The sequence below is a fragment of the Thunnus thynnus genome, chromosome 4, assembly GCF_963924715.1.
Source record: "Thunnus thynnus chromosome 4, fThuThy2.1, whole genome shotgun sequence".
Classification (NCBI taxonomy): Eukaryota; Metazoa; Chordata; class Actinopteri; order Scombriformes; family Scombridae; genus Thunnus; species Thunnus thynnus.
In genome coordinates this window covers 19753542-19808157 of record NC_089520.1, presented here as the reverse complement: position 1 = coordinate 19808157, position 54616 = coordinate 19753542, and the positions used below count along the sequence as shown (strand labels likewise).

The window sequence follows — 54616 nt, the reverse complement described above, 5'->3', positions numbered from 1 at the left end:
TGCTCATAACTTACCCCTTAAAATCTGATTTTCAATGAGCACAAAGAAAATTTCCACTTGAAAACAGCCTTCCAGTGTGAAACTCTGCACATACATCATTCTGCACAGTGAAGCTCAAATATCCAACTGTGCAGGAACAAGAAGAAAAGCATATTTTTGATCGGAGGGGGGACTTTGAGGCTCTCAAGGAAAACCTCAACCCTTATGAAAGGGTTAAAAGATGATGGGATCTTCTTTATGCAGTTGGATGTTATTCTAATCAATAACCTTGATTACCTTGCAGACAGTGTTGCAGTGACACTGCAGGCATAGTTAAAAGTCCCCCTCCATTCAAAAACATGTTTTTCTTCTTGTTATAGTTGGATGTTTGAGCTTCACTGTGCAGAATGATGTGCAGAGTTTCACACTAAAAGCTGTTTTCATATTCATCTGCTGAAAGTGGGAAGTTACTCTGTGCACATTGAAAATCCAATTTTAAGGGGTGGGCCTAGGAGCATGATTTCTGACAACACAACTAGTTTTGAAGACAATCAACTTACAAAAGTGTGATGTGGAAACTTAAAGCCTCCAGTGCACATACACAAATGGACTTTACAGTGAAGTAGGAGACATCTTGTGTCAAGCAGTTAAACTTTTGAAATGAAAAATATTTGCATATTCATAGTTTCTGGATTTTTTAATGAGGGTAAAAGAGGGTAATTTTAAGGATTTTGATTGATTGATCTTTTTTATGGAAAGGGTTTAGGGTTAGGGTCAACCATATCAGACACACATAATTATTCAAAGTAGAGTCTTTTATATACATCTTAAAACAGGTCTGGAGGGGATTTTTAATGTATGTACCTTGTAGGCTGCTGTTTTTTTCTATCCTTTTCTGCTGTACATGTGCTTTACTGTCGAGCACGCGCAGCTCGCACCCACAAACCGTCTGGAGCGAGGCTGACGCGCGTCCACGTGCCTGGCTAGAGGACGCAGCAGCTAAGCTAAGCGGCAGCAGGCTATCAGGCCCACAGCGTCACCGACTCAACCGTCGCTCATTTTGTTCAGGCGGACCTCCGAGCGGCGGGGATTAGAAACGTGCCGGATCATATGTGTGTGAAGGGGGGAAGGAAAGCGCAAGATGGTTCGGGAAACCAGACACCTTTGGGTGGGAAATTTACCCGAACATGTTCGAGAGGAGAAGATCGTGGAGCATTTTAAACGGTAGGTTACGCAAGAGGGAAGCAGCGCGCGCTAGGTGCAGCACTAGGTAGCTAGTTGCTATGGACAGCTTGTGACTAAATGCTAACTCAGCTAACGCTAGCATTTTTTAAGTTTTAACGCTTCAAGTCAGGGGATTTCAAATGTGCTGCTTGTGCTAGACTGCTCCACAGCGGTGTTTATGAAGGCCTATCGCTCGGAAAAGCATCACTCAAGTGCAAATTTACACATTTTTGTTTAGTCAACTTTTGCTAATACCAAGAGGCAAGTAGCTAGTTTTGCTAGCCACCGAGCTACCACCCAACCAACCAACCATTTTGTGGGAAGTCGAGACGTTTTCATGCTCAGAAGAAGCCAAAGGGGTAGCTCACGTTAGCTGGACAGCTGCTCAAATAACATTAGATGACTTGTGTTATTTGATCCACTGAAAACGTCTGACATAACGTCATTTCTGTAACAATTAGTGTTGTTAGAGCAACATTAATGTGCGTGAGAAACATTGGAGCTAAAATCTGCGACCGATCAGTGAGCCTACTGGGCTGATAATCAAATGTTAGCAAGTTGAGCTGCTGGTCGTCGGTAGCCATCACTACACTTAATTTGTCTAAGTTGCTTAATTGCAAAGCAGCTTTTTGCTCCCGCTAGTGAACTAGTACTTGACTTTAAAGATAGCCAACAGCAGGGCTAAACTTGTGTGCTGTCCCATGTTCATATAAGTCAAAGCCCGTGTAACTTTATATGTCGTTGCCGTTTGCTACGTAATGCCAAGGCCACCCGATAAACTCATCAACAAACTCGTGTGCAACAAAACAAACATTACATCGAGTCGTATTTAAATTGGAGCTCTTACAGTGCCTCGTTAATAGTGGTCTGTAAACAACAGCGTATTTGAGGATGTGCTTTTTTATAGTTTTATAGTTAAACACTGACATTTTACATGTATTTTTCCCGGGGGATGTTTGAATAACATTCGTACTTGGAAGTTGCTGTTTTGAAGCCTCCCAACACTCACAATACTCATAAGAGCGAGTATAATCATCCAGCATGATATCTGTATAATATAGTCTATATGTGGTCTCACTGTTTAAGACACTTTTTCAAATTCAGACTGTTCATTTCTCTTTCCTGGCATGAACGGAAACATTAGTGGACAATTGCTGTGGTTCATTGGGTTTTTTAAAAATTGTTTTTGATTAGATTAGATTCAACGTTATTGTCATTGAACAAGTACAAGTACTTAACGAGATGCAGTTGGCATCTAACCAGAGTCCAATTTAGCTATAAAGTGCTGATGTGCATGATATAAATTACTCTGAGCAGTTTACAAGATATACAAGATGTAGATATACACTAGTGCAGTGATGCAGTATGTTATCTAAAGTGAGATGGTGAGTTAATAATTCATATCTTTCTGTATTAATGATATCTTGTTATATTATTAGTGTCTCTTTTGCTCTTTGTTTACCATACAAAATAAATGGCAAACAGCTGCACTCACCATTTTTCTCAGCTTGTGTATATGTAATTTCCTGTTTGTTTTCATTGTAATTCCCTCTCAGGTATGGGCGTGTGGAGAGTGTTAAAGTTCTGCGGAAGCGGGGGTCAGAGGGTGGTGTGGCAGCCTTTGTGGATTTTGTGGATATCAAAAGTGCTCAAAAGGCTCACAATGCTGTCAACAAGATGGGGGACAGGGACCTTCGGACTGACTACAATGAACCTGGGTCAGTCCCGAGTGCTGTTCGGGGCCTTGAAGACAGCTCTCCCTCGAGCAGTCGAGACGTTACAGGATTCTCTAGGGGAACAGTTGGTCCAGTGTTTGGCCCACCTGTGTCCCTTCACACCAGAGAGGGACGTTATGAACGGAGACTAGATGGGTAAGTGGACATGGTCTCCCCTTAAAATCCAGGGGAATCTAAGTATCAGATAGGTGTAAAACCTAATCACATAGTTGGGTTTATTCGTGAGAGATAGATGCCTCAAGGGGGTCACACAAAGGTAATCTAGGGATCGTTCCACTTTTCATCATAATCGACTTGCCTTGCCCACGGGATCTAAGTAAATTAACTACACATTATCATTTCGTAAGGTAACTATAATTCAAGGTTTGACATCTGGTTTGGATATTACATCTGTGAGGAATATCCTGGTGAGTTCTGGATTTATTACATTTTGTGGGAAACTACCTCGGGGAGCTTTTGGATATTTTTTAAACATTTTTCTCCTAAACATGGGATCTAACCTTGATTTTTACTTGGAATCGCTTGAGGCTGGAAGTAAATCCCTACTATGAAGGACACTTTTCTTTGAAGAATCTATTTAGGTAATATATCATTACTTTTTAAGGACCACCCATCTCGGGTTGTCAGGTTTTTTTTCCCCCTCTTGGCAACAGCTGATGGTTGGACTACTTTTTTACCATTTTTGCATCTGTGGATACGGCCTGTTCTGGATTTAAGTTTTAAACAAATGGATGGAAGAAATTTTACATTCGTTACACAACTCAAGAGAGACAGATTCAGTGCATATGTCCCAGGCTATTTAGTAATTTCAGGATGAGATTAACTATATATAATAGACATGTTTTGTCCAAAGTATGGAAGCTATACCAAGAAGACTTTGCAAGAACACTGAGGATCCAAACAACCAACCAACCAACCAGCAACATTTGTGGAGCTATTCTTGTTTTGGATTGATGGCCATGAAGACACAAGAAGACCGCATAGTTGGGATGTACCATCCTGGATGTATGCAATATGATACGCCATGTTGGATGTACTGATGTGGACCCTAGTATGGATAGGTGTAGCTGCCATTCATTTGGATTACTCAAGTGTGGATGTAGCTGTGTGAGGCCTCAGTATCTGCGGTGAGGAGAAGAGCACTCCAAGTTCCTACAGAGAGCTGAAGACTTACTTTTTCAAAGTAATTTGAAACGTTAAAGATGAAGACTACCTGTACATACACCGGATAGGATCCATGGATTGTGGAATTATATCATACCCACGGTCTGGGATTTTATGTGCTGTAATGATAGTATCTGAGTCTACGAGCATGTACGCTGTTAAACTACTTGACATTAACCAGTGGAATACATTTTTTCCCATAAAACTTAACTTCTGGAACATACTACTTCCTCTTACTACAAGACAAGACTGATCCAGTTGGATGTATTTTCCATTTGGGCACCAACTTACTCTTTAGTCAACCTGGAATGGGCTGAATTACCCTGAAGTTCATCATCTTTTTTAATTTATGTTTATTTGTTGAGGTTTTACGTTCCTATGTTTTTTTTTCCCCCACATGTCGTGAAATCCATAAAGAGGTTCATATCTGTGGTTTTATTTTTCCTTTTTTCCATCCAGAGAAGAGAATTAAGTGAATTAAATTGTGGATTATACATCAACAATCTGCTGGCCTGGTGCTCCACAGTATTTGAAGATAACGTGCAGTACCATTCAAGAGAACCGTTTTTGCCTAATTAGATCAATTGATTTTTCCCCTTGGTTTTTTATTCGGGCTCTCACATTCTGACCACCTAGATTTTATTTGGATTAGTTTCGGTAACTTCTTTTCAAAAAGGTTGGTATTGCTCTGCCCTGTGCATATTTTCTTCTAACCTTCCTTAGTGCTTTGTCTAATATTAGGTTTTGCACTGCTTTTAGGGAAAAGATACATTTGATGCAGTGAGAGGAAAATATATGTGTATATGTATATATATATATGTATGTATGTATATATATATATGTGTATATATATATATAATTATTTGTCATTTCTTTTTGTAAGTGCCTCCTTTATCCAGCATCATATAAGAACTACAAAGTATTGTTTTTTTTCACATTAAATACATTGATCTCTGCATGGCATTTTAAATTTCAATACCACAAAACTCTTGGAAAGGAGGAATTGTCCAGTTGAATACTTTGGACAAATGTTTCATTTTGATGTTTTCCTTTTCTTACCAGCAGTAAGTAGTTCATGAACAGTCAGCCTATGAAATCTGCTCCCCTGGACACCCTGAGGAGCCAAAAGTGCTGAATGTTTTTAGTTTTGCAAATGACGGTAAAATAAAGAGACTTGTTATATCATTTCAACATTGCTAAAGTATATGTTTGAGTTGATCTTAAAAATTAAACGAAGGTTCAAGTGACTATCAAAGTCTGGGGCGGCTCTGTTTCATGTGACTGTTGATGAATTTACAGTATAGAAAATTGTGCTTCTTAGGAAGTCTTTTTGCTCTCAGTAAATGAGATGTCATTTTAGGCTGCTGACAGTTTAGATATGGGAGCAGCGCCACAGAAATTGGCCTTATTAGTATTTCCAGACAGTACCAGTATTTGATAGGTTGCCTCACATTGTTAATATCTTCAAGAGTCAAATTATGCAGCTTGTTTGTGTAGTTGTGCAGGATTTATTTTTGTTTTTTCTAATTATTAGTACATGCTACTCCTCTCAATCCCATGAGAAGCCCAAACACCACATTTTAAAGTAAATCATGAAACTTTAGTTATGAAAGTTATTGCTGAATAAGCTTTAAGTTAAAAAACAGTTCTTTAGAGTCACAACTTTTTTTCTTAGTCACAGACTAGACAAAAAATGACAGTCAGACTAATGGATTTTGCCAAGGCAAGAGTGACGCAATCTATACTGGCACTGCTCTTTATATCAGTATTAAGCTACTTTAAGAAAACCTCTTATCTGGCCTGCTCTCAGCGGTGTCTTTGCATTATTTTGTGAAGAGGAGATTTGGAGCCATTTAAATTTTCACTATTGTGCATTAGATGCCAAAAAAGCTTTAACAGTAAATAGTTTTTTTTTGCCTTTTTCTTTTCTGTTTGGAATCATAATAACTCTTTTTCTCTTTCTATCCTGTTCTTATTTCACAGTAGCTCAGAAAGCCGTGAACGTGCATATGATCACAGCCCATATGGACACCATGAGCGCAGTGGCACTTTCGACAGACAGCGTCACTACAACGCTGATTATTACCGTGATCGTTCTATGTTTGCTGCTGCTGGCCCAGGGAGCAGTGCCATTGGGGGGAGTTTTGAGGCATCAGACCCACATTTTGACTCTAGAATTCGAGACCCCTTTACTCTTACTAATGCTACACGACGTGACCTCTACAGAGATGACAGAGGACGACGTGTTGATAGAACTTACCATCAGCGTCGAAGCCGATCATCTCATTCCTCCCAGTCAAGACACCCTTCCCCACAACGGACCACAGGACAGACCCCCAAAACTCCTCACTCCCCTAAAAGAGCTCCTTTGTCCCCTGGCAGAGGCCCACGATCTCAATCCCGCAGCAGATCTTCAAGCTCTGATTCTGTCAGCAGCACCAGCAGTACGGGCAGTGGCAGGTGAGACTTTTTTTTTTGTTATGATATTAACATTTTAATTTTCAGCGAGTTTGATGACTAGAAAAATACATTTTGTCAGCATCAACATGTATGAGCAAATACTTAATTGACTCAGACTGACAAGTGTCTGGTCATTGCGCTCCCTTTTCTTTTGACAACAGCGATTCAAACAGCAGCTCAAGTGATGGATCACGGGCACGTTCTGTTCAGTCGTCGGCTACACACGCACCACCTCAGTCTTCTATGGTTCTTGATTCAGATGAGCCACGTAGAAGCTTTGGAATCAAAGTGCAAAACCTACCAGTGCGCTCCACAGGTGAGCTTTAATATGTCTGAGACAGGTTGAAAGTCTGCCTCCTAAAGAGTCATTCAAATAACTCTTTTCAGTTTTCAGACTTGCTCAGAACTATCAGGAAATTGTAACTAAAGTAAGTGATATAGATATTAGAAGCATATTGTCCTACCCCCTTTCAACCTTTTTATATTATGTTTGTTGTTTGGAATATATAACTGTAAAATTTCAAGAATAGGCCAGTTGTGATTTTAAAAATTCAATTAAAGAACAGTCATTCACTTGTTTTGCCTAATTATATTTACCATTTTTTGGTGCTTGGCATTCATTTTGATTGATCTCACTAGTGTACAGGTCACTCTACTTCTAATATTTTTGCAGTTGTGGTCTTACCAGTTTACTACTGTAATTATGGCAAAACTTCCCACACTACATCACATTTACAGTCAGGATATTGTGTGTATTTTACTTTAAAAACTGAAAACATAAACCCCCCCCCTAACCAACAAAGAACTTTGGAATAGGCACATGTGTTAACTAGTCATCTCTGCTTGGCAGCCACACCAGTTTCACCATAACAAGTGCTTACAGTCCAGAAAAGTGTAATCAGTGACAATAAGAGGAAACTGTAAGAGGTGAGAAAGGTCTTATGAGGGAGAGGTTTTATGAGGGAATGAATTCCTCTGAAATTATGCCTTTTTATTATGATTTCTAGCAGACTGGAAAATCTGTTTCCAGTACTCTTTTTGAAGATTGAGTATTGGAATAACAGTAATCCATTTTCTCTCTGCAGACACAAGTTTAAAAGATGGACTGTTCCATGAATTCAAGAAACATGGTAAAGTGACCTCAGTGCAGATCCATGGAGCATCAGAGGACCGCTATGGTTTAGTGTTCTTTAGACAGCAAGAGGATCAAGAGAAAGCCCTTAGTGTCTCCAAAGGAAAGCTGTTCTTTGGCATGCTTATTGAAGTCACTGCCTGGAATGGTCCTGGTATGTGGTAACCAATATTATATGGAACAATATTTAATGTGATAAATACTTGATGCAGACACATTCATTCCCCATAAGTAATTTCACAAATTAATTTTGTGTGCTGGTGGTGGAGAATATGAGCTTGAACTTTAGTAGCATGCCAATAATATTAATAATTAACCTCTTCCTTCCCTCAGAAACAGAGAGTGAAAATGAGTTCAGGCCCTTGGATGGGAGGATAGACGAGTTCCACCCAAAGGCCACAAGGACATTGTTTATAGGCAACCTTGAGAAGACGACCAGTTATCAACAACTCCTTGACATTTTTCAACGCTTTGGAGAAATTGTGGTAAGCTACCATCTTACTGTGCACTGTACAAGTAAATGTGTGCATTTTATATTTGATATTTGTCTGTAATTGTTCTGTTTTGTCTTTTCTGCTCAAGGACATCGACATCAAGAAAGTAAATGGAGTTCCTCAGTATGCCTTTGTGCAGTATTCTGATATTGCCAGTGTTTGCAAGGCCATAAAGAAGATGGATGGCGAGTATCTGGGGAGCAACCGACTAAAGGTAATGGTTTTACAGGATACAGTAGTGACATTTCTGGTCTGTGTATGTTTTATCAAATGTGTTCGGTGTATATAACAATTCATTATGTTCTCTTTCTCCTTGAAGCTTGGTTTTGGGAAGAGTATGCCCACAACGTGTGTTTGGCTTGATGGTTTGGCAACCAATATTACAGAGCAATACCTCACACGGCATTTCTGCCGCTATGGACATGTAGTCAAGGTAAGGTGTTATATTTTCACCATTGATTTGTTGCTTTTGATTTTAGTGCTGTTAGTTTTTCAAAATTGTAGATTTTGAATTCTAATTTGTCCTTTTCTTAGGTTGTGTTTGACAGGATGAAAGGGATGGCCCTCATCCTGTACAACAACACAGATTTTGCTCAGGCAGCTGTAAGGGAGACCAAAGGCTGGAAGATTGGTGGAAATAAAATAAAGGTAAAAAAAAATTAAATTTATGGGTGATTAGTAAAATGTATTTTTCGTGTGTTTATATGTTTATTTAATTGTGGGCTTATTCATTTGTTATAGGTGGATTTTGCAAGTCAAGAGAGTCAGATGGCATTCTACAGATCTATGCAGGCATCTGGTCAAGACATTAGAGACTTCTATGAAATTCCTCCTGAGCGACGGTAAATTGTCCATATTGCTAATTGTGTGCAATTAATGTATTTATGTTTTTATTATATTTTTTAACAATTTTTGTTAGTTAATAACTATGATTGCTGTTTGGAACACTTCTTTCAAATAAATTAACCCTGTTAAAATGTATCTGATGTAAAGTGGTAATTTTTAGAATTACAGTTTGATTGCAAAGCTCGCCTGAATCTGAAAGTGACAGTGCAACTTTATAAATTAATGAATTGCTTAGGTTAACAGAATTCATTACTCTTCTCCTATTCTCACTCTACAGAGAGGATCGCAGACCCCCGTACCATGAATTTACAGCAGAAAGGGCTTACTATGAGAATATACGAACCCCTGGCCTCTATCCAGAGGAGGCTCGAAGAGACTATGCTGCTCGCAGCAGGGAACGTTTTCCTGAACTGGAACATTATCAGGGGGATCACTTTGACCCACGTTACCATGAAGACCCAAGAGACTACAGGGACTACAGAGACCCCTTTGAGCAAGACATTCGAAAATACATATATAGTCAAAGGGAGCGAGAAAGAGAGCGAGAACGTTTTGAGGCGGACCGCAGCAGGTGGAGCCCCTCCCATCCACGGCGACCCATTACTCCTGCAGTTTCGCCATCACCATCTGACCGCGCTCCCAGAGATTCAGAAAGACGGGTTTATAGCCAGTCCTCTGAGAGAAGTGGTAGTGTGAGCTCACTCTCACCACCACACTTTGACAAATCTGAAAAGACTTTGTTAGAACATGCCTCAAAGAGTGACAAGAGTGAGAAGAGCAGTCTACCTGAGCGTGTGGCAGGTGCTGAGAAAACCAAACGTGCAAAACGAAAAGAGAAAGGTGACAAAGACAAAGCTGAGAAAGTTAAATCAAGAAAAGTGAAGGGGCAATCCCCATCCAACCCACTACCTGACGCAGAGCTTGAGACTGGTTTTGAAGGAGGGTCAGGAAGAGGAAAGGGATCAGAGCAAGATGCTCATGAGAGGCAGAAATATAAGGTGGATGGTGACTCTGCTGGAAATCAGTTGTCAACTGCTCACCTCGACTCTGTAAAAAGTGAAAGATCTGAAATGGGTAAAGGTGATAATGCAGACATGGATGGCAAAAATCGAGTCAAGAAACATCTTAAACCTGATTCTGGAAATGATGGGAAAGATTCAGCAGTGGATTCAGATCGCCTTGCTGCAAGAAAAAGACGCTTTGGTGATTCCAGTGGAAGGACTATTCGTCCGAAGAGAAGTAGGCTTGAGGAAGAGGATGGTAATCAATCCACAGACTTAGGTGCAAGTGCAACATATCTGAAAGAGACAGACTCTGACAAACACAAAGATGCACAACGCAGAGAATCAAGACTCAAAACTGATAAAATTGGCACTCAGAAAGATGGTCAAGAGGACCTTAGAGGACAAAGAGAGAAATCAGAGGGATCTTTGGACCCACTGGAACCAAAACGACATCCAGGGCACACTTCGTCCAGAAGGTTTTCGCATGAGGGTAATACAGACCAAGGCAGTACAAGAGAACAAGAACACCATGCTGCTTTCAAATTTGGTCAGACTGCTGACACTGATAAAAGTGCTAGGAACAAGGAAGACCATGTTGACATTGATCTCTCTCAGAGTTACCGCAAGCAAATGGAGCAAAATAGACGGTTGCACCAGCAGCAACAGCAGCGGGAGTCTGATAAACCTGACAAACTAGGAAGTCCCCAGGGAAGTGAAACAGAGGACTTGGAGCACCGCAGTCTTGTGCATGAAGTTGGCAAACCACCGGAGGATGTCACTGATAATTTCCCATCTCACAAACTAAAGAAACTAGACCAATTTGACACTGACCCAGGAATCAAGAGGGAGCGTGTCTACAGGAGCTTTAGACAAAAAAGTGAAGATCCCGACTGGAACAACACTTCTTCTCCGGGACATCAGCACTTTCCTCACCATGCAGAGGAAGACTTTGCAGATCATTCTCAGAAAGAGCTAAGTAGAAACGATGACAAAATTCACCCAGATTTGGAGTTATTAGTCAAAAGGACTCATAACACACAGGTAAACAAGTCAAATACTCCTTTACTTAGTGTGGAAGAAGAGCAACAAAAAAGATGGGAGAGCAGAGTTAAGCAAGACTTGTTACCTGACCTGAACTTTTCTAGAAGTCTAAGTAAAAACATTCACAATCGCAAGCGTTTGGAATATGGCGTTTGGCATGACTTGGAGCCTGGGGAAGTACGATCAGACTCTGAAGAGGACAGAGACACCAAACCCCACTCTCCTGTGCCGTCAACATCAATGCCTTTTTCAGAGAGGCCAAGGGTTGACAGATTTTCAGACCCCAAACTAGCACACCTTGAAAGGAACAAATTCTACCCTTATGCACTTGACCATACCATTACACCTGATACAAAGGCTCTGCTTGAGCGTGCAAAATCCCTCTCGTCTTCTAGAGAAGATAACTGGTCATTCTTGGATTATGATTCTCATTTTGCAAGTTTTCGCAATAGAAAAGATACTGAGAAAGTAGAATCAACACCACGACCTACACCCTCTTGGTACATGAAAAAGAAAAAGATTCGAAGTGGATCTGAAGACAAAGTTGATGACAGGAAGGAGGAGCCAAAGCCAGAAGAACAAGAACGCAGGGAGCTATTTGCCTCCCGCTTCCTTCATAGCCCTGTCTTTGAGCTGGACTCTAGACGACTTCAACACCTGGAACGCAAGCATGAAGAACCTGAGCATACACAAAACCAACAACCTGGACAGCAAGGGACAGTAGATGGTGAACTTGATTCTGGGCCAGTTGTCCTTTTCCATAGTCGTTTTTTGGAACTCACACGACTACAACAACAGAAGAATAAAACCCAACAGTTGCAAGAAGCAAAAGAAGATGCAATGCTAACAGATGAGAATAAAGTGGAAGAAGCACCTGTTCAAGAGCAACAAGTGCTGGAGTCACCTGAAGCAACAGAAGCTGTCACAGAGCCAGAAATTAAACCCATCAGTCCTGCTGAAGAGGTGATATCTGAACCCAGACTCACACCTACTTCTGTCACCGAATCTGTGCTCAAGGACTTTCCTCCACCAGAAGAGAAATGTGTTGCGCTAAATCCAGCCAATGAGCCTTATCCCACTGTGTCTCTCATAAAGGAAGAGGTAAAGGAAGAGGTTAAAGAAAATGAACATGTTGTACCTGTGCACAACCTGACAACTGTGGCATCTGAATCTGAACCTGCACCTATAGCAGTACAGGAATCTAGTTATTCAGTGGATCAATGTAAACTTTCTCCATCTGAAGGGAAATTGGATATAATTGAGGATGTAAAACCTCTGTGTGCAGAACAGCCAAGCCGCCACGATTCTCACGATGAGTTTATTAGCAGTTCAGAACCAGAGCTTGATCCTGAGACAACACAACCAGAAGTGCCTGAAGCCACAAGTCCCATACCACTTAGTCCTGAAGAAGAGGTGGATATAGTCAAGGAAGAGACCCATTCCACTTTTAAAGTAATAGCAGAGCCTGAGGGAGAGAAGACACTTCAAGTAAGTAAAGTGCAGATTCCGATTGATGACACAAATGATGAGCCAGTCTCACCCCAGAAAGAGCACAAAACAAAAGAAATGAAAAACAAAAAATGCAAACAATCCCCTGCTGAAATTGCACCAGTTCCGCTCATGTCTACCTCTGGGTCTGAAAAACAAGCAACACGCAAGAGTGAGCGCATTGACAAAGAGAAGCTGAAACGTGCATCATCCCCAAGAGCTGAATATAAGTCCACAGGCAAATCTCCTATTCATGGATCAGATCCTGATATCTTGGAGCAGAGCATATCATTGGGCAGAGCAAGACGAAGAAATGTTAAATCTGTATATGCCACACCAGTTGAAGATGATGTGCCAGTTCGTTCTGGAAAGGAAATTGCAGAGTCACCACGTTCTGCACGAAAGCGTGGTACAGACAAAGATGCAACACAACAACAAAATATTGATCAGGATGTTCCCGTTCCAACCCATACAACTAAACGGGGCCGTCCTCCCAAGAATCGTAGACAAGGTGAAGAGAATACAACAGTTAAAGTAGAAAAATCTAAAATGGACAACAAAGACACTGATTCAAATGAATCAGAGAGTGGAGAACGAACTCCAAGACTGTCAAAAGGGAAAACATCCCCTCATGTCACAAAGAGTTCATCAAGTCAGATGTCCACAGCTGGATCAACAAGGAAGGGAGAAAAAACTGAGGTGGCTGAGGGTGACGATCAGGAAATGGATTTCACAGATGATGATACCTTGGCTTTGCAAGATTCATCAAGTTCATGTAAAGATAATCCATCAATGAAAGTTGATGAAAAGAAAGAGGAGAAAGACAAACAAGGAAGAGAAATGGGCAAAGATAAAGATGTTCTCTATGAAAAGGCCTGTGAGGGCAAATCAAATGGGAAAGATGCAGATTCCCCTGTTTTAGAAGAAAAAAACACCCCAGAGAAAGACAGGAATGTCAGAGGAAAAACCAAATTGACAAGGACCCCTAAGTCTCCTGTTCTTAAGAACCTCAAAATCAGACTAAATGTCACAGAGGTGAAAGATCATGTTTCAAAGTGCACTAATGCCAACAGAGGGGGCTCCACCAATGAAGAAAATGAAAATGCTTCTTTGGAAAAAAAGGAAATCTTGGAAACACCAAAGAGCTTAATTTCACAGGAGATGGAATTAGAGCAGGCTGTGGAGAACATTGCCAAACTTACAGATCCAGCTTTTCCAACAGAACCACTGACGTCACCTGCCCCACAAACAGAAGTTAAAAGTGACCCAGAGGAAGAAAAACCTTCCAATCCTGCTAGTGAGACAGAACTAATGGCTGCTATTGACTCCATTACTGCTGAGGAGGCAACTGCATCCTTAAGTCAAGCACCTCCAGTAAGTGCAGATGTAGGTTCAGAACCTGAGACACAAGACTTTGTTCAACCTGCCAAAGAAGATGAACCTGAAACAAATACATCTGCTATACAGGAGGAGCCTCTCTTCCCAACCACACCCAAAAAGGGCACAAAGGGAAGACCTAAAACACCCAAACGTAAAGCCCAAAAGCAAGTAAGAAAAGATTTAAAGGAAGGACTTTCAATAAGTGAGGAATCTGGCACTCTTTTAACAGATAGCACAGCCTCCAGTGCAAAGATTGCTCCTGAGACAACTCCATCAGCAGCAATGGCTGCTGTTATTACTCCCACTACTTGGAAACCAGAACCTGAGCCTACAGCTGTCAAGGCTACAGATGTAAATGCAGAGTCAGAGTCATCTTCTGAAGAGCAGATTCAACATCTTAAATCTGTTTATCCCCAGTCCAAAAGTCCAATTTGCCCAAAGCCTCAACAGGTGCCACCAGAGTGCATCTCGCCTTCCCTGTCTCCGCTAGCCAATAGGCCAAATATCAGACCCATTCAAACCAGTAGAATACCTGTTTCTCCACCAGATTGGCTCCACCAGTCTAAAGATACAGGAGTTTCCTCCTCACCTGTCATGCCATTAGCATCCAAGGAAAACCAGCCTTTACCCGCTGATTCTGAAAACACGGATATTGATCATGGTACAAGTGACCTGAGAACAATTCTTATGAAACACAAGAATATTTCGCTACCAGGAAGTAGTTCTATTCCTACTAATCTGCCCACTCTCCGAGATCCGAACCCATCTGAAAGTAATACTCCATCAGCTGTTGTGCCAAATAAATCCCCACTACCTGATAGTAGAATGCCAGCTCATCCGGCCCCACCTATTGTTCGACCTCCAGCTTCACAACCATCTCCTGAGACAAAGTCTGTGATCTCTGTCATTGCATCCACTGCAACCTCTGTTATCAGTCGTGTTTGCAACCCTCCTGAGCCTGAGGACAAAGTAAACATGAACATTGGAAATCCTTGTGTAGACATGGCTTTACCCAAACCAACCTATAGGCCCAGCAAAGATGATACTGGATCATACCATGGGCCATCTGTTGGTGATGAGGGGGGAAGTGCTGCACGGTTCATTGTTGAGAGCCCAACTCTTGGTACAGGATCTTGCCCAGGTCTGAGGGTAAATACATCTGAAGGAGTGGTAGTATTGAGCCACTCAGGACAGAAAACTGAGGGACCACAGCGGATTAGTGCGAAAATAAGTCAGATCCCACAAGCATCAGCAGGTGACATGGAATCTCAGCAGTTGGTCTCTATGCCCCAAATAAAACAGGAAATGTACGGTCATTCTCAGTCAGGACTTCAAAAGGGACCTCCACAGACAGATCATGGGCACCCTGGTAAGACACAGTCAACTTTGTCTTCTATAAAACAAGAAAGCACTTGTTTGGAAAAATTGGAGTCTACTTACCAATCTGGATCTCAAGGAGTAGTGAAACGTCTCACACAGGGAGTTGGTAATCAGCAAGTAATGAGTACCATGTACCATCAAGACTACATGCCAATAAAACATCAGAAGAAAATGGACAGTGCCGACCCTCACAGCACAGATGGTGCTAAACCACCTTGGACCTCTGCTATAAGTCCTGCAATAAGCCCCCATTTGCCCTCTCCACCTGGAAACCATGTAGGTTTTGTTACAGCTGCTGGTGACAGAACTCCTTCACATCTCAGTGGGGTCAAACAGGAACCACGGTCCCCACGCAAGTCAGGTCATCCACATTCTCCGTTTACTAAAGTGTCCTCTCCGATAGGCTCTTCATCACCCAAGGGCATACCAGTGATGTTATCCACCGGCATTCCTGCCATGCAACAGTTTATTACTGGTGTACATCATCCAGAGCAGTCAGTTATCATGCCACCTCACAGTGTGCCTGGAGGCTTAGGACGAATGTCTCCTCACCGTGTTACCCAGTCAATTCCAGTGGGGCATCTTGTGCAAGGAGATGTTCGGGTCAATACTCCACCTCTCTCTGTGATGAGCTATGGGATGCATAGCGATACTCTTGCCTCTCCCTGGTCAGGTCCCATTCAGCCACGCCCCACGTCACCTGGTGGCAGAGACAAGGTTCTCAAGGTAAACCCCAGTTCTTTGAGGAGTCTTGAAGGGGAACAGGATGAAGCCAGACGCTTCCACCAGCCAGGACGACAATCTGCCACACAGCTAAAACCAGAGACTATGCAGTCGGATCCTCGTGGGACTTTGCGGAGTAATGTCCAGTTGGAAACATATATGTCACAAAGAGATATGCGTGTTCTCTTGCACCAGCAAGGAGAGCGTTCAACCACAGACCCTCATTCTGGACACATTCAAGATACTCTTACCCCCTCTTCAACATCTTCCAGCATATCCTTGTCTCCAAGACCACATGTTCTCCCTAAAGGTGTGTCTGAGAAGGATATAACCAAGCCATTGGAGGCCAAGAGGCCCCACTCTCCTCTTCCTAAAGATGGAATGATGGGGATCCGACAATCTGGGCCTGCAATGGCGTCTCCCCAGAGAGTTCAACTAATGCCACCAGGACCCGGTGGCTCCTTCCCAGAGTACTCAGGGATGTACTCAAACCCAAGGAGCATCCATTCTCAAATGCCAGAGACATCGCCTGTTGGACTTAACCAGCCACCACTGAATGTTACACCAGCCATGGTGAGTTTACTGCACTGACACTTAAGGCTGCATGATACTGGTCAAAATAAGAAACACAATTTTTCCACTCAGTTGAGATTAAGATTTTTTCATTCCATGTTTCCATATTGTCTTCATGCAGACAGAACACACAATATAATCATTAGCTACTGGTAAAGGATACACTGCGTTTAAAAAAAGAAAAAACCCACACAGCTCATATGCAACTGCATGAGACATTTAATTCAATAATAATCTACCAAGTCTATTGTCTACTCTTTAGAATACTTCTGAAAAATCTTTTTTGTCTATGTTTAAAAAAAAAAAAAGAAAAAAATAGGAACTAATAGTGTAGCCAGATGTAACCTGTGCCACAAAACACTGAGGCCTAGTGTAGTTATGAAGGGAGACGGCTTTCAGGGTCTTTCATCATACATGTTGTTGGCAAACAAGTATTTATTCCACCTCCAACCTCCCAACAGTTATTAAGAGCCTGCTTCGGTCCTGTGTGATCCTCAATGATCCTGACAGTCTGTAGGCTCATATTGTTCATGATAAATTTATTATTATTGAAAACTGTCAGACTCACATATGATTCCATAATCTGTTCTGACCACAAAATTTTGCTTTTTTTACATTTCTGCTTCAACTGCTGCTTTACATTACGATTAATTGTGCAGCCCTACTTACTCTCCAGTTTATTAGGCACACCTGACTAAACTTTTGCAGTCTGATACAACTGTCCTGCAATATATCCTACCTTCAAGAACGTTATAATGTTTAGTTTTTGTTTAAACAGCCCCCAAAATGACAACTTTATGTAGTTTTTGGTGCTGATGAATTGTTTGTCCTCATATTGAGAGATGCTTCTAAGAAGTCTAACATTAACACACTTAATATAAATGAGGTGGACAAGAATACTGTGTGTTGGTATCTCCATGTTACCGAAACTCTTCATGACTTATGAATATTTTCTCTGATCCTTAGGGTGCAGACCTCCAGGCAAAACCAGATGGCAAGATGACGCAGCCTGTTAATATGGTGCAGTTGCTCACAGTAAGACAAAGCTCGTCACAAAAGTTTAAATTGTGTGAAGGGATGTTGGTGTAAACAATAGCTGACTTTGTGTGACAAACTTGTCTTTGTTTTTTCCTCATTTATACAGAAATACCCTATTGTGTGGCAAGGCCTCCTGGCACTGAAGAATGACACAGCTGCAGTCCAGTTGCATTTTGTCTGTGGCAACAAAGCTTTGGCTCATCGATCACTGCCCCTACAAGAAGGAGGCGCATTGCTTAGGATTGTCCAGAGAATGAGACTAGAGGCTTCTCAACTGGAGAGTGTAGCCAGAAGAATGACAGTACGTGTTTATGGACTTGACTCTCCCTTTAAGTGTTTGCAGAAGGCTACTTCTCATTATTCATGTCATTTTTTCCATTTCATTGAAGAGTCTACTAACAAAATTTCCCCTTTTTCTCTGGACAGGGGGAGTGTGAGTTCTGTCTTCTCCTTGCTCTGCCATGTGGACGAGATCAAGATGACGTCCTAAACCAGACTCAAGCTCTTAAGGCCGCTTTCATCAACTACTTGCAGACAAAGTTGGCTGCTGGTATCATCAATATCCCAAATCCAGGTTCCAATCAGGTGAGACCTTATTAATATATGTAATGGTTTTTCTCTGTAATCTGTTTCCTAGAGCTGCAACAGTTAATCGATCAACAGAAAATGAATCGACAACTATTTTGATAATTGATTAATCGTTTTGAATAATTTTTCAGGAAAAAATGCTGAAATTCTCGTGGCCCAGCATTTTAAATGTGAATAACTTCTGGTTTCCTGAATCTTCTATGACAGTAAATTGAATGTCTTTAGGTTGTGGACTGTTGCTCAGGACAAAAAGGGACATCTTAGGTGACATCTTGGGCTTTGGGAAACCACAACAGACCATTTTCTGACATTTTATAGACCAAACAACTAATTGATTAATCAAAAAATTAATCAACAGATCAATTGATAATGAAAATAGTCTAATTGCAACCCTACTGTTTTCATACATTTCCCCTCAAGACATTTATAACATAAAAATATCCTGCTTCGACTAATATTTTTGTGTTAAAAACTCTAAAATTTACAAACTACTCATTTGAAAAATTCTGAATCTATGAATATCTGTGGTCCTGAAGTTGCATTCTGGACCATGATTGGCTCCCAAACTAGTTGTGATGTCACAAATTACATACACTTCTTATACTTTTTTTTATATCTTATATTTTTGGTGAACACAGAGAAACTTTCCCTCTTCTGTAGCTGAATGTGAAAACAGTTCTCTAGTGTCAAACTCTTCACAAGCATCATCCTGCACAATGAAGCTCAAACATCCAAATGAAGTAACAAGAAGCAAAACACATTTTTGAGTGGAGGGGGACTTAGTGTAATAATTTGGTTTGATGACAATAGATTCTTTTAATTGATGTAACTTGTATGTATTAATGTGTGACTTTTTCCATGTAATGACGCACTGGACTGTTATTTGTCATCGCACAATTAATGTCCTGATATTAAATCTGATGTCTCTTTGTAACTTAATTTGTGTAACTGAGGTTTTTCTCTGTTTTTTTTTCAGCCTGCCTATGTGCTACAGATTTTCCCACCGTGCGAATTTTCAGAGAGCCACTTATCCCAGCTTGCCCCTGACCTTCTCAACAGGATCTCCAGCATCTCACCACACCTCATGATTGTCATCACCTCTGTGTAACCTTCACTGCTGGGAACTGTCCCATGGACGGAAGTTCTCACCGATGAGCCTCAGGAAACCAGAGGAATATGAGAATTTTTTTTTTTCCTGAACGCAATGGGAATGTGTAGGATACACCCTATCAACTGTTTTTGCTTTTTTTCTTCTTCCCGTCAGTTTTTTTTTCTTTTGTCACTCCTGTCTGGTATTTTTGTCCTTCTCAAAAGAACTCAGGGATGGACCAAACCAGAATCAGTCTTATTTGACCATTTCTCTGCTGTATTTCTATTTATTGGAGTTTTATTTTAATGTTCGGAGATGCTCTGAAGAAAAAAAAATCAGGATGTTTGATGAACAAGAACGAGTGACTATCTGGGTGGCCTTTTTACTTCATCTGTCTTTTTATTGATTGTCATATTCATTTCTTCATGAGAGGATCATAGAAGCTGTTGCACTGCGATGGCTCAAAAGACATTTCAACATGTAATTTTTTGAATAATTATGTACAGACTTCCTCCTCAAGGCTTTCTTTAGAGGAGGAAGAATTAACTTGTAAAACTATGGAGACCCTGTAGAGGACCACATTCGTTTAACAGCTCCTTTTAATTCCACCAGCTCGGCTCATTTTCTCACACTACTGAAGCAGTTACACCTTTGGCACCTGCCTTTGCATTGAACAAGCTACAGTATGATTTGGGAGTTTTTGAATACAGGACTTTGTAAATATTTTAAATATTTAAACTTTGACAATGGAACTTAACAGAGACTTGAACTCTGGGACACACCAGAGCGCAGTGTGGAAATTTAGATGGATATCCTTGATTTTGGGGTGTAAATACTTGTAACACAAGAAGGTTGGCAGACTCTCCTGTGGAGTCTGCTGATGGCACTTCATATTTTGTAACTCAAATAAAACAAACTCCAGAAAACTTGAATATTTAAGATATAATCCTTTATTTTTTTATGTCGTGTTTTTGGTAAGAATGTTCAACTTTTATGTATGATTTTAATCACTTAAATAAGTCATGCCATTTATTAAAAAGGGGTACACTTACATTTTATGCCATACAACAAAGGTTTAAGTAAACAACAGAGGGATTGTCAACAGTTGCAGATGGCTTCCTTTACTGAGTGCAAATGGAAAGTAGTACAATACCATCTATAATAATCAAGTCAGTGACTGATAAGTACAGTAACATTAATTTTGTGTGTGTGAACAATTTTACATTTTCCATAATTCAGTATTTGTATAATTTGGAAACTAGGCAGTGATGGAACTGTACCTCAGTTGCGTAACAATTGTAGCTGGTATTTGTAACTAGTATTGAAATCTGACTGTTAATTAACATTGAAATCTGACTGTTCATTCACGGTGTATCTGATTTTGATGGCTCATATCTTGTTCTTATGAGAACTTGATTTTAAGATGTAATTTTAACATTATAGCAAAATTTTAAAACAACTGCTTCAGTTAAAAAAACAAACCAAAAAAAACCTATTAAAGACAGTAGTGTCAGACAACATTTTGACATGTCTGAATAGGAAAAACAGGTGGAAATAATTAATTATGGGTGAATTACATTCAGCTGCTTCAGTTTCAGGGTTCTGGCATTGTGCACGCTGGCTCACTGTCAGCTTACTGGGACACTTGAATAGAAGGGAGCATTAATGTTGCTTTTCCTACTTTGACAAGTCAAAAAGTGTGGCTCCATTCTTAATAGTGCCCGGTAAGCCACACAATATCAGGACTGAAGCAGGCCTGAAACTGAAGCAGCTAAATGTAATTCAGCCATCATTCATTACATTATTTACACCTGTGTTTTTCCTACGGTGACGTCAAAATGTTAAATCACACCTACATAAAAAAGAACAACATGGGCAATGTTAAATCTGGAGCTTATGAAAGGCTTTATAGACTTGTGGAGTTCAACTAAATAAAAAAGTAAATAAATGTATTCCGATTATTAACCAGTAAAGAATTTTAAGGTTGAGGTACTGTATGTTGGGTTGTGCATCCTCAGGGAACTAGACTGTTGTTAAGTTGACTTGTCAATGAGGTATATTTATGCACGTTCAATATCGTTCAAATGTCCTTGTGGTGATTATTTGGGTCGTCACAAGAAACACAGCGCATCCTTCTCACTTTTACCTTCTGCTGCAGGAACGGTAAATTTGACTGAATATAAAATAGTAGGATTCATGTTTCTTTTACATCATGAGGAAGATAATCATGTGTTACATGTACTGTCATTATATTTGGCTTTAATCCTGGTTTATCTTATGACATTGTGTCCTAGTGTTTCAAATCGACACTGGAGCCAAACAGTGCCACCAGCTGGTCTTCATACTGGGAGATGTTCCTCTTCATGATGTCCATACAGGGGCCCAGCAGACGCTCAAATGCCTGAATGTCAATTACTGAAAGAAAAAGAAAGGCAGTTAAGATTATTTCATCATTATTTCATGTGACAGACGGAGACTTTAGTCCTGCCATATATAAACTTTTGTTTATCTGTGAAATGTTGTAGCAGGTCAGTATGATAATAAACAAGGGTTTTGGCAGGACGTCCAAAGACTACATTTGAAACATATCTAAATTATGATCAATGGATATGGTTTTATCACAGCATGAATGATTGATTCCCCTCATCAGCTTCATGCAGTACTGGGTTTCATGGTCAATGCCTTCCTCTTGTATTGGATTTCTGTACCTGCCAAATTCTGAGTAGGACCTCTTCTTGAGGGTGCGGAAACATTTGGGGATTTTGGTCTTTTCTGGGTTGTCGGCATCATGTGGTTCCTTTTTTTTGGGCCAAGCGTTCATGCTGTTAAAGTCCTGTAACACCTCATCCCATCTCTGGTTCGTTGGATTGAGATCTGGCGCCTGTGCAAACCACTAGGAGTGAACTCAAGTCCCTGTCTACATCCTGGAACTGTGTTAAGGTGTTGATGCTTTGAGACATTACAAATGCTGTGGCTAGGCTGGGTATCAGTACTTTTCTAGAAAGTGTTGTGCCACTGAGAATTGAAAACTGTCATATATGGAAACGTGGCTTCAAATGAATGTCTGGTCAGATTTGGAATCTTAATTACTTTGAGGTCTTGTCATCATGATTTAGATCATATTTTGCAAGCTTTAGACTATTTAATTGTACAGCTTGCTTTTTGTTTGGACAACATTTAACATTTTAGAACTTTGACTTTGTTAAATTAAAAAAAAAGTATTTCTCAAAACAAGGTATCAAAAAAAAATTACTGTATCAGTGCCATAACTCAGGCATCTTGCATGGAAAAGTTTAAAACCAACTTGTGTCATTCATGTGCTGTTTGTGCAGACGTAACACTTCCAAAATCATTACACCACTATTGAGAGTCACTTTGATGAAAGGACAGATTCAGTGGTAGATTCAACTGTTTATGCCAAATGACCGTCTTATCAGCACGTTGCGACAGAAACAGATTTGTGCAGGAGAGGCCACCGTGTAGACCGACTGTAGACACTGCAATGTGTGAAATATCCTGAATAAGGGCAGTTTGTGAGATGCAGAAACCACTTTTAACACAAACTATCATACCACCTATTCTAATATTTGGTGAGTAACAGCACCTCTTGACCCCGTCTGAATACTTTATTTTGTAGCCAAAGGAGTTGACTGTTTTTAACATGCAGGAGCTCCTGGGGCGCCCTGGTGGCCTCGTTGATTTGGGTGCCGACTGTGAACCACAATGTTTGTGGTTCCTGCCTGGCCAGGGACCTTTGTTGCATGTAGATCCCCATCTCTACACTGTCAAATAAAGGCATAAAAGCCCCAAAAAGTAGCAAAAAACACAACAAGCAGTAGCACCTAATTAAAAGCACCTGTCTGTATGTGGACTTCACGTTACTGTGTTCTTGTCTCTGTGGATCCACTGCACCAACCCTCCTACATTCACTGAAAACAAACTAAGACGAGTGGCCTGTCACTCCTGGAACAGAGAGAGACAAACATTCATGAGCCGTAAACTTACCTAAGCATTTGGTTTCTCCCGCAGCATAAACGGACGCTGCACGAGGTTTGTTGGTGACCAGTGCCAGCTCCCCAAAATACTGCCCTCTAGAGCAACAAGCCACCTCCACTTCTGTGTTGTCCAGCTGGCCGGCCTTTGTCTGTAACAGACACACAAAGGAACCTGTGAGTCATTTAGCACAGCAGCACCACAACTTACCAGACATAAAAACTGAAACATTACACTTAAAACTGGTAATGACAGTTTGAATATGTAGCTAAAATAAATTCAGTTATAATATTGGATGCTGCACTTACTTTGCTTTTTATCATAATCTTTACTTCTCCTGATTCCACAATGTAGAAACAGTCGGCACTTTCTCCCTGCAGTACAGAAGCACAGCAGAAACACATCGATTACATCATTATTAGTTCATATAAAAGACACAGAAACAAATCTCCCAACTTCATACCTGTGCTATTATGCGTTCTCCGTCTTTGAACCCTCGTGCACCCAAAACATCGACAATCTTCATTCTCTCAGAGAGCTAATGAAAAGAGAATAAACCAAGTCATATTATGCTCAATGAGAGGTGATTCACAGAGGTGTACAACTTATCATGTAGTTATTTTGTTCATATAGAGTTTGTGTTTCTGATACAAACCTCGAGAGACTTCAGAAGAGGAACACATTCAATAAAGGCCTCGTACATCCTCCTCTTCTTCGCATTATTTTTAACAATCAGTCTGTGAAATGTGGCTCGATCCTGGAAGAGCACAAACAGAAACGCTCAGTTTTGTTTTCTCTTAGCTTCAATTCTCCTTTTAGTTTGATTTAAGTCATCACAGTGTACTTGTCTTGTCACAAGGTTCGTTTTTTTTTATTCAAACGTGCACTTGCAGTAACACTACATGGGGTGGATCTTCCTTGTTAGCACCATATTTCATACACTCTCTGAAAAACTATGTGATGAAGGTCATCGGTCTTCGTCCGACTCACCAGGCCCCACAGGGCGCCTTCCTGCGTTGCAATGATTGTGGCAGCTCGCGGCGTGTTGTACATGAGAGCCAGCTCACCAAAACTGCCCTTATTGTCGTACTTTCCAACGCACACACTCACTCCGTCTTTCTGAACAACAATATCATACACACCCCTGGAAACGATGGGACACACAGAGAGGGAGAATCCTCAAGGAGAGGAGTGGAAGTCATTGTTAGACTGACGCAACACAATCAAGTTTAAATATTATAAATAAAATAATCTGAAGAATCTCACTCACTTCTCTATGACGTAGAAATTGTCTCCATCGTCTCCTTGGTCTATGATGTGCTCCTGAGGTTTGACCAGCACCTCGAACATGGCGTCCAAAACCTCAGAGAACTGCTCCTGCAGGACATCACACTCATATTAAGTGTCTGTATGTTCACATTTTGATACTAGAAAGCTGTTTTCACATTCATCTGCTGTTAGTGGAACATTTCTCTGAGCTCATTAAAAATCAGATTTTAAGTGGTGGGCCTACAAGCAGGATTTATGACATCACAACTAGTTTTGAAGCCAATCCTGGTCCAATATTCAACTTACACAAGTGTGATGTGGAAACTTGAAGCCTCCAGGACACAAACACTGAGAATGGACTTTACAGTGATGTAGGAGACATCTTGTGTCCAGCAGTTAAACTTTTTATATATACAGTATATAGGCTCTCTATATATCTGCATGCATTGATTCATTAGACACATTATTGTTCCAAACAGTATTTTTTTATGTCTTAATACCCATCTGGAGGGGATCTTTAAATTTTAGGACACTCTTTCCACCCTTCTTATGGTTTTTCATGTGAGCTGCTATACCTGCTCAAGTGTTTTAAACAGTAAAATGTCTCTGCATGCATCCTGCAGCCTGCAACGCTGCACGTCTGTTTTGGGATGCACAATCCGAGGCTCTGCATCATCATCCTCATCGTCATCGGGGTTGTAGGCCTCTGCACAAACTACAGCAGGTCAAACTAATTAAAACACTGTATAGTGGTCAGCGTTCATTGAAATTCATTACACATACTGTTCTAGTTACTGACCTGAAACTCTGCGTCTGTATTTACCAGTGGTGCATTCTGCAATGAGGCAGACAGTGGTGAATATAATGGATTAGATTTAATGGGTATTTACATTTTTAGCTGGAGTGCATGGTAATAATACTCACTAACAATCTCCTCCTCCTCTTCCTCCTCCTCCTCCTCTTCTTCTTCATCCTTGGTAGACTTATCTGATTTTGTTACAAAAGTGACTCCTTTCCGTGCAGATTTGCCACTGCTTTTCTTTGCTGGTTGGTCATTCCTTCGGTTCTCCAGAACACGTGTAAAATGCTGCACAGCAAATTCAACCAGGTCTGGCGGCCTGCGGCGAAGCACCTCCACTGTGTATCCTTGTAGCAGCTCTTTCAAACCTGCTGGTATCTGAACATTACTCATCATTCAGGCGCAGAGGTCAAACTTGTTGAAAAGATCCAGCTGTCGGGTTTCAATGGCTGACAATTAAGCAATAATTAGCTAAAAAAAAACCCTTCTAGATGACACACATTTCCACTATCAATAACAGAAATATCAAATCTAAGCACTGTTTTCATAAACTTCTGTCCAGACCTTCATCACAGGAACAAACTGACTCCTCCTCTTCGCGCCCCCATTCTCTCACACATTCAGCAGCTTATTGATTTCTTTATTTAGGACAGCCTGTCGGAAACTATTGACCAGGACTCAGATGTAATTAAAGGCTGTCCGATGGATGACACCACAGAACTCGATGAATTGGCAAAGAAACAACTCAGAGGAGTTTTAACTGTTTATCCTGGAAGTCAGACAGCTGCACAAACACATTTAAGGACACAGTAGTCTCATTTCTAAATATGGATTCTTGTATTTTATTTCTATACATGCTGACATTCACATACTGATCAATCAATCTCGACATGACTACTCTCATAATCTCAAACAAAACAAACAGAAAGTGAAGTATCAGAGGCCACCAGGTGGGATGTGACTGTACAGGAAGCAGACAGTTTGAAAAGTGTGTATTTCTGAGAGACTGGACACACACACACAGTACAACTAAATGCACCTTTTCCCTGATATGTACACCTGCTCGCAGATAACAAAAAGGTAAGGCACGACATGTTCAGTTCACTCCTTTTCTCATTTAAAAAAAAATAATATTAAAAAAAAAAGCAGAAAACAAGTTAAACAAAAGGAGTGAGAACATTCGACTGTCAGTGTGTGTGTTTGTGTTTGTGTGTGTGTTTACTGGCACTGGTACAGAGTCATCATAACATCTCTGCTCTGGACCCTCAGCAGGTCTGAATGATCCACATGATCCGTAGTACCACAAGGTTTTCAAAGGTAATCAAGTACATTACTGGAAAATTGTTGAAATCTCTTCATATTGTGTGACTGTGTGTGTGTGCGTGCGTGTGCACTGCTAATGGCTCCGCTGTTGTGTTTCAGAGTTCTGTTCCTGGGATTCACACATGAGGCGACACTGAGCCTTGATCACAGGTTCGGTGCTGCCCAGTTCAGAAACTTCATCGCCAACTCAAATCCTAAGAAGCAAGCCTGAAAAAAAAAAAAAAAAAAACACATGCAGAGAAAAAACTGATTAGTTTGTGTATAATAGTGACAGAATTTTATGATTTTAAACATAACTTTTAGCTTTCCAACAGAGCTATATAAAGACATATTGCGTCATTATATTGTACTTATATGCATTTGTGTAAAAATACAAGTACTTATACTTTACAGAGCAACAAACCATATTATGAACTGTTACATGAGAAGTTCAAGGAGGTTTGAGAAGATTTAGTCATTTACATGCTGCGACTCACAGGCAGCAGGTTGGAGTCTCAATGGTTCAGATTTTACAATCTTTCATGTCCAGAAAATAAATCTTGTCATTAGCAGTTCTGCAGCAGTTTGGATATTATTTATTTAAGAGATAAGAGTTTCTTGTGTCCTTTATAGGATACGATTAGTATAAAAAGATACTAATAATAATAATTATTTTTAAAGAGACTTTGAGGCTGACTAGCAACTTTTATGTGTAAACTTTTAAGGGTTAGCTTTTTTGCTTTAGAAATATTTACTGTCTGGAATTAGACATCATGGATCAGACTGTACTGACGCACAGCGGTGCATGTTTAGCAGGTATGTTTTACCATGTTCAACATCTTAGTTCACATGCTAACATTTGCTAATTTGACCAAAACACAAAGTACGGCTGAGATTGATGGGAATGTTATCAGTTTTACAGTATTTGTTCATAAACCAAAGTATTGGACCAATTAAATTTTTCACCAGATGATGGGGCTAGAGGAAAGTATCGGAGTAAATTTTCATGGCATCCTGGGCCAATGACATAAGCTTTAAAATGCAGAATGGGGATCAGCCTGATATTATTTTTATCAATGATAGTTGGACAAATATAAAATTAATAAAACATCATTTGTAATAACCCTCTTGGAGAAAAGCCCGTCAGTATCGACTGATATGAATACAACATTATTGGATATCATAACAACATAAAAAACACAAACTTCTGCATCTCTACAGCAGCTGTAATACACTGGTGAGGTGAACATTTACTAGTTTGGAAACTGGACACATACAGAAATTGTTCTGGTAGGAAAAATGCATCTTGGTCTTTCAAGATGTTAAAATTACTGTAATCTATGTTTTGGCTTTGGTCTCAGTATTGAACATGTAAACCACATCACTACAGAATATGTTATAGATGTTTTATCGAGTATCTACCTTTTACTGCAGGTATACTAACAAGATTTATTCTCTTCACATCAAATATCAAATCTGAAGGACTGACAGACCTGTGAGGCACAGCACGACAAATTTATGACCAAATCTTCTTCATCATTTTTGAACTTCTCTCACTGAACACAGCTCTATGTAATTTACTGATGAATATGTGAAATGCACTCACTGCATTAGCAGGGAAAGCTCTAAGCATGACAGCAGTGAAGCCCTTATACAGAGAGGCAACACCCTCCTCTCTGATCAGCTCACGCAGAACGTCCCGAAATCCGTTGGGATACTTTCCTTCAGGAGCTGAGTGAGAGATAGATGATTAAAAACTCAGTCACACCAACAAACACAGAAAATGTTATGACAAAGACAAAGGTAACTTAGTAAGTTAAAGAAAATGGGAAGTTTTGACACTCTTTCAAGAAGCTTCCTCAATTCCCAATCCCAATTTTAACTCCACCATTAAATATAGTTGCCACTGACTCAACCTGGATTAAGGAGAATCTTCATAAACACTAAACTTTTCACAGGCTATTTCAATATCCTTTGTTTAGGTAGTGCCTCTTTATTATCACATAGACCAGTATTTGAATTTACAACCAATTCTAAAAACCAAAGTACAGAGAAAACAGCTGTCAAAAGCAGCCGACTTCTGTTGAAATTAATTAAGACATCTCTGAAGCTATAAACATCAACAAACTGGTCATACTTTGAAGGGGAAAAAATATCTCTACAAACTGGATGCAAGTTTCATTTTGAGACCATAAATTTCAATTTAAAAAAATTGTTATTTTTCAGACTTGGTAAGACACTCTCACTCAAACTGATATTTTAATCTCAACAAATTGAATTGAGGAATCTAAAAAGCGAACCTGTTTGGAAACGAGACTTGAGTACGTCGGGTGGAATTGCGACCGCCCAGTTAAAGATTCCAGCCATCCCTCCGGCAAACAGGACACTGGGAACGCTGAGTTCGTTATGGCTGCAGAGAAAGAGAACAGGTTCAGCTGCTCACAGGCCTTTTTTAATGTAACAGACAGTTGTAAACACTGTTGGAAGGGGAAAACAAATATTCACCTCTTTCCTGCTGGTGTGAGGAGGTTCTTCAACCACTCGTAGGACATGAAGTACATCCCACTTGCTGGCACATCTGAGTCACATGACAAAAAAAGAGTCACTTAAACTGCAAAATGTATAAATATAACAGAGTTACACATATTAGATCAATAATGAAACTGGTTGATTTTAACATGATATACATGTGGTTTAACTCAAGACTTAATCACAATTACAAACAGTTGCTACAGAGGGTATCAGATATATACATATCAGATCAATTTTCAGGTTCTGTCTGGCAGTTTGCACTTCTGATATTTTTTCAAAGCAACAAGAGAAAAGTAACGAAGCTCCAAAAATCCAAATTACATGTGCAGCAGGAATATGTCAGTAACTTGAGGATTATTTGATATGTCAAAAAGTCATGATAAATTCAGTTATGCAGTTTGTCTAAAACAGACAAACTGCAGCCACAAAGTGCAGCTAAACATCAATGTGAGGGTTAGCGAGGATGCTGCCATGCAACCTACAATTATTACATTACTTCAGAGTTTAAATTTGCTTTTTATGAAGCTTCCTGCATTTAAGACGTTAAAACTTTAAAAGGGACGTATCATGCACATTTCCAGGTCTATGTTTATATTCTGGGGCTCTATTGGAATATCTTTGCATGACTTAAAGTTTTAAAAAAACCTCATTTATCTTATACTGGCCATTTACAAAGCCCCTCAGTTCAGCCTCTGTTTGTAACAGGCCGTTTCAGCTCCTGTCTCTTTGAGGCCCTCCCTCTTGATAAGCCCACTGTGTTCTGATTGGTCAGCTTCTAGAAATTGCGTCTTGGGAGACTTAGCAACAACGTCAGCAACAAAGGCTACACAACAGACAGCCGTTTGTGGGTATGTGAGAACGATCTGACGTCACTTTGATGGAGAAGTAGAGATAACTTTGCAAACAGAGCATTCACATCAGGCTGAAGCCCTGGATTTTGACTCGCAGGGAGCATTTCTACATATATTCACCTCAAGATTTGGAACTTTGACCATGTTTAACAAAGACATCCAACATTATAACAGTATATAAATGATATAAAACCACAAAAAGCAAAACATGTCCCCTGTAACAACAGGTTGTGCTCAGGTTTGGGATAAAGAAGCACCTCTCATGAGAGTCAGGGCGGTGCCTTTGTAGATTCCTCTGATCCCAGACTCTTTGTAGAGCTGTTTGACACAGTCCATGGGCCCCGCATACTTCACCTGCCCAGATGATGCCTGGATCTGCAAACACACAGAGGTGCACACACATATTAATTCCCTTTTATTTAACTCCTTTTTAGAATCTGTAAATTCTTTAGAATTTGTAAATTAATAAAATGTGACTGGAAGAGCACAGGGGACAGTGATTAGATCCTCTGACCTGTAGGAGGCATTTGATGCGCTCTCCAGGAGTCATGATGGCAGTGGTGAACACACCGGACAGCATACCAGCAGCAAACAGCTGTGGATACCTGGAGGAGGTGAGTGAAAAAAAAGAGGCTGATGCTTGTACAAATAATCATCCACAGAGTGTTTGGAGCAGCCGCTCATGACAGAGCAATCACCTACGTAAGGATATCATGGGGGTGTTTCTGTTGTAGCTTCTTGCCCAGCCCGAATCCAAAGAAACAAACCGCGAACATGGGTGTGACCCCGATGATCGGGGCCGCCATGCCTTTATAGAGTCCTTTTAAACCCTGCAGGGGAAGAAGACAGTGAGGAATCATCAGTATAAGGGAATAAAGACATTTTCTAACATATTTTAGTCAGCAGGCATCCTCACCTCTTGGGCTAAGGTCTTTTTGCAACAATCAATGGTTCCGGCGTACATGGGGGTCTCTCCAGGTTTTGGTTTGGACTGAGTCTGTAAACGCACCTGAGAGAAAAAGAGGAAGTATTGAATTAAAACACAAAGAAAGTTCTCAGAGCAAAAGTAACTACTGTATCTCTACTGTACTGTACGTATTTATACAATTACACTAAAAATTAAAGCTGCAAGCAGCGATGATCGGGCCCTCGCACCCTTGCGTACGTCGCCGCGTGCCCTGCCTTTTTGCAAGACCAATAAAATATTTCATTTTTCACCACTTCTGATGTATGTGCACAGTTTAACAACTTTTTGTGCATGTTTAGGCCCTCAAAAATGCGTTTGTTTCGGAAGAATAATAGAGAAGAAAAATAATCATTCTTTCAGATCCAATAGGGCCTTCGCACCGCTTGGTGCTCGGGCCTTAATTACACTGTTTGGCCAAATGTATGAAACTAGATATCATCTTAGATTTTGGATATTGTAATATCATGATATAGCATAAGTGTTGTCTTTTCCTGGTTTTAAAGGCTTCATTACAGTAAAGTGATGTCATTTTCTGAACTTACCAAACTGTTCTAGCTGCTCTATTATTTGTCTTTACCCTCTTAGTCATTATATCCACATTACTGATAATTAAAATGATTAAAATCTCATTGTGTAAATATTTTGTGAAAGCACCAATATTCATCTCTACAATACTGTTGCAATATCAATATCGAGGTATTTGGTCAAAAATATTTTAATATTTGATTTTGTCCATATCACCCAGCCCTGGTTGACACGTTGTCGTATTCACTCCAGTGAGTTTTAGTTTTAGGAGCTACATTTTTTATCAAGTTTGCACTCTTTCCCGTCATGTTGTTACATTTGAGTTAAAAGAGTTATTATACTCACATCATGTAGGTGCAAGGCTGTTAAAAAGCAGCATCAATGAAAAAAGTAGCATTGTAGTGTATTAAAGGGCACTGAAGCAGTTACTGTAGGTCTAATGGATGACAGTGGAGGTGTGTGATCATACTGCACCCAGGTGAGGTCTCTGCTGTGCAGGAAGCCATAATTGAAGAGTCATATGACAACGTGAATGTGGGTCAAAGGGCTGCAGCAGCCTGAGATTCAGCTCTCTGTATTAAGATTAACATCTACCTATAAATACAGGAGTTTGTCCTTGATCTTTAATAAGCTGTCTCTGACTCAAACCAGGAGCAGCTGTTTTGATTTGTCATCGTTACCGGCTACAACTTCCTGTTGTTCCCTATTATGATGCAAAGTAATCGAGCGAAAAGAGAGAGCAGTATTTACTTTAATGGTGTCGAGTGGATGTCCGGCGAAGACGAGGCAGACTCCTCCAAACCCTCCAGCTACGAAGTTCTTCAGCGGACTGATCGGCTGCGGTTGTTTAGACATTTTGACTTTTTCTGCTCTGGAAGAAAAAAGCACAACAAGCAGTTGAATGAATGAAAGTGACGCCGAGAAACCAGGAAAACTAGGAAATAACATCTCACCTGGTCTGCTGCAGCTCTGAGAGGTGTGTTTGTGAGCAGCGGACCTTTCACCCACTTATTGACCCGGACCGCTCTGACTGTGACACAGCTTTACTCTGGTACGTCTCTGTTTGGTGTCCGGGTGGAAATGCTAGTATCAAGTTTTTCAACTTTTGAAACTTGAATAAATATTTACAAAAGAAACAAAATGGTACTGCATGTGTTAATATTTATTTTTTTCTTAATTGTGTTTTTTTAGTCTTCAAAATACATGTAAATTCTGTCTGAATGCAAATATTAAATGATGATATACAGTATTTACATATTTTGTGTGTATCAGTTGTTTATTCATTGGTGTATATTTAGATTTAGAAGGGAAAAAACGAGGGTGTAACAGTGTCTTATATAATGCAGAATTTACATCATGTTGACATTACATTCATATATAATTAGAGCTGCAACTAACGATTATTTTCATTATCAATAATCTATCAATTATTTTCTCGATTCATCGATTAGTTGTTTGGTCTAAAAAAATTTCACAAAATGTTGATCACAGTTTCCAAGGTGATGTCCACAAATGCTTTCTTTTGTCCTGACCAACAGTCCACAACCCAAAGATATTCAGTTTTCTATCACAGAAGATTAAACCCAGAAAATATTAATATTTGAGAAGCTGGAATCACAAAATGTGGATATTCTTTTTACTTAAAAATGACTAAAACTAATAGTCGATTAGCAAAAAATTGGCAATTAATGTTGTTGATCGACAAATCGATTAATCGACTACTCGTTGCAGCTCTATATAGATCTGAAGAAAAAAAAAGAAAAGTATCTGACACCTAGTATTTCTCAAATTATCTTTAACTTTTTATTATTTTCCTCACTAGTGTAGAACCTCATTAAAAAATACATTAAATTTAAAAAGAAAACCGAAAAGGAAAAAAAAGAGTTACAAGAAAAATACACAAACATGCAGAATAGGACAAAAAAATCAAGTAAAGGGGAAAAAAAGCAAAAAGTAAATTAATAATAAGAGGTTTTAAGGGAAACAGAGTGAGTAAAATACAGGATTATGAGTAAAAAATGTTTTTTATATTAACTTTGAACATGCTGAACACACTTGTTTGCTTCTGACAGTCAAACTTTGCATTTAGTTGCTTTTTTAAATACACAAATTACTGTTTAACTGTTTTCCTGGTTAAATCTCACTCCTGTGTGTTGTATTGTGCCCTGAGTGGATAAACAGTTAATGTTCCCACAACTTTGAATTAAAGTTTTTAATCACACACCAGAATATCCAGTCATATAATCAACCTCTTAATAACCAATCCAACCACTTCCACTGTTAAAATATAGCTTTATTAGTTTTATTATAACACAGTCGTAGCACTTTTGCAGACAATGTTAATCATGGAAAGGAGGGACGTTCACCTCTCTCTCACACACGCTGTAAACAGACACACAAATTAATGAATGAACGAACGTTTGGACACCAAAATAAAAACCGATATCTCTTCTGGATTGTGTCTAACCTTCCCGGAAATATGTTTCCATGCCACAGAGAACAAAAACAGGTCAGTTAAAGTGTAAGACGGGTGAACAACATCAATCACTACACAATGAGGAAAAGTCAAGGAAAGGTATATTTTGCTGTTAAAGTATTAGACCACGAGGAGATCAAATAAATGCCCAGTCTTTCCTCTCACTCCTCTTGATTTTCAGTTGAACCATTAGATCATAACTGTAAATCAACAACACTGACTAATGTATTATCTCAGATAATAACTGCAGAACATCTCTCTCCTCGAGGCAGCCACAGCTCACATCAGCCAAGACTCAGTATATTACAGCAATATCACGAGTTGTTATAAAGCCTTATTGCAGCACAGTTAGTTTGAATGCAGCATACGGACAAAAACTCTTCAGCCAATGACTTGTGATGCTTGAGGAGTTTTGCATATCTAAGTACAGAGAAATCATTTTGAAGTGTTTGAAAAAAAGTCAAAGACAAAAGTACCAGACTGAGAAAACTGAAGACGAAGCCACAGGAGAGACTCTATATGTAGCAGCGAGTTACTCAGCTAACAGCTTAGTAATGATAACACATGAGTCAGAGTGAGCTTTTCTCACTAACAATAGTCACATTCAACTTGTTCTACTCGACCTCATTTTTAAGTATGATGGATATCAGGGTGAATGAAAGAGGAAGTCAGTTTTTATAAAGAAAATAATGCTCTCAGTAACACACAGTAGTTTGGTCCCACTGAAAGGGAAGCACATTAAGTTTTCTCACAACAGTTCAAATCATGGCACTTTCATTTTGTAGCACAACTACAAATTTGCCACCAAACTTTAAATTTGCTCTAAAATCAGTTTGGTTAAAGTTATTTTGGTTAGAATAAGTTTTAGTTGTGGTTTCTGTTGCTTTAATTTCACAGTACTTTGGGCACATACAGTTAGCTAAATGGTTTATTTTAGGTAATTATTGCTAAGAATTCACTGTGAGAACAGTGCCAAAGTTTGACCTATCTTTTGGCTATTTCCTCCTAGTATGACTAAACCTCACAGCTTTTTTTTTTTGTGCATTTGTCATATTTTTTCCCTTCTTGAAATACACACCAAAGAACCTCCCACTCCTTTGTCATTTTAAAATATAATTTGAGAAGAGAAAAGCTGTAATCTCTGTTAAAATCAACATCACATGCATGCTGAAGCCGTGGAGTCCAAGGAAACACTGGCAAAACTGATTTGCTGGCACAGAATACAGGGCGCCCTGTAAAATGTCAGTTCCTCCTCTTTTCAAGCTTTACTGTACCTCCCTGCAGTAGAAGGGAGCAGACTACAGTGTGTGAGCATGATACTGATATGGTTAGTCTTGTTTCTCACAGATCTGTGGAAACTCCTTGTAGATCTGCTGTACAATTAGCTTATCCATCTGTTTCGCTGTGGCGCTCCCTTCGTCCTCTCCCGGATCGTCCTCCTCCCCGAGGATCCTCTGCAGCGCCCCCTGCAGGTCGGAGAGCCGGTGCTGGTGCTCCAGGTAGTCCGTCGAGCGCATTATTGAGTGCATGAGGGAGAGATACTCCATCCGCAGCTTAACACAGGGAAGAGGGAAGAAAGGGAGAGGAGGATAAAGACATTTTGGGGAAATACAGTTATTGGCTTTCTTGTCAAGAGTTAGATGAGAAGATCAATAGGTCTCTCTTATCTGTCTGTTTAATATGAAGCCAGAGTTTTAAAAAAATGTCTCAAAAAGATGCACAACCACAATGTTGATTTTACACTTTAAACAAACAATATATTACATGTTAATCAGTGAGCTTTAGGGGTGTTGGTAGACAGGTTTTGTTGTCTTCGGACAGAACCAGGCCAGCTGTTTCCCCTTCTTTGTGCTAAGCTGACCGGCTTCTCTCTCCAGCTTCATATTTAGCAGAGAGACAATGTGGTGTTGAAGCTTTTATCTGAACTCTCAGCACAAAAGCAAAAAAAAAAAAGGTGTTTCCCAAAATGTCAAACTATTCCTTTAAAGGCTGAGAAGTGCGTCCAGGTCTCACCTTGTCCCCAGGTGAAAGGTCCGATATTTGCCGAACAGCGATGTCAATCATCACCATCATGTCAGTGCGGTAGAAGATGTCAGCGGTCTCTCGGCTGGCAAAAACATCCTGCAGAAACTTGAGCACTGAGTGCGGTGCGGGTGGGTTGTGTTTGAACATACAGACGGGGTCGTCTGGAGAGGAGAGGAGAAAAAGAGAATAATGGTGTAAAATAGTAAAAAAGTGAGAGAACTCTGAGAATGGATGTAAAAAAATGTGAAATAAAAGTATTTTACCGCCTCTGTTCAGAAGCAGCAGAACTTTCTCCGACAGAATCTTGACATTTTTCTTCTTCAGCTCCTCCATGATCACATTGTTACTGGGTGCTGGGTGACGTAGATATGCAGCACAAAAAATGTATTTATTGTAAAATGATAAACTGTACTCATAGACGTTATAAGGCAGACATTTTGACTTGTCATAGTGAAAAGCACAGGGCCATGGAAATATAAACCTAAATGAAATGGAGCCATCATTCATGTTGTTAATCACACTCGTACAAACAAATTTGTTCTCAAAATGGATGTATGAGTGAGTTAAGAACATTTGTGGCATTCATCAATTTTCTCTCTTTTTTTAAGCATCTAACTTCACATCAAAGCATTCCCTCTTTATTTCTGTCACAGCACAGAGCTGCTCTGATGATATTTTTGCTTGAATCATATTTTCTAATTGTTTCGGGTCTCCTACTGTCACCCCTAAATTAGTTATGTGTTTGTCTTCTGATTCTTCTGAAAGCGGGACTTGAAGTTGTTTGTTTTTACTCTTTAGGAATAAAACTCGCCCACAGACGGAGCAGAACATGGAGCCTTATATGGCAATTTTAGGGGCGTGGATTATGCTAATGATTCCATCTCACGAATGTGCACCTCCTCATGAACAGGTGCCATTCATCAGGCTGAGACAAGCGATTTGTGACAAGTTCGGGCAGTTAAGAGAGTTTGTTGAATCCCACGTAGGATTTTCTTATCTTCCTCTTATTGCTTTGTGCAAGAACAAATATAAGAGAAAAATAATAAAACATTCATGCATGAGGCCCAATGTCTACTGAGGCTGCTCTCACCTGTGTGGTGCAGGTTGAAAGCCAGCAGGAGGTTCAGGAAGATGTCAGGCAGCTGCTCTGTGGGATCAGAGGGAAGTCCGTCCTCCACCACACCCAGCAGGAACTGAACAAAGTCAGCATTCAAGTGTTCTGAAAGCAGAAAGGGAGAGAGATTATGTCTTATTTACAGCATGCAGTATCCTTTCGATGCATGCATGTCAGATATATTTTAAAATAAGATAACGTGGAAAATGCATCGCCATGAAGCTAAACACAAAGTTGTTTTTAACTGTTTTAGAAGAAGCAGCTGTTTTTGTGGGCATAATTTTATATGAAAAGGAACAGTATACGTATGTGCAGAAATGTTGCTATACAATGGCAGCATCAAACACTGTATAGGCCTGAATATAAGATAATGTATTATTCTAAAGTATTACTACATACTATTACACGTTAACATCAATAGAGATCCTCTTTGAATGAGTGTACGGCTGTGACAGCGGCTCCTGCAGAGATTGATGCATTATGGGTTGTGTGTATGTCTTAATGTTGCTCGGCTGGCGAGTGTCTCCAAGTCCATTTATAGTGAGTCTGTCAGCACTAAAAGTTAGCTGATTTTAAACTGCAGGAGTTTCTGAAGGCTCATGTAATGTGTTTTTCTGCAACAGACAAATTCATGACAAATGAAAACAACATCTGAAAACGAGCTGATTCAGCCCGTGCTGTGTTTCTACACAGCACGGGCTGAATCAGCCAAGAATTATTGCTGTCACAGATGATGAGGAGCTCAAAATGACTAACTGAAGGCAAAAAAAAAGGAAACGCTTCCAAGAGTCTGACTGGAGAGAGTGTGAGTGTGTGACTGATAGACAAGATACTCAAATGTGGGATTTATATTCTGCTTTAATTTCACTTTTGTGAGAGAAAAGGCTTAAAAAGGATGAGGACTCTTTTCTCCTTGGATTAATAATATTTCAGGGAAACTATCCCAACGTGATGAATGTGGAAGTGTGTTGTATCCTCTAAAGGATTTCTTTCCAAACACAGCTGTTGGAAAACGTCTTACAGTCGGGCCAATGCAATAATATCGGCAAGACTTCTCTTACCGTAGTGATGATATGGCACCTGTTCGCCCATTGAGAATATCATAGTAAGTACCAAGGCTGTGTAACACATCTTCTGGTGCTCTGAGGAAAGAAAAAACACAAGTAAAACTGGAGTAATTATGGTTACATTTGACTTGTGGATCACTCGTGAACAATATGGAGAGAAAAAAAAACAAGAGGAGGAGGTGAAAAGGAGATGTTTTCACCTTGTGTGTCAGTCTGTAAGTCTCTGGCCAGTTCCATGGCGAGGATGGAGTTGAGGAGGGTGGAGATGAGAGCAGCATCCAGGCTGCACATCGCCCCAAACACCTTGAGCAGCAGCAGCCGCAATAACACACGATGCTCCTGTACAGTCACATGATGGCAACAGTGAGCCAACGCCATCCAAATACTATCAGTGTAATGATGCAAGTTCAACATCCAGACTAAAAACCGCAAGAAGCTTTGCATAGAAGAGTATGTAATCAGCATCTTAAACACAGATTGTTTTTTTTAAGTACAGTATCTTAAAAATAACATACTTAGTTATTGATGTCTTACCATCTGATAATATGACACCAGAGAAAGCACATTCTCACAGTGGTTGGCTTTGCACATCCTCTTACACACCTCTGGATCTGCATCAGTCTGAGAAAAGAAAAAACAGCAATGATGTGCAGTAATAACTTCATAACTACGTAAGTGCATTTTCAGCTGTGGTCCCTGGACACACCAGAGGATTATAGAGCCCATTAAGAGCTCATGTGGACATCCCAGCCCTGATTTGAGGTTTGGTCGGGACGAACTGCCAGCAAAGAATATTTGGCAGGCTGAAGAGTTTACAGACTCAGTCTTTAAGCACACTGTTGGATTTGTAAACTCGTCTGAGCTGGTCTGATCCTATCAAACATGTCTAGTATTTAGAGCAGGATCTGGATGGGTCCTGTGGACAGATTATAGATTCAGAGAGGAAACATTTGATAATATATTAAATGATAATTCAGTGATATTAACTTGGAAACTCCCTAATATCTTTCCAGCTCTTTCCAGGCACAACTTTACCCAAATCCTCTTGGGTTTCCTCTTTTTTTTTCCATTTTAATACATAATGACTCATGTTGGATCACAAGAGTTGTTGTGACCTAATATCAGTGACCTGTGATTTATCAGAAGCGTAACCTCAGTTACCCAGTTTTGTGTTGATGTCCTTTTCTCATCTTGCCTCATGACCCAGTGAGAGCACATTTATGAAATCTGTCTTTATGTGGGTGATACAGTCAATCAGGATGTTACAAGCCTTCTAACACACTGAATCCATCAGAAGACAGACGCCTTGCAGTGAGTTATAGCTCGCTGCATCATACCAGTATCTTCAGCAGCTCCTCCAGATAGCAGGAGATGAGAGCGTGGTCTTCATGGAGCGCCCAGCTCCGCTGCTGGGAGTCGTCCCGGTGACGGACGAGGTCGCTGAAGATCACCTCCAGACGCTGTTCGTCATGACACACCTGCCCCTGCGGCAGCGCTGCACCCAAATCCTACAAAGACAAGAGACCACATGTAGCTCTTTCAAAGCTACAGCTTAACTTACCAAGTGCAAATATATTTTATAAGTGTGTAAAATTGTTAAACATTCCTTGTCCATTCATGGAACCACAAGCATTTTAAATTTAATTTAGACTTTTAGGAAGGTGTGTGCTTATAACTTTCACTGACATTGAACATTTTTCTCACTGATACAAACATTAATTGATAACTGCATTAATTGATTTTTTGGCCACAACAAGCTGGTGAGAGTGAACCAAAACAGTAACGTTACAAACTGTGAGACAAAAACGATCTGAAAGACACTAAAAAATAGATGAGGTGGCGACCGTCGCTGCTATTGACCCCTTTCATATTACACTTATTAAAAAGATACTGCAGGTTCACATTTTTCCAAGTCTACCTTAAAATACTTACATGCATGTACATTGACATTGTTTGGTCACTCTACTTGGTCCTGCTGTCCATACAGGATATATCCCCACAAAATCTACAGTTCTTGTTCTTTGCAAAAATGCTAAAGTCAGACATATTAAGTGGAATTTTGTGCTAAAAACTTAAAAAAGATAAAAAGATTTTTAAAAAAAAACTCAAAAAATGTGAACCTATCTTTTAATTTTATCCACTGTTAACATGAAAATATCAATTGAGCAGCTTTAAAAGGACAATACCAGTGTTTTTGAAGTTTGTGCTCTTCTGCTCTGCATCATGGTGTCTGTGTGCAAAGCTTGTTTTCTCTGCTATTCTCTATCATTCATTTTAAAAGTATTAAAAATACTGTATACAGGCTTGAAAATGATCCGATGCACAACCCTCAATTTTGCTTTGTTTAAGACTTTGTTTTATCGTAATTTTGGTGAGCCAATGGTGAGTGTTTCACGTCTACAAGCACACTGAGGAAGCTTCTAACCACCAGCATAGCAGCATGTGTGCCCGGATGTGCCATCTAAATCTCAAGCAATAAATAGTTAATTAACAGTGTTGTGAGCTGATGAGCAGCTGGTCTTGCTGGTGTAAATATACTGTATTTCAGACTGAACAGGATATAACAGACCACCTATTGACTGTACTGTTGTCAGTGTTTTTCTTCTTCTAATGTTTCATGAGTCAGTTTTTCTGGGAAAAGATGGCCCACCCACTTTTGTATTGGCACACACAAAATACAGTTTCTGCTTCTGCCTCTGCTTCTAACTAGACCATGCGGAGTATTTAAAGCTCTTTAAAACACAGATGCAGATGCAAATAAAACTGTTCATCCGTACCTGTTTACATTACACACTGCCCACTGTCAACCACCTTATACGCAGAAGAAGAAGCAGAAATGTCTGGCAGGAAACACTCAGGAGTTAATTTTAAGCTTGGTTTGACACTGCAGGTTTCACGTTTAAAAACAGGAAATGAGTGAATTATATTTACTGTCCCCTCTGTTTCAAAAGGACTCTGAGAAATGTCAGCTAAATGCAGACTGAGCTGTAACTCTAAACGACACTGGTATTCTCCTTTAAGCTGGCGAGGGTGCTGAATCCACATGATGTAATGAAAACAAATCTGACCTTGCTCTCCACCAGCGAGAGGAGAACTTGCTCCAAATCAGAGGAGGCTTGAGGTAAGGCGGTCTGCAGATGGCCGACCACCACGCCGACGGCGACCCGCGACAGCCCGTAACTCAAGCCCGTGTTCTTCCGTACCAGCTCGATCAATTCGGCCCCAATAGTCATGGAAACCGGCTCGGAGGTAGTGGGGCTGCCAGGAGGGCTTTCAGCAACAGAGGGGGGGGCAACAGGCCACTCACTCTCCGGCTGGTCCTCTACAGCGAGCTGTAAAGTGGGGGTGGGCTGTGGAGGCTGCGGAGCGGGGCTCTTCTTCGCTGGAGCTGGCTGAGGAGGGGAGTCAGAGGGCAGTATGCTTAAGAGCGGTGCAGGGGGCTTCACACGGGATGGCACTGGGGGAGGGGGGGTGCTGGAAACACTCGGCAGACTGACATCAGAGGAGACCAGTGAGTGGGAGGAGCCGGACTCTATAGAGGTGGTGCTGATAGAGAGGGAGGGGCCTGGAGACGGAGGAAGAGAGGACACTCTGGAGGGGACCTCCGGCTCTGCTGAGAGGGACACAGAGAGAGAGAGAGAGAGAGAGAGAGAGAGAGAGAGAGAGAGAGAGCTCCAGTTACAGAGAGAAGAGAGAACGGGAATGACATGACTAAGAATAGAGTATGTTTGTGAAGTGTAGAGCTGCAGCAGGTAGCATCAGCAAAACACCGTCTACAGTAACACTGTAATATGGTTGTAAGTAATAAGTCCGTGCTGCTGCTCACTAACCTGGACGCCGGCTGTTTCGCTGTTTCTCGGGGGGAGGAGGGGTGATCGGAGCCGCACGTCGAGGCTGAGGAGGCACCTGCAGGAGAAGACACAGGCAAGACTGGATTACCAACCGAGCAAAGTGGGCAACTGACCCCCAGAGAAAAGCCCCAGGTCCACTAATTTCAAATTTGTCACAGAAAAGTAAAATATCAACAAAGGCAAGTCCAGCATTATTGCCTTAAAAAATATGGTTTTAAGAGCGGTTAACACTTTAGTTTATATTGTGCTCATATGGTGCATATTTTTACATAAGTTTGCGTTTAATCAAAGTTACCACAAAGTAATTGGCACACAGGATATCCGGGGCAGGAAATATCATTACAGCATAGAAGTACCGGTTGGTTTCTGGACAAATAATGAAGTTATCATGTACAGCAGTGATTCCCACCCAAAACTAAATTTAAATAATAGAAACTATGATTTGGTAAATACACATATCTGTGTTTAGGAGGAAAATAAATAGGATTACAATTTGGTGCGAGGCAGATTTTGAGTATATTAATTATTCTCATAATAATAAACCACCAGCTACAACAGGCTGACTGCAGAGGATGCACCAACAAACCAACCTCAGTCAGTCGTAACACCTGAACAACACACACTGGGACTGAGAGAATTCAAATTAGATAGATAGATAAAAGAAAGTTATAATAGACGACATATGTGTGGATCATTTGATGTTGATCACTCACATATTGTTTGGATATAATAACTTTGTTCTGGGAAATGTAAAATGTTGCAACACATACGAGGCTATAAAGTCCATACGAGTTGTATGGCACTGTATCTATATAATTTCTGTAAAGAAAAGTGTAATGGGAGGCAACAGATACTTGATTAAAATACTGTTAATAACAAGTAAAAAAAAAGCTATTACAAGAAACTGGGGGAAAAGAAAGACCACCGGCTGACAACTGTTGAAGAAATCTTCCTAATGGAAAAACTGACACAAATGTTGAGACTGCAAGAAGCTCAAATGGAATAAAAATGGGCAAAATGGGCTTTATATAAGGCTCAAATAGCAACATGGAAATGGAGCTGCAAAAAAACTCATCAACAGGACTGTCTGAAAAAAATAAATTTCCAAAACTGTCTGTTTTTGTTTGGTTTCTTTAAGTAGAAAAAAAGTAATGGATAACTGTTTTGAATGTGCAGCTTTGAGTGATAATAATAATAATAATAAAAGCATTGTCTTGTATTATCTCTTATATCATAGTAATAATAATTACTAAATACTACAATAGTTCAAATGCAAACTTGACCAAACTGACTGAAAGGAGAACCTGAACTGAAAAACAAGAGTCTAAACACTGAATCGGATCACAATGTCTTGTATAAGAAAAACAACTGCAGCCTTGATTAGTAGTGCTCAGTGGCATCCAGTGTAAAATCCATTTCAATTAACACATTTGGAGAATGACCATTAGTGTGGATGAAAGGGTACTTAGTACTACTGTGTGCTCTGGACTTAATGAGAACCTGGACCGGTGACATACACAGGGGGCTGGTGTTAATCCGGTCATAGAAGCAAGAGTTACAAAAATGAAATTCACTACATTTAGCACAGTTTGGTGGCATATTGTGTGTTTTTGTGTGTGTGTGTGTGCACTGTGTGACTGTGTAACCTGATAAAACCCCTGCTCTGCTTGCATATTGTCCATGCTTCCTGATATTGGCACGCTTCCCTGTCGTCCGTAGTCTCGGTTAAGGCCATTGGGTGGAGGAGGGGTCTGACTGAGAGATATGTCACTGCTGGAAGATGGGAGGCCTTGTTTATGACCGGAGGAAGAGGAACTCCGTCGTGCAAGAGTCTCCTTTCTGTGATGGATCAGCTTCCTGTAACAGAGAGGGATCGAGGATTCATATGCAACGAAATATGGATTCGCTATCTGACTATTTCAAGTTGTGTTTTTTTGGGTTTTTTTAACACTCACTGTAGAACATCTCGCTGCTCCAGATTGTATTTGCCTCCGTTTTTTAAGGCCACGTTATGGATGCCTTCGATCGCTCTGTCAATAGACTGCAACACCTCATCCTGCTCTGGAGCCTGGCAGACAGAAAGCGGAAAAAAGAAAAAAAAAAAAAGAAGAGATGAACAAATTAAATATTCATCCACATGGCAGCATGCATAATTATTAAACTTTAAACTAAATTGTGGCTTAGGGACATGCATGACTGGAGGCAGAAAAAAAAAACAAAAACAAAACTAGGACAGTTATCTAACAAAAACAGCCTTTTAAGCAGTGTCGCACGTGCTCAGTGAGGCCTCAGATTCAGCCTCATTAAACCTCCACAGCCAATGTCATTAACAACAGGAGAGAGCATTCCTATCCTGTCAGTGTGTGAGCCTGTGATTTTAGGAAAATACATGCTACGACTAGTTCACTGTAAGTCTGGATCCTTGGAAGAAGGAGTCAGTTCAGTGTGGAGTAAATGTGGGTGTGACTGGAAGCAAAAAGCAAAAGCTGTGTAGAAAGGAGCAGCACCTATAAAACAAAGAGGAGAAGGCTGGTTGACAGTGATTATTGATAACAGAATAAAGAAATAGAAATAGGAGCAGATGGTTTTAATTGGAGCAGAAACGATTTACTGTCTTTCTGTCCCATCTTATTCTGTCTCATCCTGTCCTGTCATGTCCCATCCTTTCCTGTCCTATCTCCTCTCTGTCGCAGTGAGCAGCTGCAGTGCAGAAGGCCATGTCCCTCTACATAATGCAACCCTTCCAATAATTTATGGGTTCTTCTGCAAGCATGCATTTTTTCCCCCATTGACAATAATCAGCAGCCAGCTTCAACACGGCCTGCACTGCAGCACATATATACAGTTACACGGGAACTGTCTCTCTCTATCCCATCAATTCAACCCTTACTACGCATTCACTATCTCAGGATGCGACACACAGTCGTCGTATATGTCCACTGAGAGAAAAACAGACAGTCAGCTGAGTCAGAAAGTGCTGTTCACCTGTATTTTTTCGATGTATGAAGCGGGGATGTAGCCGGTTTCCCCCGAGCTGCAGCGGGACCCCAGCCACCAGTGTTTGTTGCTCCTCTCCAGGATTAGGAAGCTTTCTCCGGCCGAGAAGTGCAGCGAGTTGGGCTCCGCTGATCGGAAGGCGTACAGAGAGCGGTACATGCTTCACAAAACACTTTAACACGCCGAAATGACTCGAAACAGATGGACAACCGCTGTCGGAAGATAAGGAGTCTCCGAGTGGAAAGACTTGCTCTGTTGGAGGCGGTTTATAGAGGCTACGAAGGCATGGCCCCGGCGGATCGCTGCTGTCTATTTACAATGTAGCCCGGATCACCTGACCCGAGAGCTGCCAGTGAACGCCGCAGAGGGGCGCTGCTGTTCCCTGAACGCAACACGCCCCCAGACACCTTAATCAAAGGCAGAGCTCTTAATGACCTTTGATCCCTTAAATTAGTGAGATTATCCTCCTTTTTTTACGGTTATAATACTGTTTTAAATGTGACATTCTTTGTATAATTTCAATATTCATAACTTTAAAAACAATCCATGGTTATTTGTGTTTATATTAATTGTATATAGTAAAAATGCCATTCATATTTTCAAATTTTCAGTTGTACCCTGATCACTGAACATAAGCTTATGATGACATGAGTCTATGAATAATAGAGCCTTTCAGTCCCATTGTACTCATAACTCAGAATATGTTTACAGTGCAAACTCCATTAAAAATGTAAAAGGCTAATTATTGCACACTGAACAACTACACATGAGCTTTTTATAATGACATGTACAGTTGACAAGTTATATAGAAGTCTATAGAGGTCCATTTAGCCACATTTTAATACAGCACATGTAAACAAACTATATTGTATTAGTACAGTATTACACACTAACCAGCTAAAGGCTCATTATGAAAATATGTTCAATTTATAATTAAAGATTCTCATTATATTTATAACACAGCATCTGTACAAACTCCATTAAAATTTAAAAATGGTGACTGTTTGACTGTGACTAAGCTCATTATAGCATATACAGTTAATGAGTTATACGTAGACTGTGATGAGTTAAAGCTGAATGCAGACCTGTTTTAAAGCCTCCATTCAGTCACACTGTAAGCAAATTATGTCTTATCTATATATGATTAGAAAGTCAAACCAAAAATAATGCACACATTTTTTTCACACAGTCATGCAGAGCTCAATATAAGACACAGGCCACAATATGAGCGGCAGAACAGAAGATAAATAGGTCTACCGAACAAAATATGAAAAATTAAAAAAAAAAAAAAAAAAAATCAGTAAAACCGAGGTTAACACAGTTATTGTAAAAGCTCAACTTGTACAGTTTTACTACATATTAATACTAATCTGAATATGCTAAATTGATAGAAATTCTAAAAAAAAAAATAATTAAATTTTATTTATTTTATTTATTTATTTTTTAAATATTTATTTATTTAATTTTTTTTTAAAGCTTAAAGCTTTTTGACCAGAAATCGTTCGATTTTGCGTCATACAACACCGGAAACGGTAGGCTGGTGTTACATAGAAATCCTTCCCCCTGCTGTCACTGGTTGCTTAACAGTCAACATGGCCGCTGCGATTTGTGCGAGACTCCTCCTGCAGAGATCAACTCAGGGTCCTCTCTTCTCCTCCAGAGCTGTACCTGCTTTCTCAAGGTAACGTAGATTTATCAGATTAATTTCGGCTGAAGGATTAAACTCAGGTCGATGAAATAATTGGCCGATATTTCCCCTCTGTGTGAAGCCTGAGAGACGAGCACAGCAAAGTCATGTTATTATGAAACACTGGCATTATTATACAAGTTTTTGTTATGTTGCATTCTAGAGTAAATAATGTTTTTAATACCATTATTCCAAGAAAAAACAAACTCGGTAATTTTCTGTGGATCACTGTGAGTCATAACTGCCTTATTATTAGACCTGCAACTAACCGTCATTTTTATTATCGATTAATCACACTATTATTATCCTTTAATATCCTTTCAAAATAAATTGGTAATAACTGACTAATCACAAGGTCTAGAAAATGACAGAAAAATAGTGAAGAACGCCACACTTATACAAAATTAAAAACAACTGAAAACAAGAAAATCTTCACATTTGAGAAACTTGGCCCTTTTACCTGATAAATGACTTAAACAATTAATTGATTATCAAAATTGTTAATTTACTGTTTATTTTAATGTTAATAAAGTAATGAGAGCTAGAGACCACACTTTACATATAATAAATACATTTAGAGACCACAGTTAACCGATACAACAGTTCTCTCAGAGATCAGGTGCAAAGTCTGACCTCTCCACCTGGCTTTAAAATGTGTGGTGATCCTTATGATGTACGGTATTCGTCATTATTTACACAGAAGGACTGATACTTCACTCTGTGTGAGAATTTTTTTGATCATTTTTTTCGTTCCTCCTCACTAGTTTATTCAGATTCATAATGTTTTGTGTAGAGACAGTAGCAGTGAGAACATGAGTACAATCATAAGTCTTTTGTCTGTCTGTTAATTCAATGTTATACTGGATGTTGCCTTGTTTAATGTTATTTTTTATAGATTATTCTTACATGAGGGAACGTGATGTTTAATCCAGCAGCATCCTGCTCACATGTGTTTAAAAGCAAACTTGACATTTGTATTGTAATGTGAGTGTGTCTTTACTCCTGTTGATTTATGTTCATGGTTCAGTTGAGGTTAATTCATGGTTTTAAAAAAACAATAATGAAAGATTCCCTTTTGGACCAAACCTTGTTCAGGCTGTTTGCCGTCAGACAGCATCTCTGTCTCCATCTGGTGGAGTTATTTGTTACATTAACGTTGTCTTCAGGTCACTTCACCTCTCCAGTCCACTGCTGATGAAACAGCAGCTGACAAGAAGGTGCAGAGCATCACATCCCAGAAACAGAGAATTGCTGATCTTGCTTGTGGTTTTTTGTAAAACTCAGGGAGATAAACTGTGAGAATGTGCTAAAATTTGCCCTGACTCCTGAGGCAAGCAGACATGTTTGTTCCTTGGCTGCCTCCTTTCTGTAGAAGCAGGCGTTAAAGCCTCTGGCTGTCGGCCCTGTCAGTAGGTTGGCATTAGATTTCTGGCTTTTAAACAAGGCCATATGGCAACAGCTCTGCTGTGCAGCCTGATTTTTGTGAAATATAAAGTCATGGTCCAATCAATGCATAATTACATAATTTTTCAGGTCACAAGCAATTCTTTACAATAACAATTATGACAATAATAATAATAGAAAACCATCAGTCTTCTATACTTAATATGGTATTGGATGTAACTAGGTTTATCTGTCTTTTGTTCCAGCCCATTTCTGTCTCGTGGTCATCGACTGGGTCCCAGTGATGATGAGATGTACCAGCGTACCACAGTGTCCGTCATGCAGAAGGAGCCGGACAGCGGGGTCATGATCAACAGCTACAGTTCCCGAGGATTCAACATCGACGGCAACAAAGTGTTTGGGCCGTGCGCTGTGTTGCCTCCTGCTATCCTGCAGTGGAATGTAAGATAAATATTCACAAGTCTTAGTTTCTGGTCGCATGTGCTGCTTTGTTTGTAGTTTAGAAACTATCTGTGTTTCTCCGTAGGTTGGCAGTTATAAAGACATCACAGAAGAAAGCGTGTCACTTTTCCACATGCTTGAACCCAGAATAGGTAAAAATGAAAACATAATTTGTGGCATCTCTTACAAAAAGTAAGACCATATCCTGATGAATATTATTTGTCTTATTTTCTCACTTATGCAGAGATTCTTGTGCTGGGCACAGGCGCACGACTTGAACGAATTAATCCCTCAGTGTTGGCGCTACTGAAGAAAAAAGGCATTGCTGTGGAGGTGCAAGACACGGTAAAGTACACCCACTGTAGAGAGTGCATATACCCTTCCTGTGACTGTAAAAAGTAATTGAGCCCTCTGTTTTTCTTTTTTCAGCCAAATGCATGTGCCACCTTCAACTTCCTGACTAGTGAGCGAAGAATAGCAGCTGCTGGTCTGATCCCTCCACCGATCAGCACAGCTCTGGACGTGACAAAGGAATAGGTGTTCTGATGTGAACAGAAACTAGAACTGTTTCCTGCAGATAGAGGTTACACGTCCATGAATGATCTCAGGCCTGTGTGATGGTTATTTTTCTTCTGCATCAAGCTCCCAAAGAAACAAACTTACTGATGTCCAGCTCCGATATTTGGTTATTTTTATTGATCCGCTGCCAGTTTTAGATCCTGCTCAAATGTTTGACAATAGTTTTATGTAATAATGTTGTTGGTTCTCCGGCTACCATTTCAAGAACTCAAAATGTAGTTTGTACATAAACATAACAGCAGTGTTAAAATGTGTGTTTGCACATTCAGGTGAATGTAGTCAAGTGTGGACACCAGTGATGCAGAATTAAACTGTAATTAAGTGTCACTGTTTTCTTGTATATAAGCACAAGTGTATAAAATATGTATTTAAATGATTTACATGCAAACAAACACCAACTCATGTGTCGTGTGTTTTTCCTGCATAGTATATTTGTATATATGTAAAATCTAAATGCATCTTTATCATTTTAAATAGACACAAGGAAGAGTGGCTGCTGTCTTTGAAAGGCATCTGTATATAAAAAAGTAAACATGTATACATGTGAATATGTTCCAGCCGTCTACCCGAGGTGGCAGTGGTGACTGTCCTTCATTTAGATAAGCCTCTTAAATCTGTGCGTCTGTCTGTCCTCGGCTTCCAGCAGGGCGGCCACCAGAGAGCTGTGTGTGCAGGATATGACATAATTCAGTGGCTTTGTCCTTCTCACATATAAGCTCCATAGATAAGAGAATCCACAAATCCTCTACACATCACTGTGAATCATCTCTAATCATCTGCCTTCTTGCCACGGGCACAGTGTCGTTGTCACGCATATGCAGGCTGCCGTGGGATTACTTTCACCTGCTGCTGCTGTAGTAGTCGCACTGATTGAAGCTTAAAGGGAAAAAAATAAGCAGCATTTCCAATCAAACTGGTGCCGGTGTCCATATAAAGAAAAATAATAAAGTAATTGTAATTTCAGTTTCAAAAGTGGGCTGTAATTTCCAGACAAATGTAAGAGGACTTCCTCTATTCCACTAATGATTGTCACAGTCAGTGTACCTGAGATCTTATTTTGTTGGTATAAGCAATAAAAACTACAGAATAATTAGAGATATGAATTTCTTATAGTCAAACCTAAAGGATTGACAAAAGACAAAGATGCTTTCAAAACTTTTACTCAACAACATCATGTTTTACAGAATTTTACAAAGGGGGGGAATTATAGCAAACAAATTAAGAGGTAAAAACAGATGTTCAACATTTACATAGCACACTCACTGACCCTACACACTACATAACACTTCACAGCTGTGCAGTATAATCATCCATTATGTCATTATGGCCTTCCAGCTGTTGAATCATTTGGTCCTGGAGTTCCTGATGTCACTGGTCCTTATGAAAGTCTTCCTCAGTCGTCGTCAGAGTTGTATGACTGGTGTCTCTCTGATCCTCCGAGGCAGAGTTCTGCTCCTGTGATCCGGTGGTACATGTCCTTGATGTCCTCGCATTCAGTCTCAAAGTGGTCGGTGGCATCATACGAACGAGACACAAAAATCTAGTGAAGACAGAGGAGAGAGGAGAAATCTGTCACTCAGACTGAACCCACCACACTCCAAACCCTTTTTATTTTATTTTATTTGTAGAGAAAATATTTTGGAAGAAACCCTTCATTACCTGACTCTTTTTTCCATCTTCGTTGGGAACTAGCTGGTTGCTGACTGAGACAAACCTGGATTCAACATGATGACAGGACATCCAGTCAGATAAATCACCATAATTTCACTGATTCATCCATGAAAAAATAAACAATTAAATTAAGCCTACTTTACTAGTATAACCTACTTTTGCATGATGGGCTCGAGAAGCTCCAGGCCAGGCTGCACCTCTTTCTCTGGGTTGCTGGTTTCTACGGTTGTGCTCACTGTGGCGATGTACATCCCATCTGAGGCCACATTGTGAGCATAGGACACTACAGATATGAAAATGTCTGCATGGACAAAAAAAAGGGGTAGTCTGTGAATAATAATCAATTTTTCATTGTTAAAATTCAACCAAAATCGTTTATTACCAAAGAATATGTGAACTACATTACATGCAAACACATATATGTCTTATAATATGATGTGCACGTTAATCACTTTGAACAAAATCATTGGCCAAATTAATAAATGTTCATTTTAATCTGGTAATAACAATATGATCTCATGTAAACACCGGAAATAAACCTGTTATGTATCTGTGAGAGTCAAAAATACCTGACTTCCTGTTGAGTTGTGTTTGAGGGATGATGATTTGACAGGAGTTTGCCTCGTGGGTGTTTTTAACTGGATGGTTTAACAAACAGATGACCCGTATGACACGTCCCACTTTCCTCACTCGATTGGGAACGTAGCTGGGATCACAGATCAGCTGTTTGCAGTGGAACAGCTGTTAAAGAGAGAAAAATGAGGAGTCATTATGTGCACTTCAACACCACTGGACATGTTCTCAAATTCCTCCTGACTTCTACCTAAATCCACTTACCTTCCCCTCAGATTTCACAGCTTTCACTTTGCCGTTGTCCATCACAATCTCATCCACTGCTCTGTTCAACAAGAAAGTTCCTCCGTACTCTGCACTCAGTCTGAAACACACAGAAGCCGGTTGAATAAAATGCACTGATGAAAAAAATCTAACTGGAGCTGTTTTTAGAGAGTATTCAGAGAGAAATCTGAGTCATTTCTTTCTTTCAGTTAATCTACATGAATATTATCTACAATACAGTACTGATATGTTTTTCAGTGTGACCTGGCAAATCCCTGCGGTAGTTCGCCCAGCCCGTACACTGGGTAGATGTACGGGCTGGTGTTGTGGCGTGCCAGAGACTCAGAGTACAGCTTGATCCGTTTGATGGTCTCCACACAGGGCTGGTCCAGGTAACTACAGGGACACCAGGAGAGAGTTTGGATTATCTGTGATTATTTAAGTACCCCTCCACTCAAAAATGTGTTTTTCTTCTTGTTTCTACAGTGTAATGTTTAACTTTACTGTACAAAATTATGTATGTGCAGAGTTTGACACTAGAGGGCTGTTTTCACATTCATCCGCTAAAGTTTTGTGGAGGGGATCTTTGATCTTAGTCGTATCTGGTTTGCATCAGTTCTTTTGACTGACCTCTCAGTGCTGTGTAAGGCGATGGCGTGACCTGTGAACTCTATGACATCCAGTCCAAGGTCAAAGCGACAGAAGAGGTCTCGTGTGGTCGTTTTGTCAGGATCTACGTCCTGGTAGGTCCGAGGGTTTCTCGCATCAAAGTTGAGGGCAAAGAGCAGCAACTTCCTGAACCTTCTCTTGTCAAACATGCCCATCAGATCTGAAATATATGTTTTTTTTTAAACATTTTTTTAAAAAGGGGATACAAATCTGCAAGGAAAAATATCTTTAAAAATTACATCTCATCTTGACAGGCTACCTGAAGCATGGGCTTCTTCCTCTGTGGCAGGGACTTTGTGCACTTTGCCTGCTTTGTATATGTAGCTGCCTTCAATGAGTCTGAAGTCCAGATATCGAGTAACATCAGTATGCACCAAGATTTTAACCAGCTGACCTAAACACACACAACATATGACTCATGTACAGTAAAAAAAATCCTACTACTGTATGAACTGCACTTCAGATGAACAACATAAGCCTCTTACCATTGGCAAGAAAAAATTTGGGGATAAGATCAACATTCCACTCTTTTCCACGGCCCATAGATTTAGCAGGACCTCGAACCTTAAAGTTTTTGTACAGCTGCAAATAAAATCAAACAAATCAAACAATCACAATATAACATCATCCTTTTTTATGATAGAGGAAATATGCATGACTGCTGATGTGTTACCTCCTCAAGGGGAGAAAGACATGCACTCTCTCCTCCATAGTAAGGATTCTTGTCAATGTGAAGAACCTTTTTCCCACTTTGTGACATCAAACCAGAAAGGATACATTCCTGAGAAAAACAGGGTTCAGTTAGCGGGTCGAATGGTGTCAGCAGTTGTTACTCAGATCAGGACAAGCACAATGATTTGATGTCATTTAATGTCTCTAAATCCCTTTAACAGCCAACAGGAGCTCAGTAGGTCTACATAGAGATGTGTAAATTGTGGTATTAACACTTATATGATAAAAGGGAGAACAGCTGAGGGAGTAAAGAACTGGTCATTCAGTATATTTGTCTCTCTGAATAATTTGATGATGGTAATGGATAAGATGTTGATTGTCCTGAAGGGTAATTCATTTCTTAGCACCTACAAACTCATGGGACTCCTTTTAATCATAGTTAAAACTTTAGGCGTTTGTAAAATTGAAGTTGTGGTGAAGTAAATTTGTGTCTCTGGTGAGCAGAATTTGGGTTCTGGTATAAATTACATCAGTTGTGATGAAAGCACAAAAATTATCTCTTTGTATTTAGAATAAAAACATAAATCTTAACAATTATCTACATGCAGACTCCACAAAAAACTACACCTCCTTATTTTGCGGGGCTACAACTCTTTTGTAGCTATAGATTCCAGTTACTGAACTGAATGGTCCTCAGAGTGAACTGACTTTTTTTTTTTTCATATGCCTCAAACTATCTTACAACAAACACAAGTTTTCTTACCTTTAGTCCAGTTCCCAGCACTATAATATCATACTCCTGCATCTTATCAGCCTCTCCACTCATTTCTCAGTTTCTCAGTCTTGCAGCCTGTTGCAGTGTTGTGAGTGTGTGAGTGTGTGTGTGGGCATGTGCATGTATATCACAGAGAGAAAAACAGGTATGACGATAAGTGACAGTAATTGCTTTGTGTTCATCTTTGCAGTAATCCTCTTAAGACTGGCACTCTTCTGTGTGTGTGTGTGTGTGTGTGTGTGTGTGTGTGTGTGTGTGTGTGTGTGTGTGTGTGTGCGTGCGTGTGTGTGTGCACCAGATATTCCTCATGTTGTGGGGACACAAATCTGTTTACACATTCACATGCGGGGACTCGCCTCCCTTTTGGTGACAAACAGCAGGTCCAGATAACGTCAATCATTAATTTTAGGGTGAAGACTTGATATAAAGGTGTCAATGTAATGTCACAGTGATGGAAACATGACTGTGTGTGTGTGTGTGTGTGTGTGTGTGTGTGTGTGTGTGTGTGTGTGTTATAATATGTTCACACTTGTGTATGTAATGCCAAACACAACAACATGAACCCAGAAACTGTAACATTAAATTACAGTCAGTAAAAGCGTCTGCTGTGCATCATAGCATATATACGAAAACTCTTCTGATAAAGACCTGCTACATAAAACTCAAGTACCCATCAGGTAGGTGAGTAGAGCAGTTTCAGATACACCGGATTAAAGTGAAAGTACCCGTGAATAGTGATGGAGGAAACTAAACTTTCTGAAGCACTGAATCAA

The 54616-nt window shown here is 40.1% G+C and overlaps 6 protein-coding genes across 11 annotated transcripts; 2 read left to right on the top strand and 4 right to left on the bottom strand.

Moving 5' to 3' along the window:
* Positions 1-945: 945 nt before the first annotated feature.
* si:ch1073-335m2.2 (msx2-interacting protein) lies at positions 946-20272 on the top strand. Of its 4 annotated transcripts, none has more exons than XM_067587284.1 (15): positions 946-1203; positions 2760-3074; positions 6090-6563; positions 6725-6879; positions 7649-7849; positions 8029-8180; positions 8278-8403; positions 8509-8622; positions 8724-8837; positions 8931-9031; positions 9313-16624; positions 17591-17659; positions 17769-17963; positions 18089-18247; positions 19227-20272. In XM_067587284.1, the coding sequence occupies exons 1-15, from the start codon at positions 1121-1123 to the stop codon at positions 19356-19358; spliced, it is 9702 nt and encodes a 3233-aa protein (XP_067443385.1). In that variant the 5' UTR covers positions 946-1120; the 3' UTR covers positions 19359-20272. The 4 variants fall into 4 exon arrangements, with proteins under 4 accessions (XP_067443385.1, XP_067443384.1, XP_067443387.1 ...); XM_067587283.1 differs by having other exon boundaries at positions 6087-6563; XM_067587286.1 differs by lacking the exons at positions 946-1203; positions 2760-3074 and adding an exon at positions 3082-4779.
* prkar2ab (protein kinase, cAMP-dependent, regulatory, type II, alpha, B) lies at positions 20273-26061 on the bottom strand. The gene is made up of 10 exons (XM_067587291.1): positions 25503-26061; positions 25402-25431; positions 25178-25317; positions 24604-24710; positions 24324-24477; positions 23989-24090; positions 23797-23871; positions 23642-23707; positions 23346-23484; positions 20273-21755 (listed from the first exon to the last, which is right to left on the bottom strand). Exons 1-10 carry the CDS (start codon positions 25795-25797, stop codon positions 21631-21633), a joined length of 1233 nt encoding a protein of 410 aa, XP_067443392.1. The 5' UTR covers positions 25798-26061; the 3' UTR covers positions 20273-21630.
* Positions 26062-26214: 153 nt separating this feature from the next.
* slc25a20 (solute carrier family 25 member 20) lies at positions 26215-32673 on the bottom strand. 2 transcript variants are annotated; one of them, XM_067587289.1, is made up of 10 exons: positions 32532-32673; positions 32329-32449; positions 31003-31095; positions 30789-30916; positions 30601-30691; positions 30344-30461; positions 29209-29281; positions 29004-29113; positions 28310-28434; positions 26215-26931 (listed from the first exon to the last, which is right to left on the bottom strand). In XM_067587289.1, the coding sequence occupies exons 2-10, from the start codon at positions 32431-32433 to the stop codon at positions 26869-26871; spliced, it is 906 nt and encodes a 301-aa protein (XP_067443390.1). In that variant the 5' UTR covers positions 32434-32449; positions 32532-32673; the 3' UTR covers positions 26215-26868. The 2 variants fall into 2 exon arrangements, with proteins under 2 accessions (XP_067443390.1, XP_067443391.1); XM_067587290.1 differs by having other exon boundaries at positions 32329-32444; positions 32532-32643.
* Positions 32674-33850: 1177 nt separating this feature from the next.
* LOC137181519 (NCK-interacting protein with SH3 domain-like) lies at positions 33851-45516 on the bottom strand. Of its 2 annotated transcripts, none has more exons than XM_067587287.1 (13): positions 45097-45516; positions 44067-44179; positions 43758-43968; positions 42091-42166; positions 41329-41873; positions 39598-39768; positions 38795-38881; positions 38461-38599; positions 38255-38335; positions 37170-37298; positions 36343-36432; positions 36068-36240; positions 33851-35607 (listed from the first exon to the last, which is right to left on the bottom strand). In XM_067587287.1, the coding sequence occupies exons 1-13, from the start codon at positions 45265-45267 to the stop codon at positions 35383-35385; spliced, it is 2211 nt and encodes a 736-aa protein (XP_067443388.1). In that variant the 5' UTR covers positions 45268-45516; the 3' UTR covers positions 33851-35382. The 2 variants fall into 2 exon arrangements, with proteins under 2 accessions (XP_067443388.1, XP_067443389.1); XM_067587288.1 differs by having other exon boundaries at positions 41329-41870; positions 45097-45506.
* Positions 45517-46663: 1147 nt separating this feature from the next.
* On the top strand, positions 46664-49617 carry ndufaf3 (NADH:ubiquinone oxidoreductase complex assembly factor). The gene is made up of 5 exons (XM_067587281.1): positions 46664-46789; positions 48445-48640; positions 48726-48792; positions 48885-48985; positions 49070-49617. Exons 1-5 carry the CDS (start codon positions 46701-46703, stop codon positions 49175-49177), a joined length of 561 nt encoding a protein of 186 aa, XP_067443382.1. The 5' UTR covers positions 46664-46700; the 3' UTR covers positions 49178-49617.
* A 746-nt stretch (positions 49618-50363) lies between these two features.
* zgc:112334 (uncharacterized protein LOC619199 homolog) lies at positions 50364-54038 on the bottom strand. Its single transcript, XM_067588589.1, has 11 exons — positions 53832-54038; positions 53070-53177; positions 52882-52978; positions 52656-52790; positions 52358-52556; positions 51992-52123; positions 51728-51827; positions 51460-51631; positions 51047-51191; positions 50879-50933; positions 50364-50759 (listed from the first exon to the last, which is right to left on the bottom strand). Exons 1-11 carry the CDS (start codon positions 53892-53894, stop codon positions 50613-50615), a joined length of 1353 nt encoding a protein of 450 aa, XP_067444690.1. The 5' UTR covers positions 53895-54038; the 3' UTR covers positions 50364-50612.
* Between the last annotated feature and the right edge of the window lie 578 nt (positions 54039-54616).

What these genes read in the sequence shown, in the direction of transcription:
- prkar2ab (XM_067587291.1), bottom strand. Translation starts at nt 25,797, where the DNA reads ATGATGAGTAATGTTCAGATACCAGCAGGTTTGAAAGAGCTGCTACAA. An exon ending in GAGAACGCATAATAGCACAG is followed by an intron (nt 23,708 to 23,796) that starts GTATGAAGTTGG and finishes TCTGTACTGCAG; the next exon opens with GGAGAAAGTGCCGACTGTTT. An exon ending in AGATTATGATAAAAAGCAAA is followed by an intron (nt 23,485 to 23,641) that starts GTAAGTGCAGCA and finishes TGTCTGTTACAG; the next exon opens with ACAAAGGCCGGCCAGCTGGA.
- zgc:112334 (XM_067588589.1), bottom strand. Translation starts at nt 53,894, where the DNA reads ATGAGTGGAGAGGCTGATAAGATGCAGGAGTATGATATTATAGTGCTG. An exon ending in CTGTGAAATCTGAGGGGAAG is followed by an intron (nt 51,632 to 51,727) that starts GTAAGTGGATTT and finishes TCTCTTTAACAG; the next exon opens with CTGTTCCACTGCAAACAGCT. An exon ending in ACAACTCAACAGGAAGTCAG is followed by an intron (nt 51,192 to 51,459) that starts GTATTTTTGACT and finishes TTGTCCATGCAG; the next exon opens with ACATTTTCATATCTGTAGTG.
- ndufaf3 (XM_067587281.1), top strand. Translation starts at nt 46,701, where the DNA reads ATGGCCGCTGCGATTTGTGCGAGACTCCTCCTGCAGAGATCAACTCAG. An exon ending in CATGCTTGAACCCAGAATAG is followed by an intron (nt 48,793 to 48,884) that starts GTAAAAATGAAA and finishes TCACTTATGCAG; the next exon opens with AGATTCTTGTGCTGGGCACA. An exon ending in CTGTGGAGGTGCAAGACACG is followed by an intron (nt 48,986 to 49,069) that starts GTAAAGTACACC and finishes TTCTTTTTTCAG; the next exon opens with CCAAATGCATGTGCCACCTT.
- si:ch1073-335m2.2 (XM_067587283.1), top strand. Translation starts at nt 1,121, where the DNA reads ATGGTTCGGGAAACCAGACACCTTTGGGTGGGAAATTTACCCGAACAT. An exon ending in TTGGTGGAAATAAAATAAAG is followed by an intron (nt 8,838 to 8,930) that starts GTAAAAAAAAAT and finishes CATTTGTTATAG; the next exon opens with GTGGATTTTGCAAGTCAAGA. An exon ending in TGAATGTTACACCAGCCATG is followed by an intron (nt 16,625 to 17,590) that starts GTGAGTTTACTG and finishes TCTGATCCTTAG; the next exon opens with GGTGCAGACCTCCAGGCAAA.
- slc25a20 (XM_067587289.1), bottom strand. Translation starts at nt 32,433, where the DNA reads ATGTCTAAACAACCGCAGCCGATCAGTCCGCTGAAGAACTTCGTAGCT. An exon ending in GCATCAAATGCCTCCTACAG is followed by an intron (nt 30,462 to 30,600) that starts GTCAGAGGATCT and finishes GTGTGTTTGCAG; the next exon opens with ATCCAGGCATCATCTGGGCA. An exon ending in GAGCTTTCCCTGCTAATGCA is followed by an intron (nt 26,932 to 28,309) that starts GTGAGTGCATTT and finishes TTTTTTTTTCAG; the next exon opens with GCTTGCTTCTTAGGATTTGA.
- LOC137181519 (XM_067587287.1), bottom strand. Translation starts at nt 45,267, where the DNA reads ATGTACCGCTCTCTGTACGCCTTCCGATCAGCGGAGCCCAACTCGCTG. An exon ending in TTTCAACCTGCACCACACAG is followed by an intron (nt 36,433 to 37,169) that starts GTGAGAGCAGCC and finishes TACGTCACCCAG; the next exon opens with CACCCAGTAACAATGTGATC. An exon ending in GCTGCTTCTGAACAGAGGCG is followed by an intron (nt 36,241 to 36,342) that starts GTAAAATACTTT and finishes TCTCCTCTCCAG; the next exon opens with ACGACCCCGTCTGTATGTTC.